The sequence below is a fragment of the Durio zibethinus genome, chromosome 19, assembly GCF_047325235.1.
Source record: "Durio zibethinus cultivar Kanyao isolate XHJ-2024 chromosome 19, ASM4732523v1, whole genome shotgun sequence".
NCBI lineage: Eukaryota > Viridiplantae > Streptophyta > Magnoliopsida > Malvales > Malvaceae > Durio > Durio zibethinus.
Genome location: NC_143180.1, coordinates 16046555 through 16118643, shown reverse-complemented (window position 1 = coordinate 16118643; position 72089 = coordinate 16046555). Strand labels below are relative to the sequence as shown.

The following is a 72089-nucleotide window of genomic DNA, read 5'->3' as shown; positions in this document are numbered from 1 at the left end:
CTTATTTCAAGTTTTAATTCTCATTTTTTTCACTTGGAATTGTCTTCCTCAACTCATTAGTACATTATTACCTTTGTAGTATCTCTATAAATGCTTGATAGGTGATAGGTGTATTAGTGTAGTTGGAAGCTATTTGTGGACTTGCATTTTTCTAGAATTTTTCCAAGGTTTATAAGGCATAATTTGTCCACTTAATGGTTTGAATTTGGCAGTAAAAAATAGGAGAAAATTGTTTACACTTGGTGCCAAAATGAAATACCAAAGATGTAAGGTGTGCCATTGGATGCAAGGCCATGTGAGGAAAGATTTGTGGCACCACTCTTAGAGATTTAGAGAGGACCAATTAAAGTTGCTGAGTAGGCAATTTGAAGGCTTCCTATTGGTTATAATGCCTTCCTCCATAGCTTGGTCGAAATGTCCCTCTTCTCCCATGGTGTTTCCCTTACTTTGTTTCATGTGTTTTTATGTTTTGCATATTAAAATATGATGTATGCATGTATTTGTTTAATATGATATTGGTTATGAGTCTGTTATGGATGAATAAAATGATATTTTAGATTTTCTTCTTATTATTCTAATACTTGAAATGATATTTCAATGTTTAAATGATGTTCCTTGTGTAAAAATGACCCAAAAGTGACATAAGGTGACCAAAAAGGCTCTTGGCCTAGAACATTTGCATGCCTAGACTGATACCTATTTCTTCTTCTCATGGCAGCTTTTTAGTTTCTTTAAAGCCTTGAATGAAAAATGTTTTTATTAGTGTTTGATTTGACTATGATGTTTTAGTACAAATCATCTTCTTAATAGTGGTTAATTTAATAATGGATGCGTAAGGTGATTTGCATAGTGGTTAATTTAAGGCTTTTTGTTAATTTAGGTCATTTGCATAGTTTGTTGCATGTAGCATTATTTGTTTCATCCATGATTAGTATTTAGGTTTGGTGCTAATCATATTGGCTTATAAAAGTTATGTGCATGCATATTAATCACATTTTATGTAATGTTAATTCTTGATAATAAGTGTAATTTTGTGTGAAAAAAGTAAGAATTATGGAAATTAAATTGCTTTAAAACTCTGCTAAAATATCAGGGATTTGTGAAGAGGTCTAAATTAGCATTGTTTCTTCTTGTAAACCTTAAACTTACCAAAAACCCTAATCTAACCCTAAACTTAAACCTTAGGTCAAACCCCAAACCTTAGGTCAAACCCTAAATCCTAAGTCAAACCCTAAACCCTATGTCAAACCCTAAATCCAAAGTTAAAACCTTAAGCACTAGGTCAAACCCTAAACCTAAAGTCAGACCTTAAATCTTAGGTCAAGCCTTAAATATAGGTAATACCCTAAACATTAAACTTATCCGAAACCCTAAAACCTAAAGTCAAACCTTGAGTCGAACGTCAAACCCCAAGTCCTAAATCAAACCACAAACCTTAATCAAACTCTAAACCTATGTCAAACACAAACTAATCCAAAATCTTGATATTACATGAAACCTTAAAACCTAACCTTAATCACAAACCCTAATCCATACTAAATTCATGTGCATTTTCAATGGCATTTATATTATTTAATTTATTGTATTTATGTGTTTTTATTGGCATTTGCATTATTTAATTTGCTACATTCATGTGCATCTTATTCTTTTATGGCAATTAATGGTTTAAAAAAAAAAAAGAGAAATGTTTTAGAAATAAAATAAGATAATATTTCAAATAAAAATAATTCTTAAGACCTTACCTAAATAATGAAGGGATTCACAACAATTATTTTTTATAAAGAATACTATCTTCGCTTAGATGGATTATCATGGAAATCCTAAAGTAAATAAATGTTTTTTGAATTCCACCTAGATATTGGGGAGCTTAGAAAATGTTCCAAGACCAAAGGTTTTCATTTTAATCCAAAATAAAAAATTTGCAATTTCAAGGAAATAAGAAAATGAGGTTTTATGCAACTAAATGAAATTCAAGGAATTATTTTTAAATATTAAAGCTAAGATCATTTTTATTAAAATCAAGGATAACATGTGATTAATTGTTACCATTTTTAAAATGGACATTGTGAGGTGCTAATCCTTCCCTACATTTAACCAAACTCCCTAACCCAACTCTGTTTTTGAATACCAAAATTATATTTTTTATAAACTTTATATTAGTTTTAGAGTTTTATTAAAAAGATAAATTTTCCAAGTGACCAATCACAACTACCAAAAAAAGATTGGTGATGACTTTTTGTTTTAATTTTTAAATTTTTCATCCTACAGTCAGGCTCCTAAACCAGCATATTGCGATAATAAGGTACTCTAAACACTTTAAAGGATATAAGTTCAATAGAAAACATGGATGTGAAAGAGTTATTGAAATTGATTCACAATATGTGGGTAGGAAAATTTACCAAATAGAGGAAAAGCTGAAAAAGGATACATCTTTATGAAATGGTGGATTCATATATTAGCGCACTAGTTAGCTTAGTTAAAAATGTGGCAATTTTTCTTAAACTCTCGAAGATAATGGGAATGACTTACCATCCAGTTCATATATTTTGTTAGATGAGGATTCACTTACATAGAAGCAAATGTGCAATTATCCCTCATCATTAATTCGAGATTGTGGTGGAAGCTCCCATGATTGGTCCATGAGAAGAAACTAGATTGATATGGAAATTTTGCAAGTATACAGGCCGAACAAATAGTAAAAGTGACATTTCAGTCAAAATGTTGATCCCACAGGGATTAGGTAAAACTTTCTAAGCTAAGTACTAGTTATTCCTATACCCTCTAAAGTTGGCTCAATCAAACAAAGAAAAACATGGCATTAAACTAACTAAAAAAATAAAACAAACCAAAGCATGTAACACAAAAATAGTATGGTGTAAAATTACAAAATGTAAACTAAGTAAGATAAAGTGCAAAATAATAGGTAAATTGAAATGCAATGAACTAAACATGATTTAAAGTAAAAACATATTTGACATGCAAGCAATGAAAAAAGTTTGCAAAATCTAAGCTAGAACATAAAAACTAAAACTATAGCAAAATCTGGAAATTGAATTTAAAACTACCATTCTAGCTTTAAATGATGTAAACTCAAGTTAGCATGAACTGAAAATTTAAAGTTTGACTAAGGAACAAGATGAAAAAGTAAAGAGAAAATAAAAAATTTTAGAAAAATCACATGAAGGAACTAAACATTTAACCAAACAACTATTGTGCTAAAACAGAATTTTAACAATTCACAAACCAAAAATGTAAATTTAAAAATTTCTAATGAACATGAGCTTCAATTGAACTAAAGCAAGATCAAACAACAAGTTTACTATAAATTGCAACCAAAAATTTGTAACAAAATAAAGGAAAACAGCTTAACTAGCTAGCAAACTAAACAACATAAAAAAATGCAGAAAATAGAGCATGCATTACAAATGTAATCCAATTAGCAATGAAATGTAAAGAAATAAAATATATCAAGCAAAACTTAACAAGTAAATGAGTAAAGCTAAGGATTTAGAGTGAAAATAAGGCAAACAAGTCACCAAGGAGAGAGTAGTTTCATGCCTAACTTGATTGATCATATCTGACCTACACCTATCACTCGCATCTAGATGAATATTTCAAGCTTGGTCTGGAATGTTATGGTACAATTTTGATGATGATTCTTAATATGTTGTAGCCAATTGGACTAGGAAACTATGAAAAAAATTAAATAAAAACAAGTACGATTTGAATGAGATATCATAAGAAAACCACAAGTAGGTTAGAACTAGTATATTCAAAAACAAATTGGAGTATTAATGAAAAATCAGTATATTTAACTAGAAATCAATAAAATTTGCTAGTTTCATTGCCAAAATCATAAAGAAAACTGAAAAATACTTAAGGAAATGTAAAAGTGCAATCAAAATCAATAGCAAAACATGAAGATCGAGGGCTGTCTATTGCTAAGAAAATAAAATATAGTAAAGAAAAATATAGAAATTAAAGAACAAGGAAAATAAATCCTAAGCTAAAGTCTCTCTAAAATGACTGGCTCTACTCTTATTTATAGGTAGGTGAGTGGTGAATAAAGCCTCAAGAAATCTTTCCAAAATATCTACAATGAGGTGAGCTTTTAGACACTTCTTTCCTTCTTGCTTTTACATTTGGTGCATGGCTATTTAGACTTTTTCTTCAACAATTGTAAGCATTCCTCATACCTTTTTCCACTTGCAAAAAGTCCAAGTTATGACCAATGACAGCTCTTCAATATGCCATGTCATACCTCTTGAAGTCTTCCTTTGAATGCCAAAATGTTATGCCCAATTATCATGCAAATGAAGGTTGCATTCCATGCCACTAGTGCACCATCTTTTCCTTGTTAAGCATCTTGCATGGATGTCTGTTTTCATTTTTTTTCTACAAAAAAAAATTGAAGTATTTCATGAGAAAATTTAACAATAAAATCATTAGAAAAATGCTAAAAATAATGCTAAAAAGATTCATGGAAGAAAGGTTTAAAAAAACTTCCTCAAAAGCAATCTAACTTAATGACACTAGTTTTAGGCCATGTTTATAATTTGCATAAAAATTCCTCCAAAACGTATCTAATTGACCAAAATTTCTTATTTTCTCTATTTTTACCTACACATAAGACAATTGCGATTTGAGGAGTATTTTTGCTAAGAAATGCTAAAGAATAAGCTAAAATAATAGTAAAATTGCATTAAAATTAAGCACTAAGAAGATAAAATTTAAATGCAATCATGGACCAAGAACCATTCAAGAGGCTTTACCTCCTTTTAGTATAAAATAGTGCAATAATGCAATGTATGATGAAATAGAGTATATGAAAACCAATCATGTCTAGATCTTGATTAACTTAACATTTCGGCGTATGACTATTAGGAACAAATATGGCTTAAAAGTGAAATGTAAGGCAGATGGTTTTATTAAGATATATAAGTTTCTTTTAGTAGCAAAAATTTATAGAAAATAAGAAAGTGCGAATTATGAGTAAGTTTTTTCATCGATAGTGAGATTTGCCTTAATTCTCATAATGCTAACCATAATTGCAATTTTAGATTTTGAACTTTACCAAATGGATGTTAAAACAACATTTCTCAATGAAAAATGGAAGAAGAGATCTATATGAATCAACTAGAAGGGTTTTTGGTAAAAGTTCAAGTGCATAAAGTTTGTGTGCTAATCAACTTTGTAGCTGGATTAGTCAGTAAATTCCAAATAAGCCTAGACTTGCCCATTGAAAGCTATTAAAAAGATATTGTACTATCTTAAAAGAACTGTTGATTACATGGATTACATGCTATGCTATCACAATTCAAACCTAAATCAATTGACTATAACGATGATGATTGGGGAGGTTACTTACATAAGTCTAAATTAACTTTAGGCTTTGCATTGTTTTTACGATTTCCTTTAAAATTTTGACATTACTAGTCATGCTTCAAATGTAGTGACCATACATTATGATAGTATGATTGCAATTGTTTTTTTATGAAAGATCCCAAATAACTTAGTTGAACCAAATACATAGTTATTGACTAATCATATGGTTGCAATTGTTTTATGAATAATCCCTGAATAGACTCATTAGAGATTTGATTGCATAAAAGGAAGTGATCTTGAAACATATTTTCAGCAATCATATGGTGGAATACCCCTTAACTAAACCTATTCCCAAAGATACCTATATGACTCTTGTAAAGTCCTTGCCTTTGTAAATAATGATTTTTTTTATGATCATTAATGTTAAACTTCTAGAATATTAATAATATACATACATTTTATTTTATTGTTGATGCATTAATTATTTACTAATTGGCATAAGATATAAAGGTATGCCAACAAGCATAATATTAGCCCATTCATATAAGCAACCGCTTTTGACACATGTAATAGCAAGCAAAGATGAAATATAAGCTATTAACTCTTTTAGGTAGCAAAATAAGTTTGAATTTGTCGTCTTGGTTAGAGCCAAGATAAGGTCCACAAGTTCATAAATCTAAGGGACTCATAATGGATTAGCCCATAATCTAAGTAGCCTATAAAGTAAGATGTGAGACTTGATTTGGTGCCTAGAATGGCAAGCACATGAGAAACTTAGGCACTTTCAGAGTGATTGAACTAAGGTTTACACGATTTTTAAAGTTTTGATATATGCTTTTAAAACATTTCTTTGTAACATGTATGTCATACTAAATGTGCTTTTGATCAATATGGGACATGAAAGAATAGGTTCTTGCCTTTTCATCATGTAAGTTCTAAGATGGTTAAGAAAACATTTATGGTGTCTTTCGTTACTTGTCAAAAGGTGAGGAATGAATGTTTGCTACTTTGGTATGTTATTTAAGACCATTAAAATGATTTGGTTGTACAAGACATTATTGAAAAGTAGTTTGTTCTAAACTAAGTGGCATAAAGGCAAAAGGAAGACTATTTGATACCGTATAATGCATTATATTCAAGGTCAACCTGTTAGGTGACTTTTAAAAGCTATGACATTATTATGAGTATAAGTTGCAATTTGAGGAAAGTTTGAAGTATGCTTACCAAAGGATTTGAGATACTTAATCAAACGTGAGTAAATAGGCCTAGGGTGTATGAGCCACTTTATTTTATGGATAGATGTCTCTATATTGTCTCTAATGGGTTCTTAGTATAAATGATAATAGTTAAATTTATAGCATTTTAGAAGTTTATTTTAGCCTAAAGTTTTGAAAATTTGCTTGAATTTGGTGTGTTTAATGTGTAAATTCTTCATCTGTAGGTTTTGGTACTTTGGCTAAAAGCCATGCAAATCCATGCAAGAATAGGCTAAATCCAAGTAATATTCAGCCATTCATTGGAGATTATAGCCAAACTCAATTATCCAAGAAAATGTCATGATGAATTCAGCCAAAAAGTGATTTTATTGTAAAAGGACTCCTAGATCCATTCAACCAAGAAGAAATCTTATGAAAGAATGACTTTTGGATCATCTTGAAATAGTTTTTATGTAAGGTAAATACTATCCAAAAGATAAAGACTAGAGTTTCTATTCAAGAAGGACTTTGTGTTTAATACAACCATATTAAGAAGATTATTTTTGGACAATCAAGGTTAGCTAAAACTCCTATGGAATGATAAGATAATGATGATATGGCATGACATATAAGCATGGAGGACCAATTAAAAAAATCCTGTTTGACCACCTAAGCTTCATCTCACTTTTGAAGACTCTCACATTCAGCCAACCTCTATCAAGATTAAGATAACATTGTAATCTCTTAAGTGTTTGAGATAAAATAAGACTTTGTAAATCTTATCCCCCTTTGGTCGAACCTAGCACTATAAATAGGTTAGTCATTCTCACTTTTCATCACACACTTCTCCTTTTTTCTTTGTTTCTTTTTCAATTTTTGCTAGTTTTCTTTGTAAGTTGGTTAGGGTGACAGATTAACCTAATTTTTCTCTAAAACTTTTGTAATTCTTTTCATTCTATTTGGCTAGGGTGACAGACTAGCCATAATCTTGTTTTCTTAAAAGCATTCTCAAATACAATTACTTTTCTATTTCATTTAAAGCTTTCTTTATTCACATGCACACTTTACTTTTTGGTTCACAATTCAATATTTTATGCTTTCTTTATATTCATCCAATTATTAAATTCTTTACAAGATTTTTGTTTTATTTTGTTTTCTTGTATAATTGGCCTACCTTTAGAGCTACCAAGTTACAGTTGGATGGCTTGGCATTTGGTTATCACATTTACAGTAATTCCATTGTTTACTTTTGCTTTCAACCAATCACTCTTTTTGATTTGTCTAAATATAAGGTTTGGAAAAAACATCTTTGGTACTTGGTTTCGCACCTAACACTCAAATCATAATCTTCATGGGAATGACACTTTACTTACTTACTTTATTATTTGATGTGATCTATGCTCTTGTATGCTATATAAAAACTAGCAATCAAATTTTTTACATCATTGTCAAGGATTATATTGATGAAAGAAAATCAATATCATTACCAAATCTTTCAACTTTGTAATTTAGACTTTTTATTTCTTTGTTCTAATATGTTCTTTCTTTTTTTCTTTTATGTCTGATTTTTATTTTAGTAGGGCTAGAACTTTTGGGAACTATGTCGAGCCATTATTTAAGTATTCCCATATTTAACCACCATTTCAAAATCCTAATCATGGGACACTATTGAAAAGTATGATGAAGACCCTCTTACTACCATAACCTCACAATTGGCCTCTTTAGTAAAAAAGGTAAATGCTCTTGAAAGAAAGTATAATCATTTTCAATCAATTTAAAGCACCTCTGATAAATATCATGTCTATGGTGGGGGATATTATAATGATAGGTGTTAGTATACCTAACAATCTAACTTTTACTCAAATACCTACACTTGAGATTAGAAGGATCATACTAGTTATGCATAAGAAAGCAATCAAAAGTCGTCATCCATATATACTCTTACCTATCTTATGAACCTTCCATCTCAACAATAATTTCTTTTACCATATGACCCACCTCTTCAATACCATCCATCACTACAATATTTTCCTTTGTATGATCCATTATCTCTTTTTCAAGAAATGAATCCTTACCTTGATGAAACTTGTGCAAAATTTATCCAAAATCAAACTAACCAACTCAAAACATAAATTGCTAAATTGAGAAGCTTTAACAAACCTATAGATCCAAATTGGTTGGGAGAAATGGAGTTCACATCAAAAGATGATTAAAAGAAAAGAAGAATGGTATATCTTATAATGATAATGATGACCAAATGGATGAGCCCATAATAGTGAACCTACCTAGTTTTGTGAAAGTACTTAAAAAGGAAGAAGTCTAAGAGAATGAGTCACAAAAAGAGTTTGAGGGGGAATACAACTTTGAAGAAATGGAGAAAGGTTATAAGATTGAAAAATATCCTAAAAAAAACCTTTAAGAAGAAGATCCAAAAAACAAATTGACTTGGAAATGATTATGGATGATGATGAGGTGGTAGAAGAGGATTATCATTTTAATGTAATGAAAGCAGAGACAACTTTAGGATCGAACATTCTTAAGGAATCTAGTATCAGTTCCCCAAAAGTTGAGCCTAAGACTTATAATCCACCCTTGCCAATTTTCCAACCCTATGAAGATCAAATGCATGATGTGGAATTGAATAAGGTAGAGAAGCCCATAATTAAGGGTTATTTAGTTGAAAACTTACTTGAAACTTTAAAAATAACCCCTCATTAAGCTTAATGAGAAAGATAAGAACACATTTCTCATTTTTATTAAACCAACCATGGATGAACCTTTAGACTTAGAAACCAACCCTATAGTTTTCATAGTTGTACTTCTTTCACTGGTACTAAAGCAATGCCTACCTACCTTAGTCTAGTTAGAGCTATAATAAAGACATTGCTAAAGGTAGGACACATTACCATTTTCACCACAATCAATGAGCATCACCATTTAGAATTTATTGTTAAAGATGTGATAAATAGAGAGACCATTAAGTGGGTGGATACTGATGTAAGAGATGGGTAATCACATAGCCTCACTAAGAAGAGAAAGGTTTAACTATTAACCTAAAACTAGCTCTACTTAGAAAGTGACCCAAGTTCTACATTTATTTGTGAGGTTTACATTTTTAAACTTTACATTTCTTTGTTTTTGTTTATGACAAGCATGCTTTTATCTTTGGTTTATTTTTTAGTTGTTTTTGTAGGAATGAAAAGATGCAAAAGGATGCTAAATCAAGTTACAAGTTTTCGGCCTCAATGGAAGACAAAGAGAAGGAAGTATTCCTTTACCCTATGTTCTTTAATGTTTCATATGAATTAATGTAAAATTCAAGTGTGGGGGAGAGAACTCTTTTGTACTAAAACTCTTTTCGAAAATTTTCAAAGCTACCCTTAAAGTTTATTGTTTTCACACCAAGTTAACATGCCTACAATCAGTATGTTGCTATCTTAGTTAATTCTTCATGAGTAATCATGAATGACTTATGTATGACATTAAGAAAAGTATAAATGTAGTGAAGTATGAAAACTATGCAAGTATGAATGTAGTGAAGTATGAAAACTATGTTTTTCTTTGAATTATGATTTTTATGTTTTATGCATTTAGTCTTAATCTTTGATATGCATCAATTTTTATGAAAATTTTGTAAGTATAAAGTTGTATAAAGATTTGAAGTATGAGTATAACTTTAGAATTTACCTATTTAACCCTTAAGGCGAAATCCTAGACTATATTTGACTCAAGAAATGATTTAGGAATCTTTGGACTATTTGAACCTTTTCAAGCTCACCTATAATAATGCATCTCTAGTACCTTATTTTTTAGCCTTATTATTTTTTATTTTTTGTTTATTTAACCACATTAATAAGCCCAAACATTTTTCTATGATTTATGTCCCTCTTATTGTTTTTACCCAACCCATATTGCTTATGCAAATGTTAAAGACAAAATAAAGAGAATAAAGTTGTATTTAGGAGAAAGGGAGGTGCACACAAGGCAAAAAGCAAAAGAATAAAAGCCAAAATGGCTAATGAGAAAAACAAAAAAGAGCCAAATTGCAAAAGTTGAAAAATGGCTATGTCAAAAAAAAGAAAAAAATAAAAAAAAAAGTGCCTCAAGGTTAAAAAGTTTTGAAGTTCTCAAGTCTAGAAGTTTTAAAAGTAAACAAAAGGGTTATAAGCCTAAAATTTTTCTTTTCCTACCTTAACCCAAGCCTTACATTACAAGCCTATAAAAACATATTGATCTTGAGTCAAGTATGTAAGTTTAACATTAGTGGAGGAAAAATAAGGAAAGTAAATGTATTAAGGTGCCTTATCTTTGGATGGCATGTTTTACATACTTTTACTTAGATTGTATGCATAGATTAGAGATAGATTAACTTCACTTACATGAAATTTGATGAGATTGATAGCTTACTTTTGAAAAAGTTTCTTATTTAATTATGCTCATAAGAATGCATAATTGATAATTCTTGAAAATTTAACTTTGTATTCATTTGTACTGATTATTTAGTATAGTTAATTTGATCATTTTGCTTGAGGACAAGGAAAAAGCTAAGTTTGGGGGTATGATAGTAGTTAAATTTATAATATTTTACAAGTTTATTTTAGACTAAAGTTTTGAAAATTTGCTTGAATTTGGTGCATTTAATTTGTAAATTCTTGATCTTTAGGTTTTGGTACTTTGGGACGTGAATGCTATGAAAGCCATGCAAATCCATGTAAGAATAGGCCACTCTTAATCCAAGTAATATTCGGCCATTCATTCGAGATTATAGCTGAACCCAATAATCCAAGAAAATATTATGATGAATATAGCCAAAAAGAGAATTTAGTGTAAAATGACTCTTACATCCATTCAGCCAAAAAGAAATATTATGAAATAAGGACTCTTTGATCATTTTGAAAGAGTTTTTATGCAAGATAAATACTATCCAAGAGATAAAGGTTAGATTTTCTATTCAAGAAGGACTTTTAAAAATTTATCTTAAGAGTTTGTGTTTAATGCAACCATTTTAAGAAAACTACTCTTGATTAATCAAGGTTAGCAAAAACTCCTATGGGACGACAAGAAAACTACTCTTGATTAATCAAGGTGACATGGCATGACATATAAGTATGGAAAACCAATCAAAGAATCTCGTTTGGCCACAAAAGCTCCATCTCACTCTTAAAGACTCCTACATTCAGTCAACTTCTATCAAGATCAAGAAAACATTGTAGGCTTTTAAGTGTTTAAGATAAAATAGGACTTTGTAAATCTTATCCCCACTTGGCCGAACCTAGCACTATAAATAGGTTAGGCATTCATGCTTCTCATCACACACTTCTCCATTCTTTTTTCTTTTTTTTTTTTATTTGTGCTAGTTTCTTTTGTAAATTGGCCAGGATGACAGACAAGCCTAATTCTTCTCTAAAGCTTTTATAATTCTTTTCATTCTATTTGACTAGGGTGATAAACTAGCCATAATCTTGTTTTCTCAAAAGCATTTTCTAATACAAGTTCTTTTTTATTTTCATTCAAAGCTTTTTTTATTCACTTTACATGCACTCTTTTATTTTTTATTCAAGATTCAATCTTTTTATGCTTTCTTTATATTCGGCTAATTATTAAATTCTTTACAAGTTTTTTGCTTTATTTTGTTTTCTTATATAATCAACCTACCTTTAGAGCTACCAAGTAACAGTTTGATAGCTTGGTATTTGATTATAACATTTACAACAATTTACAATTTCCATTGTTTACGTTTGCTTTCAACCAATCACTCTTTTTGATTTGTCTAAGTATAAGGTTTAGAAGAAATATCTGTGGTACTTGGTTTTGCACCCAACACTCAAATCATAATTCGTGTGGGAACAATACTATACTTACTTATTTTATTACTTGATGCGATCTGTGCACTTACAGGCTATATAAAAAGTAGCAATCAATAAAGCTCCCAATTCAAGCAATTTCGTGATCACATGGTTTATTAACATATATGAACTTGGCATTATGGTGATTTAAGAGAATAGGAAGATGAATTTCTTATTATAAGTGGCGTTAGAATTTTTCATTAAGTAGCTATTATTAATTGGTGACAATTTAGTAAAATTAGCTGATTAATTTAGTCCTAATACGAGACATCCACGAGAACCCAAATAATTTAATAGTGACCATATATGTGTGGGTTTTACAGATTTTATTAGGTTATTGCAGTTTGACGATTGTGTAGGCCTTTGACCAATAAACCTTTGATGAGAAGGTTTCTAAGGTTTTAATAGAATTGACTAAGATCCCCTTTTCACTTCTAAGTAATGGTATCTACCTATTAAGATCTATCAATAGGAAAAGAATGAAAGGGAAAACCTAGTCTATGCATAATTATTATTGCTTCTGCTTATCAACTATTGCTATCCAAACATGTATGTTAATTAATTTGTTTTATTGTGATGTTCTAATATTCACATATAAATTTTGATTTATACTTTCATGCGGTATCAAAGCCTACTTATATGAAATTAGGATAAAATTTTTATTTTGGAAATTTAATTTCGCATAAAATCAAGTTTTGGGTGAAATATTATGCTTGCCAAAATCTTATTTTTGGGTAATCCTTTCTAGATAGGGCTTTTGTTCCCCTTGAAACAAGAACTAAAACCATACCAACAACTTTTGGTAATTAATTTATTAGAGAGAGGAATTAGGATTTAAGGTTTTAGACTTAAAATTTGAACTAAATTCAAGATTTCATTAAAATCTTTATATTTTATGTGTTTTAATCCAAATTGATACATGAATATTGTTACCCATGTGTTATAGAGATGAAACAAAATGTTTAATTTTATAAAAGTTTGATACATATGGCCAAATTTGAAGAAAATCAAATTGAATTATGTTTGGTTTTTATCCGAAAATTTTAGCTCATATTGATGTTGATTCTATTGTTTTTATGCAATTTAAAACATGGGATTTGCAAATATATGTGTTAATTATACTTTAGAGCATTTAGTTGCATTAAAACTAAAAGAAAAATGAAGAATTAAAGAAATAAAATCAAGTAACAAAAATGGATCTAGAATGGATATGAATTCAAAAATTTGTTCTCAAATTCATCGTGATTTATATGTTTTTTTATGCATATTGTTGTGTAGGTTTTGTAAATCTATGTATTAATTAAAGTTTAGATGGTTTAATTGCATCAAATATCAAAGAAATCCAAATAAAAATCAAAAGAAACTCAAAATGGGTTTAATAGTTTTATGATGGGTTGGGTTGACCCGCTAGAGATAAAAGATGATGACTAGTGTCGAGCATGAATAATACCTAATTCAGTGAATAGCATTGAGTCAGCACAGTACAAAATCGATAAATTGTGCTAAACTCAAGAAATTGACCCATTTAGTATTTACTTTCAATGCCATTTGTTTAGTTAATTCCGAAATTTTATGCCACATTTATTTATTATTTTTATGAAATTTTTAAATGGCATAAACTATTTATTATATAATATTTATACATGATTAAATAATTATTATATTTTATGCACATGAATTCTATTATTTTATTTTATACTAAAATATTTTGGCCTATTGAGATTCTATTGATAGTATTTACTCTCCTTATATAGGTCTTTAATTTATGTACTTTAACATACAATTATTTGTATAAATTGAATAAATAGAGTGAAATTTATTTTATTAATTTTTAGACTATCATCTAAATGCAATATGCATTATTTTGAAAGTTAAGTTGAGTTTAAACTCCACAAGGTTTTGGTATAAGTAGAATCAATTTTGTAATTTTAATTATTTGAAACAATTAGAATTTAAAATTGTTGCTTGAATTAATTTTGCCCATGACTATTTTGGAGTTAAGTAAATCATTAATTTGTGAAATCTATATTATGGTAGATGATACATAAGAATGAATTGTTAACTATTAAATATTGAATTATTCATAAAAAAATTCAAGATGCTCAATTTAAATGCAATAAATTATATGTTGATTTAGTGAGACACATTCGGCTTAAGTACCTTACAAGAAGAGATTATATCTATAATAGTCCATCGAGATACACATTCATTATTGGTATCTTACACTAGGTGATCAACATTTTTAATGACCCAAAAAGATACATCACAGTCAAAAGTATCTCATTAAGAGTGGTCAAAATGCATACAATTGGTTAAGTATGCAATACTATAATTAGCAATCTAATTTCCTAGTGTAAAAATATACAATTGGTTAATGTGGGCGCTTTGCTACCAAGGTGGCCCACTCATTAATACTTATAAGATTTTTTTCATGTACAGGAATGAGAATATTATTAAATTACCTCATACAATCGCTTGTCCATAAGAGGTTATTGTATTTGACAATTTGGAATAGATATGAAGCATCAAAGTTGATGATACATTTATCTAGAATGTTTATCAACCTAAAGAGGATAGATTTTTCAAAAACTAAGATATTCTCATACTAGCTTCATGTGAAAAATGCCTACTAGCATATCACAGTCTCTACCCAAAAGGGGAATTGTGATGATGTACATGGATTTTTTAGTTAATTACAAATAATACATCATGGATTAGTGCTATTTGTAAGGATTGTTGCTTATATGTGGGACATTGCATGCTTTTTTCTCAAATATTACAATTGATTTTTGGTGATGAAGACTGTTAGCCTTGAATTGATTAAAAGTTTTGAATTGACAAAACAAAAATTTGCCTAACTTGAATCAAATTTCCTTTATCTCAAATTGAACATTTTTCCAACCTTCTATCTCGTTAAAATTCATTTAGAAACTAAAACAAACAAATTTTGAAAACAAAATGAGTTTATGGCATGTTTTGGATAAAAGGGATCGATCCCTTAAGGGAACGATCGATCCCTTAAGAGGAGGGATCGATCCCCTAACTTACCTGATCGATCCCCTGGCCAAAGGGATCAATCCATTTTTCTTCAAGTAGCTAAACTCATGGAAATTCATCAAGGACCAATCAATCCCCTTCCTGTAGGGATCGATTGGTTGGGGTTTGAACTTACCCAATCGATCCCTCCTTTAAAAGAATCAATCTATTTTTTATACAAAATGCAAAATGGGGTCAAAAATCAACAAAAGGGATCAATCTCCCCACATAGGGGATCAATCACCCAAGCATTGGATTGATCAGGTATGCTATCTGATTGATTGGATATGTGTTTTTTCACACGAATTAGCCTTTCCTATAACCGACCCAATTGATCCCCTATATGAAGAGATCAATCCCTTGATACCCAAAAAGCCCCAACAGCTATTTTATTGTCTGATGTTTTGCAGGTTTAAAGCATTAAATGCAAAGCAATGGCTATCTAATGCTTTCTACATATAAATGAAGGCTTCCATTACAAATTAAGAACATGAAAAGCTAAGAGAACTTATTGCCTCCACCAATAATCTTCTTCAAGCATTCAAACCAGTTCAAAGAGAGAAAAGTGCATAAAATCCCTTATTATATAAGCTTTTTCTCTTAATCCTTTTGTCAATATTCCTTTGTACTTCAAGTTAGCAAACACCTAACTTTAGAGAGGTTATTTAAATTTGTAAAATACTTCAGAAACTTTGTATTGTGAGATTATGAGCTTAAGAGGGAGGATAACCCTTAAGAGTTTGTGATGTTCATTGTGCAAAGCTTTGAGAAGCTAGGTTGTAACCTTCAACACATAGTGGATTGAACTCCTTAGCAAATGAGGCAAAGGGAGATGACGTAAGTGCCTAAAGAAAAGACTGAACCTTTATAAATCTTGATGTTTAATTCTCTATCTCTATCTCTTATTTTCTTTAAGATTGCTAGTTTACTTGCATATCTTGTGTTCATTTGCTTAGAAAAATTGTTTTGTTGAATTTGTGCTTGTTAGATATTGATTTTTTAAAATTTTATTATCAACCAATTCACTCCCTCTTAGTTTATTTCAAGTCTTTAATCTAACAATTGGTATCAAAGCTAATATTCTTTTTATAGGTTTAACAACCTATGAGTGATCCTAAAAATGGCCAAAGAAATATGGTGATCAATGTAGAGCAACCATCCTTAAGCTATAACAAATACAGTGAGCAATAAGAAGTGTGTCTCATGACAAATGAAACAGTTGCTACATCTTTTGGAAGTGAAGACCATTCAATTGTAAGACTTTCTCTCTTTATTAGTGACAACCACTCATATTGGATGAATAGGATGAGGTTGTTTATTGAAGCCATAAAGTTTAGAAGGTCATTGTAAATGGTCCTCAAATTTCAATTAAGATGGTGGATGGTAGGGACGTGATCAAGCAAGAGAGTGAATAGGATGTCAATGAGATGAAGATGGCTCAACTTAATGCCAAAGCAATGATACACTCTTTTATGCATTATGGCCTAATAAGTACAATAGAGTTTTTTTGTGCGAAATTGCAAAAGAAATTTGGGACAAGTTGGCCATCACTTATGAAGGTACCAATCAAGTGAAAAAAACTAAAATTGGCATGTTCACTCATGATTATGAGTTATTCAAGATGAAATCAGATGAAACCATTGCTAAAATGTTAAATTGTATCACCGACATCATTATTAGCTTAAAGGATCTTGGGAAATTACTCAAATGTGGAAATGGTAAAGAAAATTTTAAATAGTCTACCAAAGAGCTGGAAAGCTCCAATGATGGTAATTGAATAATCCAAAAATCCTCACACACTTTTTTTGGATGAATTAATGGGCTCTCTCCTTACCTATGAGATGAAGCTCAAAAGGGGATAAGAACCAATCAAGAAAGGTGACATTGCTCTCAAATCAACATTTCAAGAAGATGAAAAAAATCTTGGAGAAGAAGATGATGATGAAGATAAAGCAATGGCCATGTTTGTAAAAAGATTCAAGAAGTTCATAAAGATGAACAAGTCCTCAAATAAAAGAAGATCCCAAAGGGAAATGATCAAAAGAGAATCAAATAGAAGAGAAAAAGATCAAATTATTTACTATGAATGCAATAAATTAGGTCATATTAAATTTGATTGTCCTTTGTGGAAAAAGCAAAACATGACAAAGCTAAAAAAAAAAAGCAATGGTTGCAACATAGAATGATAGTGACTTCTTCGATGATGAATCCAATTAGAAGGAAATAGCCAATTTATGTCTCATAACTCTTGATGAGCCCAAGATAACTTCTAATCCATTTAATTTAAATTTATACACATTTGATGAATTGCAAGATGCTTATGATGAATTAGCCATAGAATTTGAGAACATGAACATGAAATATAAGAAAATTATCTTTAAGTTGAAACTAGAAAATGAACTATTGACTAAATTAAAAGATGACTTAGAAAAGGAAATTGAGCTCTTAAATTGAATGTTAATGATTTGACTAAGAAAAATGAAAATTTGCATAACTCATTTTCTAGATTTTATATGAGACATTAAAAACTCAATGACATGCTTGAAACACAAAAAACATTCTTTGATAAAGATGGATTAGGCTATAATGGTGGCAACAAAGAGACTCATTTAAAGAATTTCTTTGTTAAGCTAAATGATTCATCTAGCATATGTACACATTGTCATAAATTAGGTCATTCTATACAATATTGTTCCTTGAAGAAAGTCCTTTGTAGAGGTAAATTCATTAGGAGAGTGTGGATTCTAAAAAGAGTTAGCATATCGCAAGATGAGATTACCAAAATGAAGTGGATTCCAAAAGGCACAAAAATTATTAGTACTAACAATCAAGGACCCAAGAAAGTTTGGGTACCCAAAACAAATATTTAATTGTGTTTTTTTAGGTGGATGAGCATTGTTAAAAAGCAAATTCAAGCAATAACAATCCATGGTACCTTGATAGTGGATGCTCAAAATACATGAGTGGAAACAACACTCTTTTTAAAGATTTAAAAGCTAAAAGTGGAGGAGAAGTTACATTGGGTGACAACTCTAAATGCCAAATTGAAGGGATTGGCTCCATTGGTAACAATTTTTCTACTACTATTGAAAATGTTTTACTTGTAAAAAGACTCAAGCATAACTTACTTAGCATTAGTCAATTATGTGACAAAGGACTTAGAGTTGTGTTTGAATTCATATGCTGTCAAGTGATTAATATCAAAACTATCAAACTTGTTTTTATTGGACATTGTCAAAGAAATATTTATGTAGTGCATCTAGATGATATTTCCTCTAAAAATGTTTATTTTATTGCTCAAAAAGAAAATAAAAGTTGGATTTGGCATAGAAGACTTGGACATACAAGTTTGCATATAATTTTAAAACTTTCTCAAAATGATTTGGTTATTGGTTTACCAAAATTGAAATACAAAAATGATAAGGTTTGTGATGCATGTGCTCAAGGAAAACATTTAAAAATCTCTTTCAATTATAAGAATTGTATTTCAACTACTAGGACAATGAATCTTGGTGGAAAACAATATGGGTTTGTTATTGTTTATGATTTTACTAGATTCATATGGGTTCTCTTTTTGCATTCAAAGAATGAAGAATGGGGTAGTAGAAAGGAGAAATAGGACCTTAGAAGAAATAGCTCAAACCATGCTTTGTGAAAATACTTTACTTAGATATTTTTGGACGAAAGCCATAAATACCTCTTGTTATATTATAAATAGAGCTATGATTAAGCCAATTTTGAAGAAAACTCCCTATGAACATTTTAAAAGAACAAGGCCTAACATAAGTTATTTTCATCATTTTAGCTGTAAGTGTTTTGTTTTGAATAATGGAAAAGATGATCTTGGAAAATTTAATGCAAAAGTGATGAAGGCATTTTCCTAGGATATTCTTTGAATTCAAAAGCCTATAGAGTCTTTAACAAAAGAACATTAGTTGTTGAAGAGTCTATACATGTTATCTTTGATGAATTTAATCCACCTCCAAGAAAAGTGCCTTTTGATGATGATGATGATATAGGTATACTTCAAGAATATATCATTGATGCATCACATGACATTGAGGAGAACATACAAAAAGAAGATGATGAGTTTCTAGAAAAGCCATAACATATAAAGAAAGAACCATTTCACCATAGAGAAATGAGATATGTCAAAGATAGTGAGATTATTGGTGATCCAACTCAAGGGATAAGAACTAGATCTTCTTACAATATGTGTAATTATGTTGCTTTCCTATCTCATATTGAACCCAAGAACATAGATGAAGCCTTAGGAGATGATCATTGGATATTGGCTGTGCAAAAAGAATTAAACCAATTTGAAAGAAGCCATGCATGAAATCTTGTACCTAGGCCTAGTAATCATCCTACTATAGGCACCAAATGGGTTTTTAAGAATAAAATGGATGAGCATGGCAATGTTGTTAGAAACAAAGCTAGGTTGGTAGCTCAAGAGCATAGTCAAGAAGAAAGAATTGATTATGATGAAACCTATGCCCTAGTTGCAAGGATAAAACCCATTAGAATGTGGCTTGCATTTGCATGTTTCAAAAATTTCAAGCTTTTTCAAATAGATGTCAAGAGTGCATTTCTAAATGGTTTTATAAATGAAGAGGTGTATGTAGAACAACCTCTCGGTTTTGAAAATCCTAAATTTTCAAATCATGTTGTTAGCTTTATAGGTTAGATGGTGATCCAAGAGGGGATGAATTAGATCTCTCCAAATTCTTCCCAAACAATGATTTCAATATAGTTGAGTGAAAATTAAGACAATAAGCACTTTTGATGAAAATATAATGCAAACAATAACAATTAATGAACTTAAAATCAAATATGGACAACAATCAATTATAAGGAGATAGGGATAGAGAAATCAAACACAATGATTTATAGAGGTTTGGTCCTTCTCCACAAGGCACCTATGTCCTCTCTCTTGGTTGTCCACACCAAGGCTCAAATCCACTATGTGTTGAAGATTACAAACAAGCTTCTCAAAGCTTTACAAACTCAACACTACATACTCTTAAGGGTTATCCTCCCCCTTAAGCTTACAAGCATACAATACAAAATTTTGAAGTGTTTTGCAAACTCTAAGAACCTCTCAAAGGTTGGGTGTTTGCTAATTTGAAGTACATAATGGTATAGACAAGAAAATGATGAATGAACAATAAAAAATAATTTGAATACAATAAATACAATGATATAGACTTTGAAGCTCTAAGAACTCTTGATTATTTAAGAGAATGAAAATATTGCTTGTTAGCTCTTGCTCTCTTGATTCATCAATCTTCTTGGAGTGCCCAATTTATAGAGAAATTGAAGAGGTAGTCGTTGGAAGTGTTTGGGAGAAAAAAATAGTCGTTGAAAGCTCCAAAAAGTAGTTGTTGGAGTGTTTTCACCAGAACCAATCAATACCTTGCTTGAGGGGATCAATTGATTCATGTTTTGAACCATTTTTCACTTGAAAATCACGACCCGATCGATCCCTTCCATGAGGGGATCGATACTGTATGTGGTTGGGTGGTTATCTCCTGTTTTGCACTCTACTCACTAATTTCATCATATCTTGAGTTAAATAAATCCAAATCATAAACCATTTAAATATTTAGAAACTAGACTTAAATAGCTTTCTATCCGTATAAAATTTATCACCTAATTCATTGAGTACGAATTATAGTGAATTTTCAATTTACACCTTGTGCAGTTTTTTTGACAATTATAGAGTGTCTAGTAAAAATTCAAAATCTTTTCTTAGAAAATTTGGATTTTAATTTTGTTTGATCTATTAGAAAGTAGACTCAAAGAGCTTTCCAACCATATAAAATTCAAATATTAAAACTTTGTGAATTAATCTAGAAAAATAAAGTAAATTTAATGTTGGAAAATTTGTTCTTGTAAAATAGCTTTCTTAAGTTAATCTATTTCTCAAAACCAATATTATCAAAATTGTATTAAGTTCAAAATTATTAAGTTCACTTTAGAAACAACAATTGGACTTTCATTTAAGCTCAAATAAATAATCTTTAAAGATAGATTTGGTTTGAGAAATACAAAAAGAAAGAAAGGTTTGTTTAAGCTTTGAAAATCATATTATTTATTTAGTACCAAAATATAAAACTTAAAAACATATACTAAATAAATCCTTTTTCAAAATCTTGATCAAGTTTATTTAGCTTTAATGTTTTGTCATTTCAAAATAAGGATCAATTCAAGGCTAACAATCTCCCCCTTTTTGATGTGACAAAGCTTAAAGATAAATTTGCTTGATGAAAAACTTTCCTTGAAACGTTTAGGATTTTGAAAAAATATTTTGGAAAACTCCCCCTTAAACAATGCATGGCAAAGCTCCCCCTTAATTTGTGCATCCTAATCCAATGGCAAAACTCCCCCTCAATTTATGTATTCTAATCCAACACAACTCAACAAACATATGTTAGAGCATATATAGCAATTAAGCACACATAAACATATGTATATCAAGCACAAGCAAATTTGTCTATATAATATTTTTCTCCTTTTTTGTCATAGCAAAAAGGCATGAGCATATTAATAAGCAAATAAACACAAAAAGGCATCATTAACAAATATAGTCATGAAATATTTCTCATCCCTTTTGTTTATGCTCTTTTTACCAAATGTTTAAACTCCTATGTCAATTGCAATAAGCATACAAGAAGAAATATCTCTAAACTCTCTCCCTTTTTTTGTCATTTCAAAAGAAAGAGAAATCAATTCAAGGCATAAGACAAAATACTTGATACCAATAACATCAAGAGTATTTTGAATGCATGTAATCAAGTGTAATATGCACAATGAAGTTCATATACATGTATTCAAGCACAAAAGTATAAATGTATCCAAATTTGGCATTTTAGCATAAGTCATCAAATTTACTAAATCAAATTTATGAGCAAAGGATAATGAATGATATGCAATCTACTCATAAATCATGCTATCATAAGATGTGCTTAGAATCTAAAACATCAATAGCAATTAAGCATAAATTCAAGCACATGCATACAAGCTCATACCAATTGTTCTGGATACCAATTGTCATCAAGAAGCATACCGATTGTTATCACAAAACAAACAAGCAAAATTGTATTATAAGATTTCTCCTCATTTTCAAAATAAAGATCAATCAATATAAGGCACATACAATTTTACATGAGAGGTACAAGCTATATCAAGGATAGGCACATAAATAAGCATATATGAAAGTTGAAAAATCTTTAGCAATTTTGATACCAATTGTTACCAAGCAATTTTATTCAACTTTCATAAAACAAACATACTTTAAGCATATGAAAGATTCATTCAATACATGCATAAATGATAATAGTAATCTTTCATAAGCTATCCTATCCAAACAAGAACCAAAAGCTCATATGTATATAATAAATCATAAGTGCCAATGAGCAATGAGGTTCAATTATCATCATGTCATAACAAAAATTATATAAGCATGATGTTCCAAACATTATGAGCACATATGCTATAGCAAAGAAATAATGAAAGCATAATTGTTCAATTATAATCCAAATTATTTCAATGCATAACAATGTACTTAATCTAAGCATATGCAAGTAATCAAACATAATTTATTTCAAACAAAATCACACAAGCATATGCAAGGACATTTCAAAACATGTATAGCAATATACCAAAAAAAAAAATACAAACATTTAGACATAATGTAGTATATGCTATTTCAATGGACTCAATCAATGAACATTTACAAAGAAATCAATCAATTTAACTCATATCCATGTTCAAGGATTCATGCATTGACTAAATATTCATGCATTAAAACCATCAATCTCATCAAAGTAATTAAGAACTAGGCATGAATATCAATGAAGGTGAATTAATCAATCCAAGCTTTAAAAAAAATTAAAACAATATTTACCAAGTGGCTTGGTGATTAATTTGTGCAATGTGTTCATATATTCAACCACAAAATCATATATTTGCACATATTAAAGCAAGCATGTATATGTATTCAAACTCATACATCATATCATAAAGTTGATACATTTACCTCCATCCATGTCAAGCTTTGTTGTTGTGCTTATTTGGCTTTGAATTCTCCAATCCACTTCATTTGAGCAAAACTAGGCTTGATTGATGAGGATGACATGCTTTGCTTGCTATACTTGAAATTCCAAAAATGTAGGCTCATTCATGCTTATTTCAAGTTCTCCTAGCATAGACTTAGAAAAATTTTTGACAAAGGATTTTCACTAGAAGCACCAAAAAAATCAATTGATAAAAATTATACCAATTGTTAGAAAATAATTCCATATTCTAAGTCATTATAAACAAAGGAAAATTTATTCACTAAGCACAAGTTGCCAATTACAAGGGAGATATATACTTAAGCTAGAGGCCATATATTAAGTTAAGCATCAAATATCACAATATTGGCACTAAAGCTAAAGTCTTCATGTAATGTGCAAAACATGAATCCTTTCTAGATCATTTAGAAATATTAAACACAAAGAAGACATATTCAATATTCATATATATTTAATAAATCACCAAGGAATATGCAAAAATAAATTTTAGGCCATATAAAAACTAAAAGCTCAAAAAAGACATATTTATCATCCAAAACATATTCAAGAAAATTTTAGCATAAAAGCACAAATATGTCTACACAAATTATAGGCCATAATCAACAATGACTTAAGCTAAAAATAAGCATCATAAGAAATTTATTACTTAAGTCATGTTGTAACCATGTCAAGTCAAGAGAAATCACATTTATCATATATGCTCACACTTGACAAGAACAATAGATGAACCAATAACACATATCATTTACAAGCAAGTAGTTCATCATATTTAAAATCAAAAATATATCAATTGAGCACAAGAGCAAGTATATTTTAAAAATATTTTAAAAAGCAAGAGATAAAAAATTTAAGTATTTTCAAATTATAAGCATTAAGGTCAAGTTGAACCAATCATCATATGAGCACATATCTTAACCAAAAACATAAATGAACAAATAATCAATATATATCACTTAAGCACAAGGTGTTGATCAATTCATCAACCTAAGAGAAAAAATAAATCTAGAATTAATAAGGATAAATAATTAAATCATATTTCAAGATTATTTCATAAGAAGTCAAGAGATGAAAAATCAAACATCAATATATATGATTTAAGCCCAAGTTGTTCATCAATTCACAAATCAAGAGTTATAACAATTTAAAATATAACGATCAAGTTTTTTTTTTTTAAATATTTCACACTATCCAAGCATTAAAAACAAATTGAGTAATTTTAATCAACATGGTCTTATAAGCATATTCAACAATCACAAATCAATATGTATAAAAATCACAAAATTATTTCCATAATGCCAAAATCATTTAAGCAAATAGCAATTTAACACCACAATCAATTTCAACAAGTATCCCAAGCATACTTAGGAGCAAAATAAATGCATGTTCAATTCAAGCTCATATTTTCTCAAGTAAAATTGGTATATTCAATATATATCAATAAGGTATATACCAATATCCATTAAGCATTCTATGTCTAACAAGAAAAGGTAACCAAATTCAAATTCTCTTCAAATAAAAATTTAGAGGTTACCCATCTCCATTGTGTGTCTAGAGTATTCAATCTTCAATCTCACATTGCAGCTCCTTGCTCTAGCACACCTACAAGAGACAATCTCATTTGATTTTTGGTACCCAAATTGCTTTGGGTCCTTGAGAGTTAGTCACCAAGTTCTTATTCCTTTTGGAACCCATACTTGCTAATTCTAAATGGAACTTTTCTTCTAATAGAACAAGTATGTATTGTATGACCATGAAATTACAAAAATTACATTTAATCATTTTAGTACTTAATGAACTCTTCAAAAGCTTTTGTTTTTCATTCATCAATTCATCAAATTTCTTTTTCAAATTAAAATTTTCTTTTTCTAGAAATTCATTCCTACTTTGAGAGGTTTTTAAATTTATTTTCAAATTTTCATTTTCTTTTTCTAAAACATTTTTTGCATTCATCAAAAGATCATTTTCAACATTCAATTTTGAAATCATTTTCTTATATTTCTTCTTCACTGATTCACATTTAACATATAGCTCATTAGAAGCATCTTGCAATTCATCAAAAGTATATGAACTTGAATCAATAGAATTAGAGGTTACCTTCGAATCTTTAAGAGCCATGAGACATGATGCATTTCGGTTTGATTGTTGTCTTTCATGTATTTCCTCCAACTTCTCCCATATCTCATTTGAGGTTGGACACTTTGATACTAAGTTGAATTTGTGGGAGTCAAGATCTTCATATAGTAAGCACTTGGTCTTGGCATCATCCATTACTTGCCTTATGTAGTTTGCATCATTTGAAGGAGTTTCAAGCCCTTGTTCAATCACATTCCAACCTCTAAAATCTTAGGCAATGATGAACATCTTTATCCTCCTTCTCCATTCATAAAATTCAAATTTATCAACCATAGGAGCTTTGAGAACTTCTTCACCATTTTGGAACCAAAATTGAGCCATAGGATCTTTTCTCAATGTGGTTAAATGTACAAAAAGAAACCAAAGCTCTAATACTAGTTTTTCAGGATCAAGCGCTTATAACTACACTAAAAGTTTACCACTACATTCTTTTTTAGTAGCACAAAGCCTTGTACTAAGCGACAGGTAGACATAAGGGGTTTCGCAAAGCCTTCATAAGATACTTCACCTATTAGGCCTCGACAGGTTGGGTTGCCATACACCAAAATTTGATCCACCATAGGATACTCCACCTAGATGAATCGACATATCAAGTCCCTAAAAGAGACCGTTAGACCTCATAATCCAACAATCTTCCCCCAACGGCACCTGGAGGACTCGAACCTGTAACTTTGCTCAGATATCAGTTTTCAGGATCAAGCATTTACCGTTACACCAAAAGCTATAGTTAATAGTGAAGGCACAACTTTATTTTCTTATTCTTTTTTGGTAGCGCAGAGCCCCGTACTAAGCGACGGATGGACAAAGAGACTTCGCAAAGCCTTCATGAGATACCTCACTCATTGGGCCTCGGTAGGTTGGGTTGCTATACACTAAAATTTGATCCATCATGGGATACCTCACCCAAATGAATCGACATACCGAGTTTCTAAGAGAGACCGCTGGACCCCATAATCCAACACATGTTTATAACTTGACAAAAGCTTTATTAGTTTAAAACAAGCTCCTAGAGCTTGTAATGAAAGATTGTCAAATTTTTAATTGAAAATGGTTTTAATAGAGGGAAGGTTGATACTACACTTTTTATTAAAACAAAAGGAAAGGATATTCTCATAGTGCAAGTTTATATTGATGATACCATATTTGATGCTACTAATGAAGTTATTTGTCAAGAATTTGCTAAGACTATACAAGGTGAATTTGAAATAAGCACGATAAGAGATCTTGCATTCTTCTTGAGATTACAAGTAAAGCAAACAAAAGATGATACCTTTATCAATCAAGCTAAATACATCAAAGATTTGCTCATAAGGTTTGGATTGGAAGAATCAAAGCCTTGCTCAACACTTAGGAGCACTTTAACATAACTTGACAAGGATGACAAAGGTAAACGTATTGATTCTAAATTATATAGGTCTATAATTAGTTCATTGCTATATCTTATTGCAAGTAGATCGAATATAATGTTTAGTGTATGTTTGTGTGCTAGATTTCAATCATTACCTAGAGAATCATATTTATCTATTGTCAAAAGAATTTTTAGATACCTTAAAAACACTCTTAATCTAAAAGGTTCTTCTTTTATTTTGCATACCTATTCTGATGCAGATTTTGATGATTGTAAAATTGGTAGAAAAAGCACTTTCAATACTTGTCAATTGTTTGAGAATATGCTCATATCATGGTTTTTCAAGAAACAAAATAATGTTGCTCAATCCATAACCAAAGCTAAATATGTAGCAACCGATAGTTGTTGTACTCAAGTTTTATGGATTAAGCAACAATTAGAGGATTTTGAAATTACCATGGATCACATTCTCATTAAATGTGATAATACTAGTGCTATTAATCTCACTAAGAATCCAATTCAAGACTCTAGAACCAAGCATATTAGACATCACTTTATTAGAAATCATATTCAAAAAGATGATATTATGCTTGAATATGTTGATACCTTGCATCAATTAGCTAATATTTTCACAAAACCTCATGATAATGATAGATTTTATGCACTTAGAAGTGAACTTGGTATGATGAATGCTCTTTGAAATAAATTTCTTAATGGTATGATAAATGTTGCTACCTTGATTAATCAAATGTATGTTTATCTTGACATTCTTTTTAATCTTGTGAATGATTAAATGATGCATATTTGAATGTTCATGTTGCATGGCTTTTAAATCTTTTTTAAAAAAATTGCTACTGGTAAAATTGATCCATCCCTTTTGGATCAGATCATTGTTTTCATCCAATAGCCAAATTAAGGGATCCCTCCCTTAAAGGGATCAATCTATTTTTTATATAGAATGTAAAATGGGGTCGAAATCAACAAAAGGGATAAATCCTCCCATATAGGAGATCAATCAACTAAGCATTAGATCGATCAGATATACTACCTGATTGATCGGGTATGTGTTTTCTCACATGAATTGGGCTTTTCTATAACTGACCCAATTGATCCCCTATATGAGGGGATCGATCCCCTAATGTCCAAAAAGCCCCAATAACTATTTTTTGTCTGATATTTTACAAGTTTGAAGCATTAAATGCAAAGCAACAACTATCTAATCCTTTCTACATATAAATGAAAGCTTCCATTATAAATTAAGAATATGAAAAGCTAAGAGAACTTATTGCCTCCACCAACCATTTTCTTCAAGCATTCAAACTAGTTCAAAAAGAGAAAAGTGCAAAAAATCCCTTATTGTATTAGCTTTTTCTCTTAATCCTCTTGTCAATATTGCTTTGTACTTTAAGTTAGCAAATACCTAACCTTAGAGAAGTTATTTAAGTTTGCAAAATACTTTAAAAACTTTGTGTTGTAAGATTGTGAGCTTAAGGGGAGGGTAACCCTTAAGAATTTGTGATGTTTATTGTGTAGAGCTTTGAAAAGCTAGGTTGTAGCCTTCAACACATAGTGAATTGAACTCTTTAGCAAGTGAGGCTAAGGGAAAGAACGTAGGTGCCTAAAGAAAGGACCAAACCTCTATAAATCTTAGTGTTTAATTCTCTATCTCTGTTTCTTAATTTCTTTTTAAGATTGCTAATTTACTTGAATATCTTATGTTCATTTGCTTAGAAAAATTCTTTTATAGAATTTGTGCTTGTTAGATATTGAATTTTAAAAATTTTATTATCAACCAATCACCCCCCCTCTTGGTTTATTTCAAGTATTTTAGTTAACAAAGGCTAAGTAGCTCTAATTGAAAATAATAAAAGATTATTTAGAGCTTAACTAAGTCATGAATGTTTTCTTAGAAATAATGGTGGGGTTTTGAAAATTTTTTATTAATTAATTTCCAATTGTTAAAATGTTGCATTTTGTGATGATGATAAAAGTTTTTCATTTGAATAAATTTTATGAATATTTTAAATATTGTCTAGTCATATGAATCTATAAAAATAATTATCTCATTAATGATAAGTAAGTTCATTATATTGTTTTGTTTCAATATATCATCATTTGATAAACTGATTTTATAAATGATTATGTTTATGCAAAATGTGATATGTAGAATTAGGTTTGATTATTTTGAGAGCATATGCTATATGACATAAATATGTTTAGCATGCTTGTAATATTTTAATTTTATATATAAAATAGTTATGATCAAGAATTTTAGGGATTAATTTTAAATTCTAATAAAATGCATAATATGATGTATATTTTATAAACTCATTTTTTTTTCATGGACATAGGAAGCATATATGTTGGCTATAATGATTTATGAAAATCATCTAGATTTTATGCTAATCTATTGAAACAATGTGAGAGTTTTAATATTAAAGTTATGCAACTATGTTATGGGAACTAACATGTGCTAAATAATTGCATAGTGAATTTGCTTCACAAAAATTGTTTGACTAGTTTTAAAATCTTTTTCTTTTACAAAATACTTACAAAATCAAGTGTACCCTCATAAAATATTAATTGTTTTGTAATTTTGGTATTATAATATTTTCAGAGAGCATACTAGTAAAATTTTATTTCTTAATAAGTATTTAGAGCATGCTTTGGTATCATAAGACTTAATAAATATTACTATCAAGATTCTAAGTAATACATAAAAAATCAGTTATGAAACTAAAATGGATATACGTAAAAGTTTCAGTCTATAAAAGTAAGCAAAAATTGCAAATTTCAATGTATTAAAGTTTTTTACTGAAATATATTATTGTTAATGCTTGTTAGATTTAACAACAACAACAACAAACTAAACCTTATAACCCATAACTTTAGAGTCGACTATATGAAAGGCCAAAATAAAAAAATCATGTTAGGTCGTAGTTTTAAATATTCTTCGTCACTCATTATTACAAAAAATAACTTTTTTATCTACTTCTTTAATCCTCATATCATCTCTTATTACTTACATCCATGTCTTTTTATGGTTTACCTCTAGAAGCTTTGGTCTTTTCCAAATCCAGAAACTAATTTCTTTTAACTGGTGCACAGATAAGCCTACATTTCACATGTCCAAACCATCTCAAATGAAGCTGTCTCATCTTTTCCTCATTTTGGACTACCCTTAATTTTCCTCAAATCTTTTCATTTTTTTTATTTTGTCTTTCCTAGTCTTTTCACATCCATCTAAACATCCTCATCTCTACTATGCACATTTTTTTCTTATGTTGTTTCTTAATGGCTCATAGTCCCATATAATAATGTAGGACTTACAATTATTTTATATTACTTCACTTTTAACTTGAAAAACATGTTTCAATCACACAACACACTTGACACTCTTCACCACCTCATCCATCCTACTTGAATCTTATGATTTGCATTCCTTTCTATCTTAGCATCACTTTGAATAATTGATCCTAAATATAAAAAATGACTACTTTTTGGTAATACCTTATCATCCAACTTAATCACATTAGCACTTATTTCCCTATAACTAATAAACTTACATTTCATACATTCAATTTTAGATCTACTTGATTTAAAATCTTGAAACTCTAGCGTATGCCTCCATAATTTTAATTTCACACTAGATCATCACTAGTTTCAGCAACTAAAACTATATCCTCATCAAATAACATACACTGTGGTATTTTATCTTGGATATGTCCAGTGAGCTCATCCGTGACTATGCGAAAAGAAATTAACTTAGTGCTAATTGATGCAATCTTGAGGTAATGGGAAAGCTATTAGTCAAGCCCTTGAATGTCTTTAGATTCATTACAACTCCTTCATACATATCTTTAACCATGTTAATGTACTTTAAAAGAATTCATTTCTTTATTAAAGCTCATCAAAACACCTTTCGAGGAACTCTATCATATGCTTTCTCTAAGTTTATAAATACCATATATAGGTCTTTCTTTTTTGCCCAAAAACCCTCAAACAGAAGCCTTAATAGGTGAATTGCCTCTGAAGAGTCCAAGCATAAACCCAAATTGGTTTTTGGAAAAAATGACATTATGTTGTAAGCTACATTTAATTACTCTCTCCTAAAGTTTCATAGTATGATTTATAAGTTTTATTCCTTGATAGTTTGAGCAATTTTGTATATCATATTTATTCTTGTATAAAGGCACTATAGTATTTTTCCTTCATTCTTTTGGCATCTTTTGAGTACGTCAAATTTTGTTAAAAAAATCCATCAACCATCCTATCCCTATTTCACCTAAGCATTTCCAAACATCAATTAGGATTCCATTTAGTCCTACAGCTTTATTTACATTAATCATTCTCAAAGCCTCTTTAACCTTATACCTTTACATATTACATTTAAACGCATTATTTATATCCTTAAAAAAATATGTTAAACTTATATGATGCTCAAAATTATCATTAAAATGATTATCAAAATAATTTCTCTATCACTTATTAATCTTCTCTTCATTCACTTAAACTTTTTTGTCGTTGTTTTATGCCATTAAGATCTTTACTCTTCTAAATCTCTCATCCTAACAATTTTGAACAACTTTTTTCTTCATATTTTGTCTTCAGTTTTCTATGTAATTCCTCATAAATCGTAATCTTCAATCTTGAATAACTTTTTTGGCTTCTTTTTTTATTGTCTTAGACTTAAGATAATTCGCATTGTCTATATTGCTTCTTAAATTCCTATAACATTCCCACTTAGTTTTAATTGTCATTTTCACATCCTTATTCCACCACTAAGGTTCTTTTTCTATTAGTGCATGACTCTTAGATTCATCAAGTGTCTCTTTAGCAACCCTTTAAATTCTTATAAAATTTTTTCTCACATTATTTTCACATTCTCATCAGGTTTTGAATGAACCTTTTTTACAAGCCGATCCCTAAAAGTTAACATTTTTTTCCCATTTAATTTTTACCATTTAATACATCGTTCGTGACTCTAACGTATCCTTTTCGACTCCAGAGGTGAAAGATATCTAGAACTAGCAGTCTATGTTGTGTTATCACACTCTCACTCGGTATAACCTTACAATCCTTATAGTTACTTGTATCCTCTTTTCTCGTAAAAAAGATATCAATTTCACTAGTGTTTGACCCACTCTTAAAAGTCACCAAATGTGATTCTCTTTTCCTAAAACACATGTCTAATATAATTAGGTCAAATATAGTAGCAAACTCTAGAATATTATCCCTAGTATCATTTATTTCTCCAAAGCCATATCTTCTATACACCTTTTCAAAGTCACTACAATCCTTGCCTACATGACCATTCATGTCTTTCCAGTAAATAACTTTTCTTCATTTGGTATGACTCGCACTACCTTATCTAAATCTTTCAAAAAATTTTACTTACTTGCTAGATCAAAACCTATTTGCGGGCCAGAAGCACTAATGACATTAACAGTTTCTTCTCTTAATATAAGTTTAAAATGTAAAATTCTATCTTTGTTTTTTTTTTTTTAACCTTAACCATATCATCATTCAAATTTTCATCTATAATTATCCCTACTCAATTTTTACTCTTATCTTTATCTATGTATAAAAACTTAGAGCTCATGTTTCTATCTCTCTAGCCTTTTCCTTACATACTTAGTTCTTGGAGACACAATATTAATTCCTCTCATAGTCATGACCTCTCCCATCTTTACTAGCCTACCATTTAATGATCCTATATTAAAAGTTGCTAAATGTAACTAACCCTCATAAACTAACTTTTTTATTATTGTTCATTCATTAAAACATGAGAACTTTTGCCTATTTAACACCACATCCAGGCGGAATATGATGTGTCACTTTCAAACCACAACCTAACAACTCTTACCCATTTAGCACTACACCTGAGCTATGATGTAACGCACCATTAAGAGGCAACGACCCAATGAAAATTCTTATTTTGGTATCTCATCATGGTTTGACTATGGTTTACACTAGTTGTCATCCTATCACAACCCTTTTCACTTTAGCCAAGCTTGGGATCAACATTATGGTAACAAAAAAACAGAGTTAAGCCTTGCTAGTTTAACTTGTCTTAATATTCATAACTCATGTTTGGTGAATAACAATATTATATTCCTTACATGAACATTATGATGAGTATGAGGTTGGTTTATACCATAATTATAACTTGTTTATGATGGTTTAAAAAACTATGTGTTATTAACATTCATCAAATGCTATTATATTAAGATTTATGGTATAAAGATGATGAAATTTGTTGAATCTCATATAAGTATAAAATATCTGCATCGGTAGAAGTTTTGTGGCCAATTGTATTTAAATTGTGAAATTTCTTGTAGTTATGATTGAATGAATGAGATGCCATAATAATAGTCTTATTGATTATTGAGACCATATACTTGGTAATATGTCATGCAAGTGCTTTTGTTGATTGATAGTATGATTATGGAGCATGTTTTAAAATTCTTTTTTAAAGGTTCTTAAAATGATAATGAATGTTCTAAATTTTAACTTTTAGTGATTCATAAAGATATAGTTAGTTTAGTTTCTTGCTTGGAATGATCACATGCATAAATAAACATAAGAAAATTAGTAGAGCTAGAATGATTACAAAATATCCTATGTTGTTATGAGATTGTCTCTAACTCATTATATATTATTACCTACCTAAATGGGTGATTTTATGTTTTTTAAAGATAATTGTGAACCATTTTTATGGAGCAAAAATATACATAGACTTAGGAAATTTATCCATCCAAAAGGTAAATTTTTTAAAATCTTTGTATTTTTTTCTTATTTTGAGGTGTGATAACATAAAAGTATAATGTTTTCTTTTAAAAAATTTACAAGACTAAATTTATGATATGGTACCTTAATTATTTTGATAAAATTAGTAAAGATATTAACTTAAGTAAAGTTTTATCTATTTAGATCATTGATTGGCCTTTGTGCTCAATTTCAATTTGTTTGGATAATTGTCATCATAAGATAATGTCTACCATTAGTGATAAATTTTTGAATGTTTTCCACAATATAGTTTTTGAATGTTTTTTAATGTTTTCTACAATATAGTAAATGCATAAATTGTTAGTTTTTTTTATTTATCACATATGAGGATATATATTTGTTGTATGGTATCTTCTAATAGCCAAGATGGTTAACTTTTACATAAGAAAGTATAAGACATGTTGTGATATTCCAATTTGTTTTAAGTGAAGTGGAGAGATGTTGAAATATAATTTTATTTTGATAAATATTTATTTTGGTTTTTTAACTCTTGATTAAAATATTGGTTTGATTATCTTAACTAATATTATCAAACCAAGCAGTTATCAAATTTTTAAAGGGCATACTATTGTCATTTGTTGACAATATGTTTTGAGGAAAATTGATATTTTCTTTTAAGGAACTTACACATGAGAGAAGAATATTGTTTTACATTTACCACACTTTTTAGAGTTTTGATGAATGAATTTTGTACAAATAAGTAAACTACTTATTTTGTTTTTATTGATTCGATTCCTTGTTTAATAATCTTCCCTAAATTTTGTTGGTTTACTTTTGAAAGAGAATAAAAATTTTATAATTTTCTCTCATTTCACTTCCTTTGTTTTGAACTATATATGAATTAATTTTGACACTTATTGCAAAGAAGGTTAATATAAAGGATTTGACTTTCTTATTATTATTTTATTAATGCCAAAACTATTTTTTTAAAGAAAGTAAAAAATTAGTAGGAGTTCTTCTGCATATGTTTTTCAAAGTAGTAAGAACTAACGCTTTAAACTTATTTTTTTAAGATATTATATACGTTGAGATCAATTAAAGTTTATAAGCAATTGATCATAAAAAAGATTGATAATTCAATCAATTTCAAATTTGTGGAAAATATTCGCATGTTGAAACATTAAGAATTTTGAATTGTTCGAATAAATGAATATGAAATTTTTGTTCATAATATGTTAGTAATTTTGTAAATCATTATTAAAGTGTCATTATGAAAGTCCAAGAACAATAGTACTTATCACATTTGGCATGAGTGCAAATAATACATAATTTTGTTATGACTCCATTTATTATTATGCTCTTTACTCATCATTTAGAATTTCATTGGAACATACTTTTGATTTACTGAATTAGTGAGAGTTTTTGTGATTTGAGGAGACATATAGCCATATTTGGAAGCCATGGAGATTTATCAGCAAGTTTAAAGGAATCAATAAAAGGATTGACAACGAAAATAACACATTGAGATCACACTCGAGTGTTATTTCCTTGCGACACAACTACACTAAGAATCATTGTCAATAAAAGTCTTTGGTACTTATAACCATGGATTGGTCTTATGTCAATAAAGGGTATAAACACTTTCAGTATTAGATTGTTTTATTGGACAGAATCATTAAGATGTGGTCTTAAAAACTAAATTATTTTAAAAAATTATTGGTGTTATGTCGATGAGGGGCATTATTATGATTCGGTATTATATGATTTTATTGGAAATAATTATTAAGATGTGGTATTAAGAGCTAAATTATTTTTTAAAACTACGGCCACATTAGGTAAAGTTAATTAGCTTGGAGTATTGTTTTCTAAATTATGTTTTCTTAAACTAAAACAACCTAATTAATATTGCACAAGTGTGAGAATATTAGAATTTTCAATAAGTAGACTATAATTAATTGGTGATTTTATAGTTTAATAAAACTAATTGATAAATTTGATTCTAATACAAGACAAGCATAAGAGCTTAAATAATTTAATAATGATCACTTATGTGTGGTGGGTTTTACACATCTTATACGGTCAAGGTGGTTTGGTGGTTGCATAGGCCTTTAGCCCAATAAGTTTTTTATGGGGAGGCTTCTAAAGTTTTAATAAAATTAGCTAAGGTCCCTTCTTCACTTCTAATTAATGTATCTATTCATTAAAAGTCATTAAAAAAAGAAGAGCAAAAAAAAAGACCTAATCTAACCATAATTACTGCTGCTTTTACTTGTTAACTATGGCTGCTCAAATAGGTATGTCAATTAATTTTTCTAATTGTGGTAATCTAATATTCACATATGAATTTTAAACTATACTTTCAAGTGGGAGATGTTGGACTCTTTAGAATAATCCAACCATGAAGAGATAATTGCTTTAATCTTTTTACCAAGGATAACTATTAAGTTTTATCCTAATAATTTAATCAAGAATTAAATCGTAATTAATTATTTGATAAATAGATGAAAAGGACTTTTGAGTCTTTCACTGGGTGAAGAACACATTTGTCCAACCATTAAAAACTTACGTGATAACAATTCACCTTTTTACAAAAGAAAAGTCTATCTTTGATTTTCACCAAAGAAAATCTTCTCTTCCTCTATTGCCAAGAGTAAGGTTTTTGCAAATTGATCGTGTGGATTTTGTTCAATTTTTATAACAGTTTCATATCACTAGTTTGATGGAAGATTCAAAAAGTTCATGAAACTTCCATACAAGATGATCCCATAATCACTTTTCATCATACTTGAAAGAGGCATTTGGTTCAAAGAAAAGTAAGATTCCTAGTCAAAATCTTATTTTTCAGAATTTGATTCCTTAGTTTTGTTCATGAAAATTGATTCCTAAGGTTTTTTAAGATTTTTAAAAGTGTCAAAAAGGGATAAAGTAAAGGAATAAAAAACTCTTATCTCTTTGAAATTTTTTTAGATTAGGAAGGGAAAGTAAAAATTTTTTCCCCTTTGCTTTTGCTCAATTCCATTTTCATATTATATTATCTTTTTTAATTTCTTAAAATTACAAAGTAAATGTGATTTTTGTTATTTATTTCATTTTATAAAATAAAATAAATAATATTGAAATATAATAAAATAAAGCTATTTTAAATGTTAAATAATACTATAAAAAATTATTTTTCATAAATTTATAATTTCAACAAAAATGACGTTTTTACTATTAAAAATATGATTTTTGTTAAAAACATATTATGAAAAAATTTAATGTTTACAAAAAGTTTAAAGAGAATACTACGTGTTTTATCTTAAAAATGTATTTTTTTTCACCTTATGATTTTAAGAAACAAGGAAAATGTTTTGTTTTATACAAAAATATAACCTTTTTCTTTAGAAGTTAGAACTTTTATTGCTTAAAGCTTATCACATATAAGCATTGCATCATCAAACTTGCACACAAAGCCATCAATAAATAGGGTTGGCAACGGGTCAGGTCAAGGCGAGTTTTTGCTCGTCCTGAACCGATCTGATTTTATAATCATAAAATTCAAATGATTTGACTTAAAAATTTTTTTTTATTTTTTATATTCGAACCTGATCCGATCCGATATAGTATAAATTATACTTGACTCGACCCAAAATTAATAAAATATTATTTTTTAAATATAAATATATAAATATATAATTATATATAAATACAAAATTAAAAAAATAATTAAAAATAATTTTTAATATAATATCAGGTTGGATCGGGTCGGATTTGTCTAAAATCCGAATTTGACCCGATCCAAAACCCAATTTTAAAAAAAAAATCGATTCTATAAAATCAAGTCGGGTCGAAACCTGCCGGGCTCGAGTTGAGTTACCAACCCTATCAACAAAATTGCCATCATTTTCTCATTACTTGATTTGAGACACAATTCACAACTTTGCACTCATAACCATCATCATCTAAAATATCATTTATTCTAATCTAATCAGGGACCAAAATGTAGTCTTCATATGTAAAATTCTTATAAATTAAAAAAAATTACGTTTTTATTTGAAAAAAGGTAATATTTTCTCTATGATTTAAAAAAAAAAAAACTCACAAAACATAGTATTTTCTTTATGATAAATTCAAATGACTATGTTTTTCAAATAAAAAACATAATTTATTACAAAAATAATTATTTTTCTAAATTCTATAATTTCAAAATTCCACATTTTAAAATAAAAGCTAACCTATTATAAAAATATATTATGAAAATATAGTTAAATTAATTTTATTATGATTGAACTTTATTATTGACTTTTAATTTTTGAAAGCATTTAGTTAACAAAATCCAATATTCTCTAAAAAAAAGTGATTAGAAGATAATTACTTTTTCCAATATTCAATAGAATTATATTCAAGTTTTTGTTTCAACAGTGTTTGATTAAGAGAGTGTAAGATTATCAAATAACATCTTTTATTGTATTGTCTTTAACTATATTATTAATTAATGTCATCTTAATAAAACATAATAGTTAAATTTAAATTAATAAAATTTTTAAAGATTTTAAAATTATTTATATTTATCAAATAATACTTTGTAAATAAATATTTTTAACATATTTGTGTGTATAATATATTATGAAAATAATATAATATATTGGATAAAGTAATTCTCTTCTAATCACTTTTTTTTAGAGAATATTAGATTTTGTTAACTAAATGCTTTCAAAAATTAAAAGTCAATAATAAAGCTCGATCATAATAAAATTAATTTAATAATTTAATCAGATTAATTTTTAGTTATCTTATAATAATTAATCTCACTATCAAGATCTAAATTAGTTAAGAAATGGACTAAATAACAAAATTTGGAAAAATAAAACAATTTAATTATGAGCATAGAATTCAAACTTTTGGCTTCCGATTAAGAAACAAACTCAAACTTTTGGTATCCGATTAAGAAACAAACACAAATATATTTCCAATTTAAGTACTTTGAAATGCAAGAAATGAAATTTACAAAATAATAAAAATTTTAGTCTATTAAAAATAAACTTGAGAAAAATTAGATATATACTAAAATCATGGAATATCAATTTTATTAACAAATAATTTTTTATATGAAATACACTAAAATTATTTTTTAAAACATTAAAAGTCAAATAGTGATAATTTTAAAAAATGGTAAATAATTAATGATGAAGAGATATAAAAAATAACGATCAAGTTATAGTGGCGAAAAATAATTTTATTTTATATATTTTTTAACTTCATTTAATATTAATATTTTTTAAAATCGATGTTAGGTTTAATAATTTATTAAAAAAATTTTTAAAAAAAATTATTAAACTAATTCTTTAGATGGAAGCTATCATAATTTGATGAGATGATTAGAAATTATTTTTAAAACTATTAATTTAAATATAAATTAAAATTTTATTTAAATAAATTAAAAATTAACCGCTTACTTATATACAAATTAAAAATTAAAAACTTACCCAATAAAAACATAAGAGCATTTTATTATAAAAGAAAAAATATTTCATGAATGTTTTTGTTATTTTAAGATAAAATTAACTAGAAAAAACAGAAAAAAAGCACCGTCAAATCAACACCGTTCAATTTCGATTGAATTGTTAGATCATCATTAAATAAAACCTACCTTCTTTGTCCTGGTTCATCCTTGCCTGTTACTTTCTTAAGACCTCTAGGATACGTTGTTATCATTGCTCTCTTACTCGGAGATACCGAATATACGTATACTTTTCGTAGAAATACATTATCCCCATTTTTTTTTCCCTTTTTTTAATTTTAATTTTAATTTCTTTTTTTCTATTCCTTTCCCTTCTTGCTTAGAATAAGAATAAAGCCCCTAATTAACCGAACTTTTACATCTCTCTTAATATTTTTCCTCAAAATTCCTAAACCCTAACTTTTTTCTCTCTCTGATGGCGACGGCGCGTGAGGAAAGTAATCCGTACGACGGCGGATTGGGAGCTGGAGGAAAGTTCAGGAAACGGCCGTTTCTAAGGATAATAAAAACGACGCCATACGATCGACCACCGACTGCGATAAGGAACCCCGGCGGTACCGGCTATAGAAATGGTTGGTTATCGAAATTGGTTGATCCAGCGCAGAGAATTATTACTTCAACTGCTCACAGGCTCTTTGCCTCCGTCTTTAGGAAACGCCTCCCTCCTCCACCGCCTCATCCATCGCAAGGGGCGGACTCTGGTTAGTTTTTTGCTTGGCACGCTCTTATTGTTTCTGAAATTAAAATACAGAGAAAAAAGTTTTTATTTTTGTTTTGTGGAAATGGGTTCGGTTAGCTTGCTTTTATTGTTAGGGTTTTCAAGTGGTAGTTTGTTAATATTTGATTCGGGAAATTCTTGTTTCTGGTAGAGGAAGACATTTGGGAGTTGGGGTTTTGCTTTTGCTTATTCGTTTTGAAATTTTGAGTATAAGAAAGTGTTTCTTATGAATGACAATTTTCTTTATAATTGTGCTGTTATTGAAATGAAAGCAGTTTCTTCGTTGGTTTTCTTTTTGGTGTACAGTATTTCTTATTGGTTGATATATTCTTCATTGAAAGTGAATAATTACTCCCCAGTAACACAAATATAGACGAGAGCCCGTGGCTATTATGCAATGTTACTTTCAATGGGAAATTAATGTGTATTTAAAAATATGTTAATGAATTGCTGACTGTATTATATCAAATTTGCCTAAGAATGTGCATTGTTTTACTTCATTTTCTTCTTGCAAATTAATGCTCGGGATATGTTAACCATGAGAAAATAAGAGATTGGTTATTACAATCTGTTCTTTTATGAGTTCTTTCTGTCAGGCATGTTTGAAGTTTGAATTACCATGAATTAGTTCTGTTCTTTTTTTGGTAATGTTGATTAAACATTGCATGTAATAATGTCATCAGAGACTAATCAGGAAGCAATGGAGAATCCACCAGAAGCAACTTCAACAGTAAGTATTCAAGCTTACGTATTTACACCTAGTTATTTTTATGTTCCTGTTAGCTTGATTAAAGATTCTCTGTCTAATTAATTGCTTATTTTTGGTTTTTAACATTTTCAGACCTGAAAAATGAAAACTATATATTTGTGAACTTTGAATATATAGAACTTAAATTTTTCTTTCTTCAATATAATTATATGAAAGAAATGCTATGTGGTAGAATTATCTTGATTTTTGGTGCAAAAGTCTCATAGTGCAGTACTTATAGGTTGCATTTGGAAAGTTGAATTTGAAAGAGGGATTTGGATTTCAAATTTTAGTATAAATTGTTTGATGGATTAAATAAAAACACTATTGTCATGATTGTTTTCAAATGTGTGGATTTGTTAGTTCTATGCTTAGAGATAAATTTGAAGTACATATGTGAAATAGGAAAGTTAAATTCATCTTCTTATACCCTCTCAAATACATAGATATGTTGAATCTTTAGCAATTTTTTACACGTTGTGTGCTCTTATTCTCGGAATTTATTAGTAACCAAATCCGAATCCAGTTTCTTGAATTTTGCTCCCAAACATAGCATTAAAGTTTGCGGTTCGGTTTAAGTACTGTTTCACTTTTGAATCAATTTTTGTAGCAATTATACCAATATGGTGTTTTTGGCTTCTTAAAACATTTTGCATTTGTGGTATTCTTTTTAGTTTTTTGAGAACATTTTTGATTGCCTATATTTTTATTTCTTGAAAATCCTTTTAGTATAGTAAGTAAATTTTTTTTCTAAGAATGAAAATGGTGAACATGTTTGGTACTGGAATTTTCTAAGTAGTACATACTAAGAATGTTTGATGAACATGATTAATTTTAAATAGAAAAAATAAATTTTAAATATAAAAAATAAATGAAATCAAGAGAAAAAAATTGAACCAAATAAAAAAATTAATGTCAAAAAATATAATTTTCCCTACAACATATGAATTGTTGATGGGTCAGCTGAGAATATAAAAAAAAAAAATTCTCATTAGCGCTTGCTGAGAAGCTTTGATTTATAGTTTTGTCTAAAAGCTCAAATGGGCTTCACCGCATAAGTTAAAAATTTAAAACTTTTGAGAGCCAAATATTTACTTCTGCTTTTACAATAGAAAAGCTCTTCTATAAGCTGGGGCCTAACACCCACTAAATTTATGATTGCACAATACAGCCAAACAAAGAATAAAGATGAGAAAGGTGCATAAAAATATGAAGTGAAACTTGGAGTGAAAATAATGATTAAATAAATGATATTTTGATTAAGTTTGTACATGGTCATTTGCTTTTTACTTGTTTTGCTGGATAAAATAACAAAAAATAAATAAATAAATAAAATATGCCTATGACAGTTTATATTTATGTATACATGTTGTGTAAACATAGCTTGATGTGTGTTTTTGTTTTTTTTTTTTTTCTATGACAATCATCAAACTTTGTCTCTTAAGGAAAATTGATATATGTTAAGGTCAATAGCAATTTACAAAGCCAACCATGTTGGAATCCATTTGTTTTTATTAAAGGCATCATGCTGCATGCTGCTATACTTTGCTTTATGGGGGAATTGAACTTGAGGTTTTCATTAAACCATTTTCAGCACTTCCTTCTCATTTTGTTTGAAAAAATTGTTTTATTTTTTTTTAATTTTTGATACTAGATACATGCTTTTCTTTGTATGTTACCTTTTATTTGGAGCAATAGAACATTAATAGTGGGTCACATGTACTAAATGTTAGGAACAGTCTTTGTCCTAAATTCTCATGTCACTTTTATTCATTGTTAATTGTGGAGGTTACTTTCAGGTTATTTTTCTTTTTATTTTTTTGAATGATATTGTTCCTATTTACTTGTTTATAAAGTTTCCCCTTTGTGATTTTCTCTATGATCAACCCAACTTACGTGCTTTGTTGTTTTATGTACATTTTCCCACATAGGTCCCTCCTGTTGTGCAAGGAACTGTCATAGGATGTGAGTATCGTGGTAATCATATTGATGAAGGTGGAGTTGCTGAACTTGAGGAAATTTTAAAGCAGAAGACATTTACCAGGCAGGATGATCTGAAATTGCCTCTTATTGATGTCAAATTGAAATGCATGGTTATTGTGCTACTTTGCTTTAAGGGAACTTTGTCAAATTAAGTTGGTGTCATTTGTGATAATTTGCATTTTGTAATTGTGTGTGCTCATGCTTTAGGATTCCAAAGCGTCTATATATCTCTTAGTTTCAATCCACTGGAAGAAAGGCTGAATGAATTGGATTGCATCCTCTTTTTTTTATTTGTGCAAATTCTAGTTATTCTTGCCACTTTTCATGTTGGCTGTTGGGCTATTTAGTTTCCATTCTTTACATGCTGTTGTCATGCTTTGTGATTTTCCTTCATTGCTTCAGCTTGGATGGGAATAAACTTCACCGGCCCTTTTTTGGGCGGGCTTATTTTGTATCTTTATGTTTAACTAGTAATTCTTTCAACACAAATTTTCTTGATGCTATAGATAATGATTATTATTATTATTATTATTATTATTATTATTATTATTCTTTTTCAGATCTGAAATTGCTCGTTTGACAAGTTTACTACATTCAAGAACCGTTGATATTCCTGGTGGAAATGAGGAAAAGAGGTCTGAAGTGAAACCAGTGGCATCACATGACAAGAAAGAATTTCCAAAGACCCCAGTTGGAGAAAATGTGACTGAGAACCATCTTATTTCAACACCTGTTGTCAGCCCAACTGTAAGGAAAAATTTTCTTTCCTTCGTTGCTTTTAGGCTAACATACCCTCAAATGCTTTTTGCTAGTCTGCATAATTTTAAATTCATAGAAAAAAAAATTCCATGGTTTTGCAGTTCCTTGACGGGGATGTTGCTTCACCTGCTGAGCTTGCAAAAGCTTACATGGGCAGTAGGCCTTCAAAAGTATCTGTATCAATGCTTGGATTACAAAATCAAGTGCCTAGGGGAGATTCAGCTTTGCCGAGAAATAAAATTTTCCCTTCTAAGTCATCCACAATTTCACTTGTGCCAAGATCTTCTGGCAATGTTGGGAGTCTTGGAAATGGTTATGTGAGCCCAAGATCGTGGGGCAGGTCTGCGATATATAGTATGGCACGAACACCTTATTCCAGGGTTAACTTAGCAACTGTTCTCAAGGTCAATTTGCTTGACAATCATTTCTCTTTTATAATTGCTTGTTTATCATTTTTCTTATTCTAGTTGTTTGCCCATTCCTTAGAGTGCTGCCACTGCAAGTGATGCATTTGGTGGACCATCATCCTCATCTCAGAGTGCAGGGGAGCAAAACAGAATTTCTAGCACTAGACAAGGGGTAATTAATTCTGGATCACGATATTTCTGTCTTTTGGGATATCTTCATCTAGAGAATATCAGTGGATGTGTTTCTTTCTTCGCAGGTTTTAAAGCGCAGGAGTTCGGTATTAGACAATGATATCGGATCAATTGGCCCTATTCGCCGGATTCGTCAAAAGTCTAACCTTCTTTCTTCAAAAAACTTAAGTTTACCTGCTTCTGGTGGTCCTCTATCTACCCATGTAGCTGGCACTAGTTCAGCTGGTTTGGATACTCTAGCCAAGAATGGGGATAACAGCACTCCTGGCACAAGTTTTACCCCTGTTCCATCCAAGTCCAGTGAGATGGCTTCAAAAATTTTACAGCAACTTGACAAGTTGGTCTCCCCTGGGGAAAAATCACCAACTAAGTTGTCACCATCTATGCTACGTGGGCAGGCTCTTAAAAGCCTTGAGAATGTAGATTCTACAAAATTTGTGGAGAACAAGCATGATAGTAAGAAATTGAGTGGTTCTCACGCAGCACTGCCTGATATTCAAGACTATATGTCTCACAAGCGTGATAAAGAAAATGGCTCAACAACATTTGTTTCTCTCTTTGACAAGTCAGTTCCTGCAGTAAATTGTGTAGATAGTAATAGTTTAATAAAGGATAATAATGTGGCTAGTGTTAAAGCTGCTGATTCCACTGTGATCAAGTCTGTTGTACAGCTACCTCAACAAAATAGACAGGCTTTTCAAATGAGTGCACATGAGGTATGCATTAATTAGAAACTGATATAATTGATGTCTTAATCATTTTTGGTTCTTATTTTTTGGTAGTCGAATAGGGCAAATTATTAATGATCAAAATTCCTCCTGGTACTTTTGCCTATCAATTACTATTGTTTTGATTAAAAAATACCAGAAGAAGAGGATTTGTCAAATGCCTACTTTTGTATTGAGCAAGGATATTTGTAAGCTTCATATCGTTTTTATCCCATTCTGTTTCCATTTTTAACACCTTAATGTTTATGTTCTCTGTCACAGGATTATCTGGATCTGGATGATGATGACTATACTAGTGGATTCGCATCCCCTACATTTGGTGAAGGGAGAGAGATGTTGGATAATTGTGTCTTGGGGAGTAAGAGTGCTGCTCCTGAAGCTATAGTAGAGAAGCCTTTTAGTCTTTCTGAAGTTAAGCCTATTTCAAGTGCTTCATTCAACCAAAATCCTGATTTGAGAAAATCTGATGGATCAGCAGTTGCACAGGTGGCCACTTCATCTATGCAGTCAGCATTTGTAGTTGCTCAGTCAACTCCAACAGCCAATAAAGATGCTGTCTCTAAGGAATCAAATGCCCCTTCTCCTACGCATAGCATTGGGGAGAAAGTTGCGCCTGCAAAGCTGTCAGATGCTGCTGTTCCCACATTTGGATTTGCCTCTACAAATATTGGTGAGGTTTTATCAGTTACTGGAACTTCAGGTGTTAAGCTTGCCACAAGTTCAGACCAAAAACTAGAGAACTCAAGCAGGTTGGTATATATGCATTGTTCAAGTTCTCTTGCTTGGAAAGTGCTAAATTCTGTCTTCTCTTCCCCTTTCTTTCTTTCTAACCCTCAAGCTCTGGCATTGTACATAGAATCACTAATAGTGGGTTGAATGAAATGGAACTAGGGGTTAGTTGATTGAAAGGAACTAAAAGGTTTACCCTACCATGTTCACAAGTTCGTATAAAAGGATGGGAGGGGATTTTGGAGGTGAATTTAACCCTTGCTGCCTCCCATATAACTTCACTTTTTAATTTCTGTAAATCCTTCTGGTATTGTACCATTTAATGATTTCTGCTTGTGATCCTGTTCACAAGCAGAAATACATAACTCTCTATCCTACAGTCCTCTTCACTCTCTAGCAAGGTAAAGGAAAGTTGTTTCCCTACTTTACTTTTTTTTTCTTAAATTTCCACCCATTAGGTTACCTTGTTTTTACCTTCAAATTTTAAATACACCATCATTGGGTTAAGAAGAAAAAAGAATGGGGAAAACTTTCTTCTTTAGATTGATTAAAGCTGCTACTGTGCCTATTAGGAAATGCAAATTCAGGATTATAATAATTGACATTTGATTGTCATAATTCTTGTATGACATGTGATACTTGACCTCTGATTGTTAGAATCCTTCCATTGGAGAGCTGACTTCCAAGATAGTAGATTTCAAGTTTAGGCTTATATTTTTGTCCATTTGATAATATTTAGCTTTGCATGGTGAGGTTGAGATAGTGTGTGACAAAAGGGTAATCAAATTCTCGATTTGGTGCCTAAAGTTAAAAAATTCACAATTTGGCACTCAAATTTCTGTCCATCTATCTGCAACAAGGACTAAAACCATTAGTCAAATGAATGATGTGTTCCAAACAAATAAGAATGTGCCATTGTGTCACAATCTTATTGGATGTTTGGATATGTCACCCATTTGCCTAACAGTTTTAGTCTCATGTGCGAACTGATGGATAGAAGTAAATTTTGAGTACCTAATTGCTAATTGTTAAACTTTAGGTCCAAAATCGAGAATTTGACTATAATTCGGGTACTTTATGTGAAATTAATCAAATTTGACATTATTGATGATTAAATTAGTAAGGTAAGACATTTCAAATAGTTGTAGTAGATTAAATTTTAGTAAGAAATGAGAAGGTATATATACTGAATTAGCTTCTCTTTGGTATCTCTAGTCATGTCCTCCCTTCAACTTTGCTAACAATCACAAAAAAAAAAAAAAAGTGTTTCTTCTCAATACAATGATTGATCAGTACATATGGTTTTCTTCTAGAGTATTATTCTTTAAAACTTTTTCCGCTTTATGTTCAGCTTTGCTATTATCGCTCCTGGTACAACCAATTTTTTGTCAGATAAAACTGATAAGGACAATGCTCTGAATGGGATCTTCTTCAGGACACCTGAAACTACAGTCACCTCTGCCATATCAACTTCGACATCCGATGGAAGCGTCTTCAAGTTTGGTGCCTCAGCAAATAGTTCTACTTTAAATAATGGGTCTCTTGCTTCATGTCCTTTTTCGTTCTCTTCACCTGCACCATCTCTAGTCTCAAATAATGGTCAAAGTTCATCCAATAGCTCTACCAACTATATGTCCACCACCAATAGTGACACTTCTGCTGCTGCCACCACTTCTGCAACTGCCAATGCCACCATCAGCAGTACTGGCAGCCCCTCTATGGAGGCTTCAGTCCCTTCCTTTACAGATGCACCTGTTTTCAAACTTGCATCCTCTGGGGACCCAACAGCTTCAGTTTCAACATTATCAGCAACTTCAGGGGAAGCAACTGAAGCTAAGACCCAGGACAGAAGCCTTGGTAATGTAGGCATTGCTCCTTTTGTTAGTGCATCTGCTTTTACCAGCTCCGGAAGTAGTATTTTTGGTGGTAGATCTGAAGTTACAGGCACTGTGAGCTGCACGACTGGTGGTACAACAGCTGCAGTCACAATCTCTGGAAATAGCAGTTTCATTGGTATATCTTCCACCATCACAAACTGCGGAAGTGGCCTTTTCAACAGCACATTTTCCACAGAGACAAGCACAGGCAATGGTATCTTTGGTGGCACATCTGCAACTACAGGCACGGGCAGTAGTATTTTTGGTGGTACATCTTTGCCAATAGCTAGTACAGGAAGTAGTATTTTTTCCACTACATCTGCAATCACGAGCACAGGAAGCAACATCTTTGGATTCAGTGCTCCATCTGCGTCCACATCTAGTACAGAGACTCAGGGTATAAATCCTTTTAATGCTGTTAATACCCAAGCATCTCTAGCTGGAACTGGCATTGGTACCTCAACTCAAAGCATGCCCATTCAGTTTTCTTCATCTGCATCATGTCCATCATTTGGACTGGCTGTGAATACAACTTTTTCCTCTGGCAGTTCAATGTTTGGGTCATCAGCATCTGTAGCTAAACCTTTTGGTTCAGGGGCTACATTTGGAATGAGTTCTTCCTCTTTAGAAATCAACTCTCTTAGCTCTAGCAGTGGCATGCCTGCTGGCACATTTGGTTCCAATTGGCAAGCCCCTAAGTCGTCCATATTTGGTTCTTCATCAGTGGGGTTTTCCTCTGGATCATCAGCTTCTCTTAGTGCTCCTAGCGGTGCACCTACTATCTTTGGGTCATCCACTGGTGCCTCTTCAAGTTCTGTATTTTCATTCACTTCAGCTGCGGCTGCTACTCCATCACGGCCTGTGTTTGGTAACACTAGTCCTAGCTTGATGTTTGGGTCAACTCTCTCTAGTAATAGTGATCATATGGAAGATAGTATGGCTGAGGACACAGTTCAGGCTGCAACAACTGTTCCGACATTTGGTCAACAGCCAATCTCACCACCTGCTTCTGGGTTTGTTTTTGGTTCATCAAACCCATCAGGAGCCAGTTCTTTCCAATTTGGAGGGCCACCACGCATAGCCACACCACAGAATCCATCTCCATTTCAGGCATCTGGTAGTCTGGAATTTGGTGCCGGAGGGAGCTTCTCATTGGGCACCGGTGGCAGTGACAAGTCTGGCAGAAAATATGTGCGGGTCCGCAAGCAGCGGAAGAAGTAAAATGGTTTGATTACATTAGGGATTCTTTCATGAGAGAGGCCTCGTGATTGATTGAATAATTATCAAGGCAGATGAGAGAACAGCTGCCGATTGTTGCTGTAGTTGGTAGCCTTCTGAAATTGTTTGGTGCAGCAGAAGTGTTGACCGGGTCATTTGGAACATTCAAAATGGTGCTGATGCTATTTGATCAGTCAATTTTTCCTTCATTTCTTTGGGCTGCCGTCGGAAGCTTGTCACAATTTTGTATGGTCTTCCTAGTAAAAATTGAGAGAACATTTGTACTGTACTAGTAGTAGCATAATTAGCCGATAGAGTTTTGAGGTTTGAGCAATTGTGCTTTTGACCTTGTTGTGTACCCTTATCCTATGTAACATAAAAAAACAATGGAAATGGCTATGAATTTCATTTTTAGAGAGAAATCTCCTCTTGAGTTCATTACCTTCGGGTAGTATCATCAATGAAAATATGCCTTGCCAAGTACGGTATTTTATCAGTTTCAAACGTCTCGAGCTTGCTAAATCAATGATTATAATGGAATTGGGGATATAAGCTTGATTTCCTTTGTTTTTTTCTTTCTCTTTATGCGTGTTCCGGTGAATATGATCAAACTCCATTTCGTCATTGATCAAGTTCTGTAAAAGTTCCATCTTTGATAGTTGCCTCTTCGGCATCATTAAGACTTCAGCACATTTTCTTCGTAGAAATAATTTACTTTAAATGATTTATGTAATTACTTTTAAAAAATGATATCTAAGAAGTATATGATTTAAATTTTAGTATTTACAATATATTATTTTACCCTCATACTATAATCTTTTTGTGAGAAAAATTAATTCATAAAAAGGTTTTTAAATTATTACCAGTAATTGCATTCTTAATTCTTGTTTTATTTACAAAAATAAATAAAAGAAAAAGATCTCACACCAAAATATATACATATACTTAGGTGACATGCACAAGCTTTTACAAAAATATGTATATTTAATTGTAACAGTACGTAATTTATAAAAAAATGTAACAGTATGTACAATATAAATATATATATATATGATAGTAATTGAAACTCTATGAATATTTATATTATTTCACATCTTTTACATTTTCTCTTGTTTTTTTCCCCTATTTTCATACGACATCTTGTATGTGCAGTCTCATAATAATAAATAAAGAACATATTCACATGCTCTTTTTGGGTTTAATTGATGTACATATAATGAATATAAAATGTACATTTTGTTCTAGTAATATTCACATATCAATGAGTTTTATGGTACATTTATAATCCGAGGTATTGGATGAGCCAATTATAAAGAAAGTGACACAATTCTGTGCACTTCAAATCCCTCAATCCACCCAAACCTTTATTTTAAGTGCTTTTTCTTTTTCAACTGCACGTAATATATGATTTTTTTCTTTTTTCTTTTTTATGAAATATAAGATTTCTCTTTGTACGTAAAGGAATGAAAAAAAAAAATTCTCAACCAACGGCATGGGATGATTATTCCAAAAAAATCATGTTGATTTCACTATGATAATTAAATCACTATATTTAATAAGCACTTAATGATATTATAGTAATTTTGAATTACCGAAAATAATCATCACTGTTTTGAATGGTGATTTAATTATCATCTCAAAATGTGAAATGCTTTTATTACCGATATAAAGTGATATGTAAAATTAATAATAATCAATATTATCTATTTAATTTGTGAATTAATTTTTTTTTTCTTCTTAGAATTATAATTATTTTATTATAAATTTTTATATTTTAAACAAATATTTATTATAACAAATTCAAAATAATGTGTGTTTTCCTTTAACTTTTCAATATTATATATAATATAATCTTAGTTTGTTGTGATTTTAATAAATTAGTTTTATTTTTTAATTCAAATATTTTTTTTACATAATTTGTATTGTAAAAACTAGTTACTTATCAATAAATATATTTTTTTATTAATAATTTAATTATATTTTATTATGAAGTAAATAAAATATTACTATTATTTTAGAAATTATTATAATTAAATAACATTGAAATCATTAATTTGTGTGACTATTATAATATGTATGTTTATTTTGATATTTTTAAACAAACAATATTTGATTTTTAGGCATACGAATCATAATAATTTTTAATTTTTAAAAATTAATAATTGTTAACTAAATAAAATAATTATAAATTATAAATAATAAGATCACTTTAGTTTCGGTGATTAAATTACAATAATAATCTTAAAAATTTACCGAATAACAAAATAGGTGATCACAAATGTATACGATTAATTAGATTCAAAGTAATATGTACATATTTCAAAAATTATATGTACAATATGCCTCCATTATAAGTACATTGATTGAACCTCAAAATGATATGTGCTAATATAAAATTTGAAACTTGATTTAGTTATGAGATTTTAAATATAGGATATCTTACGGAGTAGTGTGATTTTTTTTTATTAATATATTAGAAAAAAGATACAAGATTTTTCATCATTAAGAGTAATTAATTTACACAAAAATTTACAAATACGTACACGTATAGTTATAGCCATATGTATCATTATGCCTCCGATATATTTACATCTTTCAAATCATATAATGGGATATGTAAAAATATTTGTTTACAGATTGAATCAGGTAAAACCAAGTCTGGCCTGATTGACTTTCTAAACCTTGGTCAAGGCTCGACATGATCCATCAAGCATCAAAGATTCTATTTTTTTTAAAACAAAATAAAATATTAGTATTGGTTATTTTAAATATATTTTAAAATTAAAATTAAATAAAAATATTTTTATTAATGTAGATTCCTCCTTTGATTCCTAACTCCTTTAAAATATTTTTGAACCTCGAGAGACTTGTTTTTGGATTTTTTGTTCATTTAATAAAATTTGGGTTTTAGCTTGGGCTCTAGGTTAGCCCATTTAATATCGGGTTTGCCATTCCAAGCTTTAGGCTTGCCTTGGATATTGAACCTAAACCAAACCCATTTACTCTTTTATTATTTTATTAGTATTTTCTTTTCATAAATTCTTTCTTTTCATAAAATAAAAATACTAAAATTATTGAAAAAAAAAAAAAGAAAAAGAAAAAATCAGTTAAAAAAATAAAAATTTTTGAAAAAGTCCATATTTGATTTGGATAAAACTTTTTTGGAGATGAAATCGTTTATGTATTAAATCTCTTAGGGATAAAATTTTTGAGATATAATACAAATTTTTTTTAATGGACTTTGTTTTTATCTAGTCTTCTCCATGTATGGGGATTAATGGGCTTAAATCCACAACAATAAAAAAATGAAGGACATACTGAAAATTTTGGAATACAGAATACACACAATACGCACAAAGAGGAGCATAGAAGATAAATTAGGAACAATTCTATCATGGTAGTTGTTTTTGAGTTTGGCTAGGGTTGTGATTTTTAAGAATTCTAGTAGTGCTTAGAAATAAAGATTTGGCAAACGAAAGATCTATTGGTTGGAAAGTACATACTAAAAAAAGGTAAATGTTTTGAACACTGTAACACAATGTATTCAGCAATGGAAGGTCTTGGGATTGATCTTAGATCTAGGATGTTTCGTTTGGTTTTTGTTGATTTTTATTCAAAGAGTGGAAGAAGAGATAAAAAGGGATTGGAAAAAGATTTTTTTGGCGTCCAGTGATTGGCGACAGTACACCACTGGTGACTAAGGATGGCCAGTTCGGAGGAGTACCACCAGATTTTGGAAAACATGAAGATTTTGGTGACTATGTTCATGAGTTTTGGAGCTTTTTTATAATTTTAAAGAGAGAATGAATTTAATGAATGGAAATAAAAGAGAAACATGAAAGTTTCAGCTTAAAGCGATATTTTTATATAAAACCCTAAACAGTGATGTTTTGGGTAGGAAAGAATTTGATCATTTGAAACCTGATTTTGGAAAACATGAAGATTCCTGTGATTGTGTTCATGATTTTGATTGGAACTTTAAAGAGAGAACGAATTTAGTAAGGGAATAGAAAAGAGAAAAATGAAAGTTTCAGCTTAAAGGTAGACTTTTATATAAAAGAATAAACAACGACGTTTTGGATAAGAAAAAACCAAATCATCTAAGACTTGTGTGAAGATGTATGCAAAGGCCTAAAGAGAACCCGACTAGATAGCGAGCTGAAACTGAGACTAAGCTGCACATTTGAGCCAATTTCAACTTGTGCATTCAAGCCGTTGACCAGCCACTTGCATGTTGTTGACTATGCCGTATAAGCCATTAACCAGCTTTTTTTTTGGGTAATTTTTATTTTTCTCATTATTTTTATTTTATTTATTCACTTTATTTATTTGTTTAGATTAATTTTTTTACAAAGAAAAAATTAAAATAAATTCATAAAATTCTTGCAAAATATTGGAGGATTATATGGGTTTTAAAAAATTAAAAAATAAAATCATAAAATCTTTCCAACATAGTGAAAGATTTGATTGGTTAAAAAATAATTTTTTTAAAAAAAAACTGAAATTATAAAATCTTTCTAACATATTGAAAGAGTTTTTTGGTTTAAAAATAACTTTTAAAAAATCAAATCATAAAATATTATAAACATATTAGAAAATTTTATTGATTTAAAAATACTTTTTGAAAAATCAAATTATAAAATTTTACAAATATATTGGAAGATTTTATTGTTTTAAAAAAACTTTTGAAAATAAAATCATAAAATCTTATCAATATATTGGAAAATTAAAAAAAAAAATTAATTTGAGATAAAATTTTATCAATATATTAGAGAATTTTTGCAATAAATTTGGTTGATAAAATTTACCAATATACTAGAAGATTTTTAAGAAAATTTTTTAATAATGAATATTAAATGATTGTGATTTGTCATGTGTATTTGCATCTCATAAAGTTAATTTTGGATGTTTCAATGATGGAATTATTAGAATGCTGGAAATAGTAATTTTTGTTTTTAAATTTCTATATAAGGGATTCTTTCTAAATTTTATTAGCATATTGAAAAATTTAAAAAGGTTTTTCCAATATCTAAGGTTCCTATGAAAATTTTTGATTTTTTATGATAAAAATTTATTTAAAAAACCTTAATGAATCAGACGATATACGATAATCTCCTTGAATACTCCTAAGTGAGTAAATATTTTTAAATTGTTACCAACATATTGTAATAATTTAAGAATAAGTTTCAATATTAACTATTCTAACATTTTTTTTAAGAAAATTTTAAAGACTTAAAGGATAGCATGAAATCACTTGGTTTTATTCTTTAGATTGGGTGTTGAAGGGTGTTAATACCTTTCTTTTACGTAGCCATATTCCAAGACCTGGCTTGGTTTATAGATTAGAATATACTCTTTTTAAGGAATCTAAGTAACTTAAGATTTTTTAAAAAAGTGACAGATTCAATTACATAGCTAATCACACCTAAACAAAAAAGATCGGTGATAACTCTATGTTCTAGCGATAAGTTTTCTAGGTTATATGTCATGACAATTTGGGAACTCTATTGAGACTTAAGAAAGCTGTGTCAATAATTGACTTTGTGTTACGCAAGCATAAAATTTAATGATTTTAATCAAAATTTTCTTTTCCTTTTTTATTTCTTTTAGTATTTTAATTCACTTTTAATTTGTTAGTATTCAATATTATATCATATAATTCATATTGCATTCATAACATAAACTCTATACTCGAACTTCGTCCTGTTAAGAGTGAGTAGAGCATATATACTTTTATGAGGTTTCATGTCTTCGCATAGGCTGGCAAAATACTCTCACTCAAATTAAACTCTTTACTATTATAGCTTAGGAAATGCAAGGATTGGAGTGCATTACTAATCTATCATGGATGATAGTGAGTAACAATTTGGGAACCTTTAGTTTGGTGAAACAACTTAACCCTGGATGTAGTGAACCATAAGAAGTCAACCTTAGGTTAGACCCATATCCACCTATTTTTAGAATGAAACCCAAGATTAGGACAAATGAATATTTTGCCATATTTTCACACATCATAGTATGTTATGTACATCAAACAATATGGTGGAAATTGTGAAAAATGGTTAGAGTTTGAAAAATGATAAGAATAAAAGTGGGATTTTAGGATTAGTTATGAGTTTTTGATTGTTGTTTTTTGTATAACCTGTAAGTGCATAGATCAAGTAATAAAATAAAAATATTTCAGTATTGTCTCTCAAGAGATTATATATTGTAATGTTAGGTTGCTCTCAATTACCAAAGATGAAATCTTAAAATCTTATATCTAAACAAATAGAATTTTAGGGTTGATTGCAAAATAAAGAAAAAAAATTAAAAAGCAATGTAGGCTTAGATCTTGACTTCAAGTAAAAGAAATAGCCAAAAACTAGATCTAAAAGAATTAATAATTACAAACTTGAAAAAAAAATTGAGATTGTTGAATAATTGTTAGTAGAAAAAAGTAGACTTGAATCAATGATTGCATAAAACTAAACTTGTAGAGCATCAAAGAAATGATAGTCGAAATTGTAATTCAAACTTTATAAAGAAAGAATGCTTGAAAAGAAAGAGATCTTTGAAAAGTAACTACTGCTTGAATTTAAGAAAAGAAATTAAAGAAAAAAGCTTTTTTTATTGACAAATTTGTCACCTAAGCCAATAACTAATCTAAAGAAAAACTAAAGAACTAAGAAAGAAAATAATGAGATGAGAGGAGAAGTGAAGAATGATGACACATGTGAATGGCCTTACCTATTTATGGCATAGGTTCAACTGTAAAGGGATATATACACAAGAATTACATTTAAATTCAAATACTAAGAGACTAAATTGATCATCATCTTCAAAGTACTAAAACCAAATGTGACTTTTGGTTTTGGTTGAATAGGGCTCTTAGGACTTCATCTTGGCTGTTTGATCATTGCTTGCCTCCATCTTGACTCAAACTTCTAGATAGGTTCGGCTAAGGTAGGATTTTAAGACCATGTGATTGGCTTTTATCCAAACTCTTTTGATTCACATGGCAAGAGTCCTTTTATCGTGATATTTCAATAGACTCATAAAAGAGTCCTCTTTGCATAAAAACTTCTTTGGCCAAATATGGTGGTGTCCAAGTGAATTTGAAATTGCTTGAAATTCTCTTGGATTTTGTCTTAGCCGAATGGTTATGGGAGATGGGAGTCCTTATGCATTTAAATTTCTTCAAGGCTAAGTAAAAGAGTTATGATAGAGTCCAACTTCTTTTGGCCGTATGGAGTAGAGTCCTTATGCCTTTAGAATTGCATGAAACCATTTTGAAAAATGGATATAGCCAAATGGTCTATGAGTCCTCCATGGATGCAAACTCTTTTCTTAGCCACTTGAACAAGTCCTAATGCAATTGAACTTCTTCAAATTCCCTTGTTTTGTTGCATGGTTGCATAGATGGATAGAATTGTGCTAATAAGGTTCAGCTAACCTTTGCTCTTGTATGGCCAAATGTGACTTTGCATGCATGGATTGCATGTTTTCTTATCCATAGGCTTTTAAACCTTAAAAAACACAAAATTGGCATTAAGGCATTAAAAATCAACTAAATTTTAAAATTTTACACCTGTTTTGACATACAAATTCACTATATAGTTAGATGCTATCAGTTTCTTTACTTTTCCTTATATTTTCATTGGCATTGTAAATAGTTTGCTCTAGCATACTAGGATTCATACATCTTCATTGCATTCGTACATATATATACTTATGCATTTATCATATCATTACATAGTATGGAAGACACTTTATTTTAATTTAGGGCAATGGTTAAGAAATATGGGAGATTAATTGGAAGCATGGATTCATGCCTAGGGAAATCAATCATTAGGAATCTAGACATGACCTTCAATAGATTAAAACATAACTAGCCAAGTTGATAAAGATGGTTGAAAATTTTAGTATGGTCCATGCTCAAGGTGTTTTTTTTTTTTTTTTTGTTGCTACGAACCTATTTGTGTATTAAGCAATTATTGTGTAAAGACCCTCCCATCTTTCACAGGACCAATGCTTGTCCAAGTCTTATTAGGCAATCCAATGGCCTAAGTAAGGACCAAATCAAAAAAGAGGCAAATGAGATTGGCCTTCTAATTTCACATAAACTCTAAAGATTAGTTCACATCTAAACCCTTATTCTCATCTTGCTATTTTTCAACCAACGTTTTTGATATCCCAAACAAGACCTATTGCTTCCCATACTAGCCCTACATGTTGGCTTAAATCCATATTTCCATTTTGTTATAAACAATGTCTTTTAAATTCTTTATGCTTATTAGCCAATTTTACAACCAAGTTTGGAAACAAACCTTTATCTGTCTAATTTTGTTCCAATATCGATATATGCAAATCAATCAATTGCTCAACCAAAAAACCTAGTGAGTAAAAGAAAGGAAAGAGCCATGTCGATCCAATCTTTATGACTTACGTGAGTTATTTATGCAACTCATTAAAAACCATCTGTTGCTTTACGTACTATACAGCCATGAAAGCCACCACATCCTAAATGGCATTATGCTAATACTCAGCACGATTATCAATATAAGAATGTTGATCATTCTACAGAAAGTTGCCTTGCTTTTAAACATAATGTAAAGAGTTTAATCAATGCTGGCTTGTTGAGTTTTGAGAATGAAGGACGACCAAGGTTTGTTGAGAATTTTCTACCAATCATATAAGGACATAATTAGATTGTAAAAGGGTGAAGATCTTTTTAGTGTTAGTATTGATTGAAACTTTGCAAGTGCACAGAATCATAACAAGTAATATAAAATAAGTAAAGTATCATTCCCATAGAGATTACATATATGAAAGAGAACTATGTGTTAAAATTGTTCACCTTTAATTATATCCAGAAAATCAAAAATTAGAATACAAATAACTAAATAATTACTCAAATAAATAAACTAAACCACAACCTAACTAAGCATGCAAAATAAGCTAAATCTAAACTTAACAACTTAAATTAAACAAAACAGAATGTAAATTTACTTAGTAAACTTAAAAGCATGTAATTAACCATTAATTAATATGCTATAACCTTAAATAACTTCAATTAAACTTAAATGGCTGCAAACAACATGTAGTTTAAACTAATTAAGCCTAAGAACATACTAACTAATTAAATTAACATAAATTAAACTTGAAACAACACCTTAACTTAAATACAAATCAAATTAACTTAATACTATGCAAACTAATTAACTTAACATGAATTAACTAAAGAATAGCAAACTAACTTAGAATCGAATTAAGTTAAACTTAGAAACATGCAAACCGAATTAAATTTAATCGCTTAAACCTCCAAACAACAACTTGAAGCAAAAATAGAACTTATGTAACTTGAATTGCATTGAATAGAATCAAACTTAAAGGAAAATTGCAAAATTACGATAAACTAAAAGCAAGAACAAAAATCTAAGAAAGCTTGGATTAAATTGAAAACAAAATAGAACTTTAATTTAAAAGAAAATTGAAATTGAACTTTGCATAAACTTAAAATAACTTAACGAAAGCATAAAAACATGAAAAGTAAAAAGCAAGAAAACTTTAAAAAGGTTAACTATTTCAAGTTGGGCTATCACCTAAAACCCTGCTTGAATTTTTCCTAAATAAAATATAGATATTTATAGAACAAAAATACAAAAAAACCCTAAATGAGAGTAAAATTTAAATTGGCTTTCTTGAATGAATGTAAACTGAATCTAGGCTATATAAGTGCTGACTTGTACAAATCTTGATGGTTTGTATAGAATCTTGATTATATGTCTTCTCTTTTTATGATGTGGCACTTAAAGAGATAAAGAAAAGCTACGTGATCTTCTAAAATAAAAGAAGAGTGGTGCAACTTTTTTTCTTTGTTAAAAGACATTGTACTCGGTTGATCGCTTTTAAACTCACTCAAGTAGCTCTCAAAGAATTAACTTTAAGCTGCTTGCAACCTTTTTGTTGGCAATGATCTGTTATTGTTAAATCTTTAAGCATCTTAAAGTTTTAAATTTTTTAGTTGTTTAACTCTTTTTGAAATCTTCTCAAAATTTTAATCTCTAAAATTAAAGAATGATGTGTAGCTAGGGGTTTTTTTTTTTCAAGAGAAAGAAAAGCTTCTGATTTAATTTAAACCTTGGGCAGCCTTCTAAAAACAAGTTTTCAACTTAGGATAGGTTTTGTTTTTCTTGGAGACTTCTTGGAGTTTACTTTTAAGTAGGATTCTTTTTTAAGAGAAGAAATTAAATTTTGAATTTAAATCCAACTGTATGCACCCCCACTTTAGAGTCTTTTTAAATTTTATGCAAGTGTTACCTTAAGTAGGAATAAGTGAAATCCAAGTAAGGGTAGGATTCAAGTCAATTTAGGATTTCTTAGTCAACCTAAAAAAACCTTCCTAATTAAGTTTCACGAAGTAGGTCTCCTAGTTAAGGTAGGAATCTCAAATCAAAGTGGATGTCCTAGTCAAACTAGGAATTCAAGTAAAAATGGGAAAACCCACTTCAAGTAAGAAAACTAATGACGTGTTGATCTTTTTTAAGTTGAGGTAAAATTTGTAAAGAATTCTCTAAGATTTAGTAAGATTTCCTTTTTTCTTCAAAATTACCTACACATCATCAAATTAAGCACATTAATAGTAAAAATCATCTTATTTCAATAAGAACTAAGTAAAAGCTAGTCACTTAAGCACTAAAAACAAGTTTAAATAACTTTATTTCATATAGTTATCGAGTACTTTACTTTTAAAGTTGAACTATTGGACCTGCCAATAGATTTTAGATTTTTAATGTATGTTATTTGGGTACTTTTATTAAACAAGTTTTAATTTTAATCAAGGATCTTTTGTTATGTAATAACATTCAATTTATGCGTTCATTCATATAGAAAAATTTCCTCTCTTTGTATAAATGTGTAGTTACATATCACCCTATTTCTTAATTGTGGTAATGAAGGTTTAAGATAGCTCAATTGTCAAAGGTTTAATGGTAATCTTTCCTCAACTCGTATAGCACCTATGCCCAAGCAAGAATTATAGAACAAGAACAAGGTAGTTGCATTAACAAACTTGAGAAGACTCAAAAGGAAATACGAGGATATTTGGCCAAGAAATGGACATACTAAAAAGTCTAAATAAAGGAAAAAGAGTAGAGGAAGTTCCTACAGAAATGAGCATCTATCATAAGATGTGGTAGACCCTATTTTGGTTTTGGCCCATTCCAAGCTAAAACATTCTAAAGGGCACTATCATAATAGCTAACTTTTTGAGATAGTTTCAATGATACATGTCATAATGGTTTTTGGATTGCTAGACGAAAATTTTAAAAAGTTTCAAAATAAGGGAATTGGCCACCAATCTTTTTTGGCTAAGTGTGATTGGCTACTTGAAAAGTTTTTCTTTTTAGTAAAATAATAAAACAAGTTAAAGTTTGTTATAAGAAAAAAAATTTGGGTTTACCAAAATAGAGTTGGGTTCAGAAGACGGTTACATGTGAGAAAGGGTTAGCATCCCCACAATGCTAAAAAATTGGTACCAATTGATCATATGTTATCTTTACTATTGATAAAAATGGACTTAATTTTAATATTTAAAAATGATCCAGTCAAATTTATTTTTTAGTAAAAATCCTTTTTTTTTCAAACCATTTATTTAGGAATAAGATAAAAATCTTTAGCATCAAAATATTTTCTAATTCTCCAATATCTCGATAGAACTTCAAAGAATAATTCTTTACTTGAGACTTTTATGCTAGTTCCTTCAAAAACTTGATATAATATTCCATTGTAAAGAATAATTATTGAAAACCTTCCAATTCTAGGTGGGATCCTAAAAATTATTTTTATTTAGGAATATTATTTTTTTATTTAACACAATTCTCCAAAAACCAATATTTAATTTTTAAAAGTAATGAAATGCAAGTAAGTGTCATATGGAGCAGATGTATGATAAAATTGTAAATTAAAATGTAAACAATCCATTAAATTCATCTAATACATTTTTAATTTTTATTTAATTCATATTTATTAAGGAATAAAATAGGAATCCTTAGCTTTGAAATATTTCTTAATTCCCCAATATCTAGGCGTAAGTAACAAAAAGGTTTTTCTTTACTTAAAATTCTCATAATATTCCTTAAAATTTTGGCAAAATATTCTCTCATTAAAATTAGTTATTGAAAAGCCTTCTAATATATAGGTAGGGTTTCCACATTTATTTTTATGTAGCACTATTAAGCATTATGTAAAAAATTAATTCTCAAAATTATCATTTACTAATTCATATTTTTATTTTAGGATATAATGCAACATGAGATAAATAAATGATTCAAATGCAAGCAATTAATTAAATTGACTTATCTTACATGCATTTAATCCTTTTTTTATCATTATTTTTTTTTTAAGAAAATCAAAGGTCAAATAAATTTTATTTTTTTATTTTTTTGGGTGAAGAAATTTTTTTTAATTCCTTAATATTTAGGAAATTTTTTGAAAAAATTAATCTTTGAAAACATAATTTGAATTCCTTTCAATATCTAGGCATGGTTTTCAAAACTATTTTTTTATATTTATTCTTTTCTCTTTTTTTTTTTAAATAACTTTCATATTCATTAATAAATTTTAAAAAATGCATTTAAATATTAACAACATGAGCACAATGTTATAAAAGACACGTATACCCCACTTGGGTTTCCCAAAAAATAAGTCAAATGGCCTCAAATGAAAAAGGACTCTTGGGTTAGGATTAGGATCCGGATGGATCACGAGTTGGCTCTTGAGTTAGGTTTCTAGTTAGTGGATGGGTTCAGCAACTGGGTCAAATGGGTGGGGTCGGTCTGCTAAGTTTTTTTTACATTATGAGTAGCAACCTTTTTTAAAAAAAAAAAAAACTTCATTTCATTCTCATTTTCTAAAAAGAAAAAAGAAAAACCATCTTTCTTTCAAAATAAACTAGAAGAACCCTTATCAAGACCAATTTTCAACCAAAACCCTGTCGCCACCATCACCGTTGCCGTTGCCACACTTTGTCACCGGTTGTCGCTCATCGTGCCATTTGGCTTCCAGAAAACACCTAAACACTCTTCTTCTTCTTCTCTTTTTTCTATTTCCCTAGTTGGTTTTTCTAAAATCTAGCCCAAACTCCCTAGATCTGTGTTAAAAACCCATGACCTTAACTTTAAAAAGCCCAAGCTCCATCGCTCCAACAGCTCTCACCACTTAGTATGTTCTTGCCTTTCCCAAGATCGTTATCTTTACAAAAAAATAGGCATTAACACCACACATACCTTTTCCAAACCTAAGCTTCATTTTCCTATGCTTTGTTGCTTTTTTTTTTTGTCTTTACTTTGGCATTGTGTTCCCCACATAGGGATGTGGTTTTTGATTTTTTTTTGTGTGAGTCTTTTTGTAGGTTTCTTTTTTATTTTCAATTGGTAGGTAAAATGGGTTTTAGGTAGCTTTTTTATTTTTGGGTGGGAGTGCCTAGGTATTGTTAATGGTGGTAAGGGGGTGGGCTCTTGAAAGGTTGATTACGATAGGTGTGGGTGGTGGTTTTTGTATGAGGTCTGAAAGAGGGCAGAGGCATGGTTGGTTTATGTAGAATAGGGGACTGTTCTTAGAGGCAATTTGGCTTTGGTTGATGGGAAGGTTGTAGGAAGGGATGCTAGGGCTTTTTTTTTTTTGCTTGTTTGGGTCGAAAGAAGCCTTAGATTTTGGTAGTCAAGAAGGGGTATTGGCTGGGGAATTTTTTTAGGTTGTTAGGCTAAATGGTGGTGGTAGATGGTGGTTTGCTGAGGGTAGGGCTAGTAATAGTAATCTTGGGTTAGGCTGTTTGCAAGGCTTTTGTCTTTAAATGGAATGGCATTGGGTTTTTTAATGGATGATGGGGGTGATGGTTCTTTAGGTAGTTTTTGTTTTTGGCCAAGAAAAGCCTCATTGTTTTCCTTCTCTGTGTGTTACTGATGTGAAAATCATTAGTGGGTATGCTTAGGCAATAAAGGTTTCAGTTGAATGCTCTGGTAGTGATTGAGGAGTTGGTTTTGGCATGTTGGTTGTTGAGGGGAATTGGACTAAAACAATTTTTTCATTTCTTCTTTCTGTGTATTTTTTTAAACCATGTTTCCCCTTAGCCGAATGCCTCTCCCTTGGTTTTTATCTATGGATTAGGTTATAAGGGTCCAATAGTTAACAACTTATAAGAGCTTCAGGGTAGTGGTGGCATAGCAAGTTGCAGGGTGCAGGGTGGCACAGTTGGTTACAAGGTGTAAGGTAATGGGGCTTCAATGGAGGCTGGCAGTGCCAACTTCAATCTTTTTTCTTGTTTTTTTTTAAAATTTTTTTGTTTAATTAAAATAATGAAATTAAAAATGGGCCTAAAATTTTGGGCTTTAAAATGAACTATATTGGGCCATTAATTGGGCTTTCAAGTCTAACTAAATTTTTTATTAACCTAAATTACATTGAGCCTTAAAATTGAAATTTGGATTCACATTGATTTTTGGACCTTTAAATCCATATGACTAAATGTTGTATTGACCCAAATTAAATTGGACCTTAACTCAAAGAAAATTGGATTGAATTTTGTTTTGTAAAAATGATTCCAAAAGCAATTCATTAGGATAAGCCTAAATGAGTGAATCTAATTAAAACTAGTAAATCAATCCAAATCGAATTATTCGAATCAAGTATAAAATGAAACAAACTCGAATCAACCAGGACAAAATTATGTGTCTATAATCAGATCTCTTAGCACATTATTGAGAATTAAGAATAGCGTAAAGACATAGATAACAATTTTGTTTAGAGTTATTGTTTCAAGGTTTTGCAAAAGTTTTTTTTTTTTTGTTTTGGTGCTTTTGTTTTTGCTTTTCTTTTTCTGCAAAGCTCTTTTCATTAGTGAATAACTATCTGCAAGCACATAGAATCGTACAAGTAATATAATGATAAGAAAAGTATCATTTCCACAAGAATTGAAAAATTGAGAGACATAAGTATTAAAATTGTTTCACCTAAACCAATATTTAGATAATTCAAAACAAATTAAAATATAAACTAAGCCACTTAAACCTAAAACATGCAATATTACTATGAACCAATATTAAATGAAACTAAACAAGATTCAAATAACTCAAACTAATTAAAACCAAAATTAAAAAATGCCAATAATGTTAAACTGAAATATAAATGAACCTAAATAATCAAACCAAAACCAATTAAAATCTAATTAACATGTATATAACCAAAACCAAAACTAGAATGAAACCTAACTAAAATGAACCAAATGTACTTAAACAGTTAAGCATGCAATATTAAACAAATGAGTAAGAATTGAAACTATCTAGAACAAACATGCAAAATTGAATATGAAACCTAATTCAATTAACATGCAAATCCTACAAACTAACTAAACCGAAAACTTAATAGCTCTAAAATCATGCAATAAATTGAAATTAATCTTAAAACATGCAATTAAATCAAATTAAAATAATTCAGAATTGAGATTAACTTAAAATATGACAACTGAATTTATAAACCTAAATTTCATTCAACACATAAAACCTAAATAAAAATCCTAAACCAAATTAAATAAACCCCAATCTATAATAATTGAATGTGAATAAAATTAAAGATGCAAAAATTAAATTTAAAATCAACCTAAAACTAAAATAGCAACTATTTTGAAGAATTAAAATATGAAGAATCGAATTGAATATGCAAAAACTCATGCAATTAAACTAGATTAAAACCCTAAACATGCAATCCAAATAATATAAACATTAATCAAATTAAATATATTCTTAAAAACACTAACCGAAAGCCTTAAAGATGATTTAGCATGTAATTGAAAGATTTGTACCAAAACGGTAGCTAAAGCAATGGATTAAACAAGCACCAAGCAAGAATCACAAATTATATTAATCAAAATCCGAAAACCGAAAGCAAAGATCAATCTTTAAACTAATAACAATAAAAACATAAAAATTGGTCTGTCACCTCAACCCTTGTACACCTTTTTTCTAAGACTTAATAAGATATTTATAAGATTAAGAAACCCTAATAAGGTTAGGCCAAAACTTAATCTCCAAATGGTAGTAGATGAGTTTTGGTTGGAATGAAACTCTTTAACCAAGAAAGCTTATTGAAGTTAAATACAACTAGAACTCTAAACAGAAAGTTTATAGACCATTTTTGTCTTCTAGATCATAATCATCATGTAGCAACTTAAAGAATGGAAGAAAGAAAGCTTGAACAAGAATCTTGCATACTAAGAATGTAGATTTAGCCAAGATGTACTCACCTTCTAAAAATCATTTTCAAATGCCTTGATCTTAAACTCTTAAATTGCATACACAAAGTGGTCTTAAATTCTTGGAGAAAGATAAAAAATATCTTTCAATAAAAACTCCAACTTTGCTGCCCATAATGAATCACTTTTATAAATCATGCAAATCCTACTCCTAGTAGAATTATGAATAACAAATCCTACTAAGAGTAGGAAATCCAAATCTAAGTAGGAAAATTTAAATAGAATTACCATCTCATCATGCCACATTATCCATTTTTAATCCCATGCATGTGCAACTACATAAGCTACCATAGACTTGCATTCACTTAAAATTACAATTCTACCCTCATTCATTGTTAAAATTACCTAACTCGAATCTTGAATGAATTTTCTCCAATTTTCTTCAAGATTGCATAATTCTAACTCCATTCAATTCCATAAAACCAATGTTGAATATCTTTCCCATTCTTGAACTCCAAGATTTCTAAGAAAACTAAGAACTTCTGAGAACATAACATGAACATTCCAAGAATCCATATTATGCATAAAAAATCATCCAAGATTGATCAAGAATCATCAAGATTCTTCAAGATTTATCAAGATTCATTCTTTTCTTTAAAATTTTCTTGAAAACAAAAAATTAACATTAGGAGTAAAAAGAACATTATTTTTCTAAGAACTAAGCAAAAATAACTCATTAAAGCACTGAAGATAACTCTATTTCATAGAATTATCAAAACCCTCAACTTGAACTTTTGCTTGTCCTTAAGCAAAATAGAAATAAACTAAGCTAGATAGAAAATAACATGGTAGAAATCATATAAAATTTCAATAATTAGATTCTTATAAATCTTCAAAAATTGCATAATGAGTATATCTTAAAAGAAAACCATAAGCATAGATTAAACACAAGAATCATTCAAGAATCAGCTTGCATTCCAATCACTAATTATCATGTGTGTGTGTGAATAGTCTTTCACAAATCAATGCAGTACATTCAATTAAAGTTATGCAAACATGAAATTAACAAATCACCTTAAAGCATGCACAAATGTCATAAATTTGCTTTTCATATACTTTCTCCACTAATGTAGGCATAACTTACCAAAGATCAATAGGTCTTTATTAAGTTTGTAATGTCAAGCTAGAGTCAAGGTATGATAAAAGAAAATTTAGGCTTAATAAATCCCAAACATGCATTACTTAGGATCTACACTTTTAATGAGAGAGTTTTCAAGAAAATTATAACACCCCCAAACTTTAATTCTTCTTTCTTTTCTTTTCAAACTTACTTTTTTAACAACAACGTTCTTTTGATTGTTTTACATAAATACTTTGCTGTTTTTCATATTTTCACCATTCTTTTCTTTTTTCTTTCTTTAAAAAATAAAATTTAGCTTTTGCTTTTTCCTTTGTTTTCTTAAAATAGATTTTACACTTACTTTCTCAAAATCCACCTTTCTTTCCTAAATTTAACATAGCTCTTACAATTCTTTTAATTGATCGATATGCATATAGGGTAAGGTAGAAAAATAAAGATAATAAATCAAAGGGTAGCTAATTTATGCAGGTGAAAACAAAGAAAAGAAATATATACATATTATGCTCAAAAGGGGTGACTAGGGATAAAGATATTATAAGGTTAGCTTGAAAGGCTTAGATGATCCAAAGACGGCCTAAATCATCTCCTTAGTTAAGTGTGGTCTATTATTTTGTCTTAAGAGAGGATCAAACAAATTCTAAAATAAGTACATAACTTTAAAGCTTAATGCAACTTCACATCTACATAAACTTCAACTAAACATTCATGCATCTCAATGATCAAACAAAGGAATATTGTAATAAAAAAAATAAATTCAAGAACTTATCTCATGCTTTCACTATATTTAATCTCTTGTCATAAGCTATATTCAAAGTCAATCAAGGTTAGTATCATTGGATTATGAGAAAATAATTAAGGGAAGCAATATTCTAATTCTAAACATTATATTTTAAGCTCAAAATAGAAAATTTTGAAAAAATTTTAAAAAATTTGCATAAATTTTCTCTCCGCCCAACTTGAATAACAAATTGTCTTCAACGTGTGCAAATAAAACATCAAAGCACAAAAGGGAAAAGAGATACTCCTCTAGGTAGCAAAAATTGAAATTGATTTTGCATGAAATCCTCAATTGCTAAACCTTGTTCAAGTCTTTTCTTGATCCTAGTTCCTACAAAAGCAAAAACAAACAAACCAAAACAATATCCATTCCTAAATAAAATCAAAATAAACAACTAAATCTAAATATACAATCTAGAAATTAAAAACTTGGGTTGTATCCCAAGTAGCATTAGTTTGAGTCAAGCTTGATTAACTATTTTCACTTACTCATACTTAGGTTTAGCCAAGCGAAGAATGTTTTCTTGTTAATCAACAAGTCCACCAAAATATGTCTTCAATCATTGTCCATTAGTTTTAAAAGGTTTTCCAATTTTGGCATCCATAATTTCCATAGCCCTATGTGGAAATTTTGGGTTACTATAAAATGACTATCCCATCTAGATTTTAGTTTACCAGGATATAATGTAAGCCTTGATTGAAAAGCAAAAGTTGTTGGCCAAGCTCAAAATGCTTTTTCATAATCTTTTTGTCATGTCACCTTTTGGTTTCTCTTTGAAAAGTTTGCCATTTTCATAAGCTTGAAGTCTAAACTCATCTAGCACATTTAATTAGAGCAATTTTTTTTCACCAATAGCTTTTGCATCTAAGTTCAGATTTTTTATTGCCCAATGTGCTTTATCTTTAGTTCCATAAGAAGATGACAAGATTTTTCTTAAACCAACTAATATGGAGACATACCTAATAGAGTCTTAAAAGTGGTTCGATATGCATACAAGGAATCATGATTTTTTCCAAAATTTTCTTGATCTCCTTAGTTGATACCTTAACTTGGCCACTTGTTTGAAGATGATAAGTAGTAGCAATCCTATGCTTCACCCCATATTTGGCAAGTAAAGCTTTAAATATTTTGTTGCAAAAGTGGGATCCCTCATCACTTATGATAGCCCTTGTTGTGCCAAACCTTGTGAAGATGTTTTTCTTAAGAAATCTTAATACCACTTTGGCATCATCGGAGGGAAAAATTGTTGCCTCAACCCATTTAGACACGTAATTTATTGCCAATGGTATGTATAAGTTGCCATGAGAAAAAATAAAAGGGCCTATAAAGTTAATTTCCCATACATTAAAGATTTTGACTTCCAAGATTTTAGTGAAAGGCATCTCATGTCTTTTTAATAGATTTCTAGTCCTTTGACACCTATCACACCTTGAAACAAACTCATAAACATTTTAGAAAGACTAGGCCAATACAAACTTGATTATAGCACTTTGGCTACAATTTTTATTCCTCTATATTGTCAATCATATTCGGATGAATGGAAATGGTTTAAAATGTCTTCTACCTTCTCCATGGGAACATACCTTTTTAACACCTGATCTTTGCATTACTTAAATAAGAAAATGTCATCTCATACATAATACTTAATATCATTAAAAAAAAATTTTTCTTTGTTGAAATGTAAAATTGAGAGAAAGAACATTACCAACTATGTAATTAACAAAATTAGCATACCATGGTAAAGTTCAGGAGGAGAAAGGTGCTTATTAGGGAAGGATTCCTGAATCAACTCATTTTTTGTTGCCTCATTCTCCAATCTTGAAAGATGTTTAGCCACTTGATTTTTAGTTCCCTTCTTATCTCTAATTTCCAAATCAAACTCTTAATTTTCAAATCGAACAAGTCTTTTTTTATTGTAGCATAATTCAATTGTGTCTCATTCAAAGCTTGACTCCATAATAGATAGGATGAAAAATCTTGTCTTTTTTTTAACCTAAAACAACCCCTACTACTAATCACTAGCACCACACATCAATTCAAAAGGTAAATTTCAATTAAGATATACAATAATTTGGGCTATTACCAATCTTTCTTTCAAGGTTTGGAAAGCATTCATACAGGCATCAAATTTAAATTTTACATCCTCCTCTAGCAAGTTGCACTATTACTTAGAGATCTTGAAAAAGTCTTTAGTGATTTTCTATAAAAATCAACATGTCCATGAAAAGTCCTTATGCCTTTAATTGAATTTGGAGGTGGAAAATTCTCAATCACTTTAATCTTGACGTTATTGACTTCAATTCCTTTGGAAGAAACCTTGTAGCTAACACCACACCTTCTTTTACCATAAAATGGCACTTTTCCTAACTAAACACTAAGTTGGTTTCTTCATATCTTTTCAACACTAGCAAGATGGTTTAAACACAAATCAAAAGAATCACCAAAAATATCATCCATAAATACCTCTAAAATGTCTTCCACCATGTCTTAAAATTGGCTACCATGCATCTTTAAAAAGTGGTAGGTGCATTGCATAAACCAAATGGCATTCTTTTAAAAGTGAAAGTCCCATAAAGGCATATGAATGTAGTCTTTTCTTGATCCTTAAGAGCATGGCTATTTGGTTATAACTAGAATAATCATCTAACAAATAGTAAAACTCATGGCCAACTAATTTATTAAGTATCTTATTAATAAAATGAAGTGGCAAATGATCCTTTCTAATTGCCTTGTTAAGCTTTCTATAATCCATGCACACTATCCATCTAGTTACTGTCCTTGTAGGGATGAGTTCATTGTTATCATTGGTCACCACAATCATTCCCCTTTTCTTAGGCAAACACTATATAGGGCTCATCTAAGAGCTATAAAAAATAGGATAAATTATACTTGCATCCAACCACTTAATGATTTCTTTTTTTGCAACATTCTTCATGGCTGGATTTAGGTATTTTTTATGTTCAATGGTAGTCTTATGGTTTTCCTTTAATAAAATTTTGTGCATGCACACAAAAAGGCTTATTCTCTTAATATCGACTATCAACCATCCAATTACCTTTTTATGCTCTCTTAATGCAGCCAATAATTTCTTCTCTTAAACTTTATTTAAAGATTGCTAATATTATAACAGGAAGGGTAGAATAATCCCCTATAAAAGCATACCTAACATGGGAAGGCAATGGTTTATTCTCAATTGAGCCTTTTATTTCTATTGAAAAATAAGAGAAATCAAGAATTCATAAATAAAAGGAAAAAAATTCAAATCATAAATTTATAAGGTAATATACCATGCAAAAATTTTATCAGTTAGATATCTAGATCAAACCAAAATTCATACCCTCAAACTGAGACTATAAATTATCTTAAACAACATTTCTTTGAATTTCCAAATGGCCTTGAGTATTGGATCTTACAATACCTCACTATCCATATTTTTTCTCTAGCTTATATTTACTAACAATTTTGCCCTAAAGTCTAATAATCCAGCTTCGATAAGATCTTTGACTTTGTATTTTAGTTTAGGGTAGTTGTTTATTGAATGTCCCTAATTACTGTTATGGTAATTGCTTCATACATGAGCATCATACCATCTTAGGTAATGAGGCTTAAGAGGTTCAAGATGCATAGGTTTCATAAAGTTTTTTTTTTTTTTTGGATCTATTGGTGTAGTTGTTCAGAGTAAGTCATGGGTATTGGTCTAATCTGACTTCTGACTTCATTATTTCTTGGTCCTTTTAGACTATTTGTCTTTTGGCTAGGTATATAAAAAAGTGTTTGGGGAATAGACATTGGTTGAAAAATTGTTGTTGGTGCTACTTGATAGGGATAATGGGTTAATGCTACATGAGCTTGATTCATTGGGTAATGATAAGGCAAAGTGAAGTCCTCAAATTGCCACCCCTCATGGTTTACAACCCGAACTATATTTTCAACATTCGTCTTTGTATTTATAATCTCCCATCCCTAAAATTTACCATTCTTGATAGCATTTTCTATTATCTCCTCGGTAAGCACCAGATTAGCAATGCTTTTCGTAACATGAGCAATGAGCTTATCAAAGTATAGGGCTTGAAGGGTATTGATAAACAAGATAATTATTTCTTTTTCAGTCAGTGGTGGTTGTATTTAGGCTACAATATCTCTCCATCTATGGGCATACTCCTTGAAGGCCTTATTAGACTTTTTTTCCATATTCTGAAGAGATAATCTATCTGGCACAATAAAAGCACGAGAAAAATCCTTCCAAAAATGGGTTTTGCTTCAATCTGATTGCATATACCATCTCATTATAGATTCTATTAGACTATCCTAGAAGCAATGTATCAAGAGTTCATCATTGTGGGCATGGTTGATCATTTTCCTATAAAACATCTTAATATGTGCAATAGGGCATTTTATTCCATCATACTTCTCGAAGTCAAGATCCTTAAACTTTTTAGGGTTAACCGGTTTGGGAACTAGGCTAAGCTCATTGGCATCAATATTCTCGAAGACATTGTTTTCTTTCATTGCCTTAAGTCTCATTTCCAGCAGCTTGTACTTGTTTTTCATCTCAATGCTCTTAACTAGCTCTGTACCCCTTTCAGCTTCTCCTATTCTTTATGATCATTCAAGTTAGGTATCATGTTGAGATCATAGGGAGTAAGCCTAAGATTGGCATTTATCTGAATCGATGAAAGTCTTGCATAAGTACTAATACAAATGTAAGGCTAGTGGTGCCTGTGTAGTATGCGAATTCTAAGCATAGGGATATGCAAACCCAATTGGTATAATGTTCCTTAATAGCAACTTTTTCCTTTATCGAGGATGTTTCAAGAATTTCTTTTCCTTTTAAAAGCCCTGACAATATCTGCTTCAACTCTATTAACTGTCTTTCAAAATCTTATTTTGACAACCCTTTCCCTTATCTCTTTTTCAGCATGTTCAATCCTTTTTATTCTGGCCCTATAATCTCTCATGTTGTGAACAAAAGATTTAGCCAAAAACCAGCACTATTGAATCTTTATTCTTCCAAAAAAGTGAGATTAACTTTACTTTTAATGATGATGAATGTGCTTGACATGATCATGGATACATGAATGGTACAAAATGCTATTGAGGTGCATGGAAGATTGGAATATGAATATTTACATATCCACGATGCCTAAGTAACAAAATCATACCACCTATGTAAATGTATATGTATAGGATGCAACATCATGTTACAATGGTGGTGAAATGTATTCATATGAAATGCAATTTGTACAATGCACCTTTTGCAGAATCATATCATTCATGAATCCACATGCATGAAATATAATGACATATTACATGAGTAACGAGATGTATACCTATGACAGATACAACATATCTATATGAAATGCATTGATATATTATATGTATGACAAGACAT

At 29.8% G+C, this 72089-nt stretch overlaps 1 protein-coding gene across 3 annotated transcripts; it reads left to right on the top strand.

Moving 5' to 3' along the window:
* Nucleotides 1–39550: 39550 nt before the first annotated feature.
* Nucleotides 39551–48972, top strand: LOC111310417 (nuclear pore complex protein NUP1-like). Of its 3 annotated transcripts, XM_022909858.2 has the most exons (10): nt 39551–39763; nt 39843–39892; nt 40593–40639; nt 42589–42701; nt 43201–43387; nt 43501–43803; nt 43886–43978; nt 44064–44714; nt 44988–45475; nt 46807–48972. In XM_022909858.2, exons 3-10 carry the CDS (start codon nt 40610–40612, stop codon nt 48551–48553), a joined length of 3612 nt encoding a protein of 1203 aa, XP_022765593.2. In that variant the 5' UTR covers nt 39551–39763; nt 39843–39892; nt 40593–40609; the 3' UTR covers nt 48554–48972. The 3 variants fall into 3 exon arrangements, with proteins under 3 accessions (XP_022765593.2, XP_022765592.2, XP_022765591.2); XM_022909857.2 differs by having other exon boundaries at nt 39551–39892; nt 46891–48972; XM_022909856.2 differs by having other exon boundaries at nt 39551–39892.
* The last annotated feature ends 23117 nt before the right edge of the window (nt 48973–72089 follow it).

What these genes read in the sequence shown, in the direction of transcription:
- LOC111310417 (XM_022909856.2), top strand. Translation starts at nt 39,607, where the DNA reads ATGGCGACGGCGCGTGAGGAAAGTAATCCGTACGACGGCGGATTGGGA. An exon ending in CACCAGAAGCAACTTCAACA is followed by an intron (nt 40,640 to 42,588) that starts GTAAGTATTCAA and finishes TTTCCCACATAG; the next exon opens with GTCCCTCCTGTTGTGCAAGG. An exon ending in TTCAAATGAGTGCACATGAG is followed by an intron (nt 44,715 to 44,987) that starts GTATGCATTAAT and finishes TCTCTGTCACAG; the next exon opens with GATTATCTGGATCTGGATGA.